The sequence below is a fragment of the Saccopteryx bilineata genome, chromosome 4 (genome assembly GCF_036850765.1).
Source record: "Saccopteryx bilineata isolate mSacBil1 chromosome 4, mSacBil1_pri_phased_curated, whole genome shotgun sequence".
Taxonomy (NCBI): Eukaryota; Metazoa; Chordata; class Mammalia; order Chiroptera; family Emballonuridae; genus Saccopteryx; species Saccopteryx bilineata.
Window position 1 is genome coordinate 178106916 of NC_089493.1, and position 71789 is coordinate 178178704.

At 43.3% G+C, this 71789-nt stretch overlaps 2 protein-coding genes across 7 annotated transcripts; one reads left to right on the forward strand and one right to left on the reverse strand.

Annotated features, from left to right (window-relative positions):
* Positions 1-743: 743 nt before the first annotated feature.
* On the reverse strand, positions 744-25710 carry FAM114A2 (family with sequence similarity 114 member A2). 5 transcript variants are annotated; one of them, XM_066273074.1, is made up of 15 exons: positions 25645-25697; positions 24765-24822; positions 21623-21875; positions 21192-21291; positions 20678-20770; positions 18541-18632; positions 16893-17027; positions 16181-16339; positions 15462-15585; positions 11326-11405; positions 7561-7683; positions 6918-7057; positions 4937-5009; positions 2777-2830; positions 744-2156 (listed from the first exon to the last, which is right to left on the reverse strand). In XM_066273074.1, the coding sequence occupies exons 3-15, from the start codon at positions 21851-21853 to the stop codon at positions 2055-2057; spliced, it is 1506 nt and encodes a 501-aa protein (XP_066129171.1). In that variant the 5' UTR covers positions 21854-21875; positions 24765-24822; positions 25645-25697; the 3' UTR covers positions 744-2054. The 5 variants fall into 5 exon arrangements, with proteins under 5 accessions (XP_066129171.1, XP_066129170.1, XP_066129172.1 ...); XM_066273073.1 differs by lacking the exon at positions 24765-24822 and having other exon boundaries at positions 25645-25710; XM_066273075.1 differs by lacking the exon at positions 24765-24822 and having other exon boundaries at positions 25633-25678.
* A 29-nt stretch (positions 25711-25739) lies between these two features.
* Positions 25740-46174, forward strand: MFAP3 (microfibril associated protein 3). 2 transcript variants are annotated; one of them, XM_066273078.1, is made up of 3 exons: positions 25740-25775; positions 37873-38332; positions 41969-46174. In XM_066273078.1, exons 2-3 carry the CDS (start codon positions 38038-38040, stop codon positions 42760-42762), a joined length of 1089 nt encoding a protein of 362 aa, XP_066129175.1. In that variant the 5' UTR covers positions 25740-25775; positions 37873-38037; the 3' UTR covers positions 42763-46174. The 2 variants fall into 2 exon arrangements, with proteins under 2 accessions (XP_066129175.1, XP_066129176.1); XM_066273079.1 differs by lacking the exon at positions 25740-25775 and adding an exon at positions 36674-36850.
* Positions 46175-71789: the final 25615 nt, after the last annotated feature.

The following is a 71789-nucleotide window of genomic DNA, read 5'->3' on the forward strand; positions in this document are numbered from 1 at the left end:
CCCGGGCGCTGGGGATGGCTCCTTGGCCTCTGCCCCAGGCGCTAGAGTGGCTCTGGTCGCGGCAGAGCGACGCCCCGGAGGGACAGAGCATCGCCCCCTGGTGGGCAGAGCATCGCCCCTGGTGGGCGTGCCGGGTGGATCCCGGTCGGGCGCATGCGGGAGTCTGTCTGACTCTCTCTCCCCGTTTCCAGCTTCAGAAAAAATACAAAAAAAAAAAAAGAAAAGAGGCGATGGGTCACATTTGGCTTTTGTAAGATCTAATCTAACACTGGTCCATTCAGGACTACAATCTGGATAGATATCTAAAAGGAGTTATTGTTCTGTCCCCACGTCTATGGCACTCGAAAGGGAAAACCTTAGATATGCTTCTAGATCGAAGAGTGAAAACTGCACACTTCCATTTTACAATAGTCTAAACAGGTAGAAGACAGTGTGACCACTTCTAAACCTGACTCAAGGAATCCAGGTTCACACACAGAAAATGAGCCTCCAGCAACAAATCAGAACTGGAACACCAATTTCATTAACCACATGCAACTGTTTTTTCTGAAATTTCAAAGTTACTCATTATGGGGAGGACAAAATTTGTCTATAGAAAGAAATTATTTAAAAAATATTTCTGATCACTTTGTTACAGAATATAAGCAGAGCTACATTTCTGTGCTGTTGGTCAGTCAAATCTATTTCTCTTCCTCCTGTTTACAAACTGCCCCAACCACAGATAAAATGACGCAGAAACAGTCTCAGTGTCGAACTGTGTTACAGCTTTGCTATTTCTTTGGTTTGGGAAAGATATTGGGTCTCATGTTTAGACAAATAAAAGGGTCAATTGGAACAATTATTACATTTTATTTAAAGGTTTTAGAAGATGAGTGGCAGAACTCACAAAAGTTACCTGAATCATTTAAAAACCACAGAGTTGAAGAACTTTTTAAAAAGGAATAAATACCAAAATAACTTTTAGGATGATACTTTTGCAGTCTCTTAAACTGTCAAAGAGAGCAAAAAGAAGGCTGAAGACCTAAGGATAAAGTTATATTTACAAACATACTAAAGAATACATTAAAACAAAAAGAATGAGGAAAAATATACTGTGCCTTACAGTTAAATGCTGTTATAAATGAACATCATTTCTATGGACTCTTCAGTCCACCTCGACAATATCCAAACGACAAAAGCCCCATTACTCAAAGTGCTCCCACACTCCTTTGGAACTGCCTCTTACAGAATTTATCCTGCACGTGGGATGTGCAGGGGAGACTCAGAATATCAGCAAACATGAAGCTGTTTCTCTAAATGGCACTTATTGGTCTTGACCCCAGTTGAGTGGAGGTCAACTACTGCTTGAAGCTTGTCATCTTGCGGTGGGAGAGCAATGTGAAGCCAAAGGGCACATTACCACAGTTCATTCGGTGCGGCTACAAGTATATTCTATAAATTTCTCCTCAAAGCCCACTATCTGCTGAGAATTAAAGAGCAGATGAAACTTTCTAACCAATTCCAAGAATTTAATTAATGAAGCATAATTATTACAGAGTTTATACATAACTCAGTTTCTTAAAACCAAAGATTTTATTAATGAAAGGTGAAAATGCATGGCATTAATAGGACAAGCATGTGAATTCTAGAATACTAATCTGAGTAGTTTTTCTCTTGCTTAACAACTGATTATATCCATGGGCTGCAAAATCATATTCATGACAAAATTGTTAGTGTTTTGCACCGTCAAAGGAAAGACTGATATTTTTGCCTGAGTGTCCCACTAACCTTCAGGGCTATTATTTTTTAACCTTCTTTAAAAACTTTCTTTTCAAATAATTGAAATAACTACTTGGAAGTGCAGTGTGAGAACCTGAATACTTCAGCCAAGCAGTGAAGGCAACAAACGTCCCGTAAAACTGCTCCCCTGCCTGAATTTGTATATACTAGAATAACCCTTCCCCCTCACTCCTGCAAAGGGTGCCCAGAGCAGAGGGCATCTCTCGGCCATCACACGCTGCCGGTCAGTCTCCTCTGTTCCTCAGTGTTCTGACAAAGGCCTCTGGCCCAGGCGCTCAGGCCTCGGGTAATGCAGTCTTGCTCTCAATTAGCGAGATCTCCAGCACAGGTAAGAGTAGCTGAAAGGCATCCTGAACATAGGAAGCACTATTTGATGCCTGTTGGTAATGAAAAAAAAGGAAAGAAAGAAAATATCATAATCACTTAAAAGAAAAAAATATAGCATAAGACAAAAACAAAAAAATTAATTTTTATAAATCCAACTGAATCTGTAGCCTGGCAAATAAGGGCAGACTTAATCATTTTGGTCAAGTTACAAGGGAAGAATGACCTAGCTCTTAAGAGGATATCAAAGCACCAAAAATGAAGTTAAAAAGAATTACTACTAGGCCCTGGCTGGTTGGCTCAGTGGTAGAGCATCAGCCTGGCATGCAGGAGTCCCGGGTTCGATTCCCAGCCAGGGCACATAGGAGAGGTGCCCATCTGCTTCTCCACCCCTCCCTCTCTCCTTCCTCTCTGTCTCTCTCTTCCCCTCCCGCAGCCAAGGCTCCATTGGAGCAAAGTTGGCCCGGGCACTGGGGATGGCTCCATGGCCTCTGCCCCAGGTGCTAGAATGGCTCTGATTGCGGCAGAGCAACGCCCCAGATGGGCAGAGAGCATCACCCCCTGGTGGGCATGCCGGGTGGATCCCGGTCGGGCGCATGCAGGAGTCTGACTGCCTCCCCGCTTCCAACTTCAGAAAAAAAACAGGAAAAAAAAAAAAAGAATTACTACTAACCTCTAAAAATACTGCAGTAATTAATGGATTAAGGACGTCTGCCTTTTCTTTGACCTATAATAAAGGATATAGTATTAAATGCATCCAACAGATTAAAAAAATAAACAGTATAATCCCACTTTAAAACACAGGTGCATGTGTGCACATGCATGCACACACACGTACACACCCATACATAAATGTAAGCATAGAAAATGCCTGGATTGGGAGAGAGCAAAAGATCATCTCTGGAGGTGATTTAAATTTCCTTTTTATTTTTCTATACTATCCAAATTAAGAATGTACATCTCTGTATTATTTTATTGATTTTAAAAATTATTTTCATTTTGAAGAGGGGGTAGAAATAGTACATCTGACCAGAAAACTTTAGAAAAACTTTATAACAAAATATGCAGATATAAAAACATGTGTAGATATAAAAATGCAGATATAAATATGCAGATATAAAAATACTCAATGGTTTTTAAGATGGTGGTTTGAAAAAACATGGAAGTTAAATGACATCAATTTACTACTTGCATATGTTAGCACCTTATAGTTGATTTATAGGGTTAAAGTATCTGTATAAATAAAGCACATGGAAAAATTTGGCCTCAGAATATTAACTTCAGGTAACCCAGGAGTTCTTTTCAAGAAAATGTACGAGAAAAAGAGAAGCTACATCCTTAGATTATACCTGTATAAACTATTATACCTTACAGACATAATCTAAATTCAAAATAAGAAAAATTAATTTGGGCCATGCTCTTAACATTTTAAAATCAATTTAAGGGCCCAGAATAACTTTGCTGACACACTGACACTTATACACTTACTAAAAGTAATTTTTATTTTACTTGAGATATAATTGACATACAACATTACAGTAGTTTCAGGTGTACAACATAATTTGATATCTGCATATAGCTCAAAATGATCATTACAATATTACAATAAGTCTAGTTAACATCCACCACCATACAGAGGTAAAAAGTTTTCTTTGTTATGAGAACCTTTCAGATCTACTCTCTTAGCAACTGTCAAGTGTTCAGTATTACCTGTAGTCACCATGCTGTACTTTACACCCTATGACTTATTTCACAACTGGAAATTTGTACCTCTTCACCGTCTTCATCCACTCTGTCCACCTCCAACCCCTACACTTGGCAAACACCAATCTTTTCTCTATATTATGAGCTTAATTTACTACAAAGTAATTTTTATTTGCTCATTTAAAATGCCATTCATTTTATTCTAATTCATGATTACTAATTTCTGAGACATTCTTCCATAGTTCATACAACCTAAGTAAATTTTTATAATTCCTTAAAACCAAACCAAAACAAAAAACAAAAAAAAAACTTTAGCTTAAACTACAACTCTCCTTCTGGCTAGCAACTGCAAAGTACAAAAGTTGCCCGAGTCTAAGGCACTACTCCTTGAAACTAGGGTCAGACTTCGGGGTTCTTATTTCATCATGAACTCCATTTCTAACACAGGTCTCAGAGGACAGCACAAAATGCACAGCAGACTTCATAGAAAGAGAACCAAAAAAGAGCTGCCAAACTCAGACTTAAACAAGCTGATCCTAAAACTCATGTGGAAATGAATACGGCTCAAACACTAAAAAATCTTGAAAAAAAAGGAACCAAGTTGGAAGACTTAAACTTCTTGATTTCAAAACTTACTACAAAGCTACACTAATCAAGACAATATGGGACTGTCATAACAATACACACAGAGATATGGTATATATCCATGAAACAATATTATTTGGTAATAAAGAGGAACTACCAACACAATTGGATGAACCTCAAAAACATCAGCTAAGTGAAAGGAACCAGACACAAAATACTATATATTGCATGATCCTGTTTATATTAAATATCCAGAATAGGCAAATCTATAAACAGAAAGTAGATTAGTGTTGCTTAAGGATAGAAGAGTATGAAGGGAAAGGAATGGGGAGTGACTGCTAATGGTTTGAAGTTTTCTGGGAAATAATAAAAATGGTCTAAAATCTGACTATGGTGATGGTTGTACAACTCTATAAATATATCATAAAACCATTGAATTGTACACTTGAAATGGGTAAATGTTATGGCGTGTAACCTCTATGTTAATAAAGCTATTTTAAAACAGAAAACAGAAAATGGTGTAACAAGATGCATGACATCTTACCCCAACGGTCGTTAGGCAGGTGGTAAACTCTTTAGACAGGAAAGACAACTCTTTACACAACACAACTGTCATCCTAGAAAAGGAGGGAGAAAAGTCAGGAATGTTCCTTTTTTTTGTTTTTCTTTCTCTCTTTTAGTAAGCTATATCAAACAACTGTCAAAAGAAAACAAACCACTTCTGGTATTAAACATGAAAGAAGCAAGCTTTTAAAGGGAGTAAATATACCTAAGTCAGCTACCTTATGTATGTGAGGACTCATCTGAGTAGGCATTCATGTTTTAGGAAGAGAAGGTTCACTCCTTGGAAAAGCATTTTCCTATAATTATCCTCTAGAAAGTAATATACTATCAAGTTAAATCAAAGGAAATAAAATATATTTCAAGTAGACAAGGTAATACTAAAAATATCCTAAATTCCACTTAGAAATATAGTTAAAATAAATATGTATTCATTCATTCATTCAACAAATATTTTTTGGAAGTCTTCTCTGAGCCAGGTTCTAAGTATTGGGGAGATGCCAGTAAACAAGGAAAATCCAAGTTTTCATGGATTCTAACTTACTTGCTAATTAAGGGGGAGACTATATATGTACATATATAGTAGACAGATGTTTGTATATGTTTGCATATACACACATATATATACTATACATGTGTATATATACATTTATATACAGAAAAACACACACATCCATATATGCATGTTCATATATACACACACATAAACATATACACTAGGTGGAGATATGAGCTAAGAAATAAAGCAAGCAAAGGATTAGAAAATACTATTTTAGATTGGGTGGTAAAAGAAAGCAGCATTTAAGTGGAAATCTGAACTCGGTGAGGGAGTGAGCCATAACTGGAAGGGCATTCCAAGCAGTAGAACCAGCCCTCTTCCCACAGAACAGGCGGCTCTGCTTGGGGGTTGAGTCCTCATCCTAAGGATGTGCAGGACAAAGTGGGCCCCACTGGACAGCAGAGAGGGGCCCCAAGCTGCAGGTGAAGAGGAGGTCTGGAGCACATCAAGGGCGTCTCCCCATCCTAGCACACGAGACACTCTCTCACATTCTTTCCCATGAAAATTCTCATTATTTAATTAAAAGATTTATTTAGAATGTAATAGGTCTTTTTTTCCCCCTTATCTGTAACTACCTACATTCTATTATTTTTTAAACTTTTGTTCAAAATCAGCAATATAATGGGAAAGGGGGGGAGGGGCTGAACTTTCAGTCTGCATAACCTGGGCAGATTATTCAACTTCTCTTGGCTCTGCATTTTCTTCCCTTTTAAAACTGGACTAATCATTTACCTTTAGGATTGTTGTAAAATTAGAAATGATACCTGTAAATTCCTTAGCATGGTGTCTGGCATGTAATTAGCACTCAATAACTTAATTCTCCTGAATTGAGATCCTTAGAACTATTTTCTGCTTTTACTTATGCAAAATTCTATTAATCCCCCTCCTCCTGCAGTGATGGCTTGATTTGTTTGCAAGAGTTGGCCTTGGGCTCTGAGGATGGCTCTGTGGCCTGCGTCTCAGGTGCTAAAATAATGGCTCCATTGCAGAGCACTGGAGCAATAGCCCCAGTGAGCAGAGCATCACGTCCTAGTGGGCTTGCTAGGTTGATCCCAGTGGGGACACATGCGGTGGTCTGCCTTTGCCTCCCCTTCTCTCACTAAAAAATAAATAAATAAATAAATAAATAACAAAATTCTATTAAGACCAATAATCTGAGGAGAACTTGTTTTCAGTATAAAGTGGTTAATAAGATGGACAGAATTATAATGTAGACTTATGGCTCAGTGAAAAGAAATGCCACACTTGGCTACATACTAACTAAAATCCAAAAGGAACAAACCTCTAATAGGTGAATGGTACAGTGTGAATAGTTTCCTGTTGAAAGTTCCTAAAACTTTGGAAATAAGCCAAGAAAACTCTTTCAGCAATTTGCACCCTTTAGAAGGATAGTTATTATACTCACTGGGAAAGGGTTCTGCTTCTTTCTATAGCCGTCACTTCCTGCTTCCGGCCATGCAGAACCAGAGCTGCCGTTTTGTGAAACAGTTCAATAGAGCAGGCCGTGAGCTCTGCTAGGCTCCGGATTGCAAATGCATGAATGTCCTGGATGGAAAACAAGACAAAGCACAGGATTCCTTTTTTTTTTTTTTTTTTTTTTTAATCTCAAAGGAAATGACACCACCTTGCTTCTCTCCTACTGAAGGATTCGGAATCTTGAAAGCAACGGAAACTAATAGCTGCCCTTTAGTGAGCCTCTGCTTCCATAGTAGGACTAGAATTTTACAGCTGGACTCACAGCTGCAAGAACAGAGGCTGCCCCGAAGTCAGGTGTGGCCACGTGACAAAGTTTTGGCCAAAAGATTTAGATACAGTGTTTTAGATGTCAGCTTCTGGAAACCTGACACCACAGGCACTCTTTGTCTCTTTTTCTTCATTCATTCTTTCCATCCTACAGTCTGGAACTAAGATGTTGCAATCTTGGAACACAAAGTAGAAATTAGGGATGGCAGTGCAGCAAAACACAAATCACTCTGGTCCTTGACTGTGATACCCCAACATCTCAAATCTTAAAAAACAAAAAACCCAGGCTCATTTACTTTGCTTACCTCTATTGATTTTTCATTGATTTTCTCAGTTTTTTCTCCTTCCAACTGTTTTTCTCCTTCCTCCTCCTCTTCTAATGGCTTCTCCACAGATGTTCTGATCCATTCATAGGCTGTATTTCTTGCCTAAATAAGACAATTACTGTCCATCAACAATTCAATTAGGCTCCCCAAGATTACTATGCACTGACCACGAGCACATTAGCAACATGGAAGCCAGTGCTTCTGTTCTCATCTGAATGTAACATCTAGCTTTTCAGGACTTAACTTGCTAGGAACTCTTTACAATGCATATAACACTGCTGTCCACTCATGCCCATCTGAATTCTCTGATCCTTTAGCTTTTTTTAAACTGAGATATAACTTACATACTGTAAAATGCACCAATCTTCAGATTACAACTCAAGAAATGTTTACATCTGTATATGCCTATGTATCTGTGACTCAGGTCAAGATCAAGAACATCTCCATCACCCTAGCAGGTCCCTATACCCCTTCTAGTCAGTAGGAAGTCCCCCTCGCCCTAACCAAAGGTAACCACTCTTCTGTATCACTATAAATTCATTTTACCTGCTCTTAAAATACAGATGAATGGAATCATAGTGCAACCTAGTTTGTGTCTGGTTTCTTATGCACAACATCCTGCCTGTTAAATTTACCCATGTAGTTGCTGCATGTCTCGGCAGTTCTTTCTTATTTACTGCTCTGTAGTATTTTATTTTATACACATATCACAATTTACTCATTCTGATGATGGACCTCTGGCACGTTTCTAGTTTTCTTCTACTTTTGTAATACTATCTTCTGGTTCTCCCCTCATTTTTATAAGCTTTCCTCCTCAGTTTCCTATATGTAATGACGTCCTCTGGCAGTGCCTTAAAGGCCAGTATTACCCAGTGTTCTGGCCTTGGCTCTCTTTTCTCATCCTTCTCCCTCTCCTCTCCACCCATCTTATTGAAGTTTTTAACTATTCCCTACCTGCTGCTGATTCCGAAATCCTTATTTACAGCACTGACCTCTCCTAAAAACAACATATTTCAACCACCTGCTAGACATATGTATCAGGATAGTCTATAGGCATCTCACACATAGCATGTATAAAATATGAATTGTCTTTCTCTCCCAAAATTTTTAATGCCCTTTTACTCCCCAGAGCTTTAGAGGAACATATATCAATCATCCAAGCCATATGTGAGCCATCCTAGACTCTTCCCTTCCCAATTAGTCACCAAAATGGCCTGATTTTACCCTGTATGTTTCTCCCATCAGCCCCTCCTCTTCCTATTACCACCACTTGAATTCAGATCTGCTGTGTCGCAATGGCACTCTGACTGGTCCCCCTTCTTCTGACCTGGCTCATCGTAAATCCATCTACCATATGCTACCAGTGATCTACCTGAGCCCTGAACTGACCGCTCCTCTTCCCTTCAGCAGATCCCCATCAACCAGATCGTGCTTTCACAAGATTTTAAAAAGTCCCCATGCCCTAAACCCTACCTATTTCTCCAGCTTCATCTCTTACCACTTTCTACTTTCTGCTCTAATAGTGTGTGTCTGTCTTTGTTCATCTGTCCCCTTGTCCAGAATGCCCCTTCCACTATTCTTTTTTTCTCCTAAATCAGAGCAGTTCTTAGTGTTCTTTCCATCTTCCACTAAAACATCATCCCTTCCAGGCAACATTCAAAGGCCATCCAGGAGACTGGGTATCTAAACAACTCTTTTTTGTATGTCCAAGGTCCTCTGAGCACCCCTTCAACTTAGTACTTATCAAAATACACTGGAATTTCCTATGTGACTACCTCCTTAATAAACTAATTGTTACAGGGCGGCTATCGCGTGCCTTAGCTGGATACGTACACCCAGTGCCCAGCGCACTGTAGAGAACACTGTCTGTACACCCAGTGCCCGGCGCACTGTAGAGAACACTGTCTGTACACCCAGTGCCTGGCACACTGTAGAGGACACTGTCTGTACACCCAGTGCCTGGCACACTGTAGAGAACACTGTCTGTACACCCAGTGCCTGGCACACTGTAGAGGACACTGTCTGTACACCCAGTGCCTGGCACACTGTAGAGAACACTGTCTGTACACCCAGTGCCTGGCACACTGTAGAGAACACTGTCTGTACACCCAGTGCCTGGCACACTGTAGAGGACACTGTCTGTACACCCAGTGCCCGGCGCACTGTAGAGAACACTGTCTGTACACCCAGTGCCTGGCACACTGTAGAGGACACTGTCTGTACACCCAGTGCCTGGCACACTGTAGAGGACACTGTCTGTACACCCAGTGCCTGGCACACTGTAGAGGACACTGTCTGTACACCCAGTGCCCGGCACACTGTAGAGAACACTGTCTGTTTTTACCTGGCCAGCTCTCACACATCTTTCTTTTGCTAGCAGCTCTAGACTTTTCTCAGCTCACATGGTACAAATGGGGTTGCTTCCATCCTCTGACTCAAAGGGTTGACAAACAATTCAGATGTAGCTACTAATAAAATTAATGCCCAGTCCATTCAGTGATTAGTTCATGAAAAAGTGGCCTAAGCCAGTTCAGTGAACATCAGCCTCATGAAATCTGATAAAAGTACTGGGAAAGGACGTTTACCCTGAGGCTTCCAGTAGTCATCTTACGACCAGGTAGAAAAGCTCCCCCAAGAATGAAGCCAGAGAAAAAAGCAGCCAAGAGATGGAGAGGGGCGGCTTCTGGTGAAGAGCCACGCCTGAAGCCAGGCTTGCCCCTGAGTTCTAGTTTCTCGAGCTAGTGAACACCCCTTTTTTCCAACGCCAGTCAGACTTGACTTTCAGTCACTTGCAATTTAGAGTTCTGGTTTCTAAGGAAATGATTATTGTCATTAAATGAAGTCATCTACTTGAGTGTAGTACAGACAAAATGTGTTCAGAGCCATACCCAGTCCACAGGAGTCCAGAGAAGACTCTGAGAGTATTCCAGCTGAGAACTGAAATAAGCACTGGTGTGATTACAGATACAGCACTGGGGTGCAGCCCTTAAGGATCAATAGGCAGGGCCATTAGCTCTCCCTGACCAGGAAGCAATTCATACCTGAAGCTAACTGGTCCTGAAATGTTTCTGAAGATGGGAAGAGAAGGGTGAAGAAGCAGCACACAGCCCAAGACCCAGTGAACAGGACCCCATGAGCTGACACTGGCATGTATGCTACGCGGGTACTGCTGTGGAAAGAGCCCTCCCTACCCACTCTGAGCTTGGACTAAGTCCTTCTGTGTTTCAGATGTGTAAAGACAGCTCAAGTATGACCACATAAAACCTAGGCCTAGGCCATGGAACCCTCTCATTTCCACAGGTTACATGGTCAGAGCTGAGTCACTGGGCTCTAGGAAATGGCAACCTCCAGCTTCCTAACAGCAGAGGCCACATCCCTTTATTTCTGAAACATTCAGAGTCCTGCAAACAGTTACATCTTCAAAAGAAGCTAGCACACTGGTATCATGAAGGCTGGTGAGCACTGCCAACTTTAGCTGACCAACTCTGTGACCTACTTAAGCTCTCACACAGTCAAAGCATCCCAAATGAAAACAGGTGAGGAGGGCAGATGTGTGTGTTCCATGGGGGTGCAACTGAGTTCAGCCTGCTCCCTGTGAGAGCATGACGCAGGCAGGAAGTGTGGAACTTAGACTATACCTCCAGTTTTAGTGACATCCTTGCTGGGAATTTTACCTTCTTTATCCACTAAATCCATGTAACTTTAAAAAAAAAAGATAAAAATCACCAAGAAGTAATCACTTACCCTGGCAAGTTTCTCTGGTTTGGAGGAGACATGCAGCTGGGAAAACAGCTCTGTTATCTCTTTGGTAAAGTCTTCATTGCCTAACAAGAACAACAACAACAACAAAACCAAGTCCCAGGTAAGACACTGCAGAAAGACTGCTGAGAGTTGTGGGGGCAGGAGGGGTGTGGCCCAAGGAGGGCGAGGAGGGGATGGTGGGAGCAGTAGCAGTAGCAGTAACAGCAGCATAACAACAACAGTAATAATGAGCTGGTGCGTTAGTGCATACAGAATCCTGTTCACCTGCATCAATGAATTCAAATCTCAAAACAAATGAGGGGTCCAACTTTGGCCTTTTTACTCTCAGTCCAAATCCCGTGCTCTTTGTATTACATCCCAGACATATAAACGGAGAACTAGTGAAGGAAGAGTCCTAAGCAGGTACTACACCTTGCTTCCAAGGAAGTAGAATTTAAGTTGGGACAAAAAAAAGAAAATGAGTACAAGTTAGTCAGGAGAATGGAGAGGATTTCAGGCAGAGAAAACAAGTACAAAGATCCAAAGTGAAAGAAAGCACGATGAGAAGTTTCATGGGTTGGGCGTGTCTTATCCTAAGGGAAAGAAGGGGGTAAAATGATGCTAAGTAGGGTCTAGGCAATATAGGGCCCTACCAACCACAGTGGGAATTCAAACTTTCTACTAAGGGAATGGGGAGCTGCTGAGTAACTGTAAACAGAAACAGAAATGTCCAATTTAAATTTCAGAAAGATCACTTTAGCACCTGAGGGGGCGGGAGGGAGTGGATTGAAAAAGGAACAGGAAGGGAGGCAGGAAGGCTAAGGCAAGAATCAAGGATCCAGGCAAAAAATAATGGTGGATAAAAAAAGGAAAAGGAAAAAGGGATTCCAGAATGTTGGAAAGATGGTAAAGAAGCTGTTGGAATAAGCCTGTTGGGAGATGTTGGGTAACACAGAATATTTATACTTGGGAAACACACATGCAAACAGGAGAATCAAGATAAAAAAATAATCAACACATATAAACAAGTGGCAGAAAATGCTCTTTTCCTCTCTACTCAACTAAATCCTACCTAATAGCCCTCTGAAGCCCAGCCCCAGGCTTCTCTGTACCACAGAATGCAGAGAACTCTTACGAACAGAAATCTTCTAGCACTAACAATCTGTATGACTCTTTCTTAGGCGCCACTTCATGGTTTATCAGAGCAAATTAATACTGCTTAATAGTGGCTTTTTCTCCAAAATAAATTTTTTTTTTGGTTTGCTTTTTACAGAGACAGAGAGAGAGAGTCAGAGAGAGAAACAGACAGGCAGGAATGGAGAGATAAGAAGCATCAATCATAAGTTTTTCATTGTGACACCTTAGTTGTTCATTGATTGCTTTCTCATATGTGCCTTGACCGTGGGCCTTCAGAGACCGAGTAACCCTTTGCTGGAGCCAGTGACCTTGGGTCCAAGCTGGTGAGCTTTGCTCAAACCAGATGAGCCTGCGCTCAAGCTGGCGACCTCGGGGTCTCGAACCTAGGTCCTTCCACATCCCAGTCCGACGCTCTATCCACTGCACCACCGCCTGGTAAGGCTCCAAAATAAAATTTTTTAAAGAATGAGATAAATGTTTATAAAATTAAATTCCATCTTTTTCTCCCTGCACTCTATTGGATTATTGTGTGAACCCACTGGGGTGCATGAATCTCAGTATGGAATCAGACTCATCCCTTGCCCCTACATAATTTTGAGTTTAGCTGAGAGATCAAAATGCCTGCCTAAGAGTCAGGTTTTAGATTTTTAGACAGTAAGAAATGATTAGGAGTTGTTTTATAAGTTATGTCAGTTATATCATCTAGTGAGATCAGCTTTTCCCAAAACTATATTACACCTGGGATCATTAAACCATTTGAATTTTCTGCCTAAATGCCAAGAGAAGGGCAAAGAATAGCAGATGGAGAGAAAGGAGCCAAGATAGAATTTTTTTTCCTAAGGATTTTAGAGAAAAAGCCATCTTATTATAGTTTTATAAACATTCAAATATGGATATATTAAATCTAAGTGCTCAAAAAGCTCTTACTGCTAAGGATTGATCAAAAAATGTTTGGAGATCACTGCCATGTATTCCCCGCAGGCCTGAGTATAAAAAGTAGTTGTTACATGAAAATAAAAGTGTGTAAGGATGGAAAGGAGACAGGGCTAGCATTTTGAAGGGACTCAGGACAGACGCTAACATCTCCCCAAGCAAGAAGCCTCCTTGCAAAGCAAAATGATCAGGTAGTAAGATACAGGGGCAAGAGCTACGGATGCAGATAGAAAATAAAGATGACCGACATCACCAGAATCAGGTTCTGAGGTTTTCTCTCCCCTCTGCCACCCTCACTTTTTTTTTTAACCAACTTCATTGAGATATAATTAAATACCAAGGTCAGTGTTGCATTCTCAACCAAAATCCCGGGGGAGGACTCTCAGCACCCCACCGCTATTTTTACAGAGTCCTGATCTCTGGGAAACACGTAAAAGAGAAAAATACTGTAGAACACAAATCTATCTGTTTAGAACCTCCCTTAGAATCTTCTGACTGGTATTTCAAGAGCAAGATTTCTGATTACTATGCAAAGCCAGATGTTAGCTAAACGAAGCAGATACTATTGATGGCATTATGTTCAAATAAGTTTTTAAATAATTGAGGGCTGTCACACCAGGTCTACATTAGGAACAAAAGAGCAACGAAAGCAAATCAAAATTAATTTATGGGCTTCCTGCTAAGTGAGAGTTTTAAAATTCAGATCTTTATCTATTTACTTATGCCATCCTAATAATGAAAATAGCCACCATCTGCTGAGTGCTTAATATGTGGCACAAATTATATAATACTTCCTTTAGTCTTTACAACAACCTGAGAGGAATTAGCATTCTCTTCTTAATAGTTGAGGAAACAGAAGCGTTAAGTAACTTTCCAAGGTTGCGGGGTTTAGTAAATGGCATATCTTGATTTTGACCCCAGATCTAACTCCAAAATCCATCCCTTTACCCACCATGCCATACTGCCTTCTCATTACCTCAAGACAGCTTTAAAAACTTGCTTTCAAGAACTATTTCATATAAAGATTCTTTACAGAATTAAGATGTCATTTAGCAAAATGTTATATAACCGCCCAGTTTAACTTCTTAGAACACTGTATAGACCACAAATGGGAACAAAAAAGAAAAATTCATCTCAATCCAGATTCTATACATTCAACTTTACTTCCTTCTCTCACAAGACAGACACTAAGATTCTCACTCAAAGTACTCTGCTAGTTATCTGGTTTTCTACCCACAGCAGATTAGAAAAAGAAAAGAAAATTTAGAGCAGTGGTTTTCAACGTTTTATCACATGGAGAGTAGTGAAAATAGGAAGATTATTTCGGGGACCGCGAAGACAGAAATTACCCTGAACATAAGTGAATTCAACTAAGATCACTGAGTCTATAGTCGTCATACAACATCAGGGTGGTTAACTCTTTTACAAACTGTCACAAAATTTCTGGCAGACCGGCACTGGTCCACGGACCAGCAAATGAAAAACACAGCTTTAGGTAAACCGTCTAATTTCCTAATAACGTTACAAAATTGCACAGTTACTACATTTACACTTTCTGAGGAATGTATAAATATATATTAAAAACATGGCACAAAAATTTTTGAAAATGAAAAAAAAATTTTGAAAATGAAAAAGACAAACTATCACCCAAATTTTGGATAACTGCCACCCTACATACCTTAATTCAAAGTGAGGACAGGGGTTACAGGAGCCAGAGAGGCATGGGAGCAGTATCTAGGGACATATGAAAGCTCAGAGATGACCAGCCAGCCAGAAGCAGGAATCTGACAAAGGCAGCTCTCTAACTGAAAAAAGCAGGCAGAGATGTGAGTTGCAAGATCAAACATGAAGAGGCCACAAAGAGCTTAGGGGTAGGGAGTTTGGGGTGAGGGGGAGGCATGCATATAAAGCCAACTGCTTACAGCAATGCCTACTCAAGGTCAAAGCTGCAGAGAATCTGCATGAAAATTCTCAATGAAAAGAGTAAACTCAAGCTCAATAATTGAAGGGCAGCACACTGCATATAAACACTACGTCCTTCCCGCTCAGAGGCTGGGTTTTCATCTTACCATTTTTCTCCTCTTCCTCTTCCTCAGAGAACTCTGCTAAGGAGAATGCTTCTTTTAGTTGCTCCAATTCAAGTTTTAGAGTCTCTAATTCTTCTCCGCTTAGAGAATTAAGGACAGATTTCACCTGAATAAATATAATATAAAATAGTAAGTAATGGGAGTATAAAAGAAAATCATTCTCAAATGAAGAAGAGGCTACTGATGAAATTAAAAATTAGGAGCTCATCATCCAGCATAATCTATTCCTTAAGAACCCAAAACAGGCTGGTCATTACAGAAAGGAGGAATTTTCACTTCCAAAAAGAATATAAGATAGAAATATCTGGAAATTATTAGTGCTTACCAATAACTTAGAAATTAGGGGACAATGAAATAGTCTTAAATTAATTAAAAGCTGACAGATAACTGTATCCAAATTGGCAGCTTAAGCCAAAGAAACTAAAAAAAAAATCAAGGTGAAGAAAAAATAACAAATGTGTTAAGATTTCTTTGCTAATCTCTCCTTTTTTTGTTTAAATTTACAGAAATAACATTTGACTCATTCTGTTTCTAGAAATTAGTTCAAACATTCGTTTTTAGTTTGTTTGGGGCATGCTATTCTCGGTCTCAAGCCTCCATCTGAAACACATTTCCTCTTTTAACTGCACAAGAAGAAAAGGACGACGCAGCATTCCTTTGCTTGGAGATGACACCAGTTGAAATTGCTGGTTTAGCATTACCTTCACTTCGCTTTCTTGGGAAAGCATCTCCAGGGCTTCCAGATGTGAAAGGCCTTGAAATTCATCAAAGAGGAGCCCATAATGAGTTTTCTTGTCCGTTTCCATAGTAACCTCACTGGCAGTCCATTGCTTCTCTTTCTCCTTCGCCTCTCGTAAAACCTGGAGAAGAGACAGAGGCATTCCACTGCAGTAAGTAAAGAGAGCTCAAGGGTGAGTTCCGAGAGTCAAGGGGAGCAAGGCGGAGATGGCTAACAGCACAGAGCACCACCCTCTCGTTCCTGGCATTGATTCACATCTGACAGGCTCGGGAGCTGCAGGGAAAATGATCACACAGAATTTGAATCCAGACAGGGTAAATAACACCCAAGGACCCAGGTGTTTCTCTGAAAGTACTTTGAACATTAATCTAACAAACAACTCTGAAAAGGCTTGGCATCTTACGCTGTACTGACAGGAGGCTCCTACAGAAAGAGGAGGAAAAGAAGAACTGGACAGTTTTCTAAGCATCAGCGTTCTCCTTCCCCTCCTACCCGCACCAAAAAAAAAATATTTTAAAAGCCTTAATTAAAAAAAATCTTTAAAAAGTCTTTAAAAGGAAATGCTAACAATGTCCCAAGTTATCACAAGCAAAAATACAGATAAAAACAGAGATAGCCAAAAAAAACCAAAAAAAAACAGAGACAGGAAACAAACAGGCAAAGACAGTAAGTACCTGAGACAATGTAGAATTCTGGATCATCAGACCCTTGGTTCTTTTAAATCCAGGATCCCCTTCTGCTATTACATCCATTGTCTTTTTCCCAATGAATTCTAAAGCATCCAAACCACCAATGATAACAGTCTTTCCCTAGGAAACACACGCAACCTTATTACAATAATATTGAAAGAAGACATTTGCTCTTTTTGAATATATAAAACAGTGGCTTACAATACCAAGTGCTGGCAAGAATGTAGACCAAGTAAAACAATCATACACTGCTTGTGAGAATATAAGTTTTATAATCACTTTGGAAAACTGTCAATTATCTACTACAGCTCAACCTATAAATATCCTTGACCCAGCAATTCTATACAAGGTTACATACTGAACAGAAATTTGCATAGAAGTTCATCGAAAGACATATAAGAATGCTCAGAGCAGTGTTTTTGTAAAAGCTGAAAATTAGAAACTACCCCAATATTCACCACTGTGGCACAAATAAATGTGACACAGTCACACAATGGTACACAGCAAAGAAAACAGAATATATCACAAAAACTTCACCAACATAATGTAGAGTGAAAGAAGCCAGATATAAGAGTCCACTCTGTAAGTTTAAAAGCAGACCAAGTTCATCTATGATGGTAGAAGTCAGGATGGTGGTTAGCTTGGTGGGCAAGAGCAGGAGGCAGATGACTGGGAGACGGCACAAGGGGGACATTTCCTGTAGCCTCATCTTGTTTCTTTGTTATTATTTTTATTGATTTCAGTGAGAGGAAGGGAAAGAGACAGAAACATTGATCTGTTTCTGTGTGTGCCCTGACAGGGGACCGAACCAGCACCTCTGCGCTTCGGGACAACACTCTGACCAACTGAGCTATCCTGCCAGGGCCATCATGTTGCTGCTTAGTCTGAATGTGTTCACGTTGTGAAAATTCACACTGACCACTTAGGACTTCACTTTTCTACATATGTGTTATACTTCAATAAAAAGTTAAAATTAAAAAGTACTAGCTACCACCTGACCTGTGGTGGTGCAGTAGATAAAACGTCAACCTGGAACACTAAAGTCGATGGTTTGAAACCCCAGGCTTGCTTGGCCAAGGTACATAGGAAAAACAATCAGTGAACAACTAAAGCGAAACAACTAAAAGTTGATGCTTCTTGCCATTTCTCACTCTCTCTCCCTTCCTCTCTCTCTGAAAATCAATAAATTAAACCTTTAAAAAAGTAAAAGTACTGCTATCGATCCTCATATAGAAAAGCTATTAAGCTTCTTACATTACCCTTTTTAAAATGTTTTTAATCATATGTAGCTTTACAAGTATTCATCATAAATATATGTCCCCTTTGCCTAAAAGATGCAATTACGAGAAAAATATTTTAGTAAAGCAGTCTTCTAGGGCCACCCAACTAAGAACTCTTAGTCCACGGATGATGACATACACTGCTGCTCTGTTACATTTCACCTCCTGCTTCCTCCTTCACTCCTTACTTTTCAAGTAGCTCTCACTCTACCCGGAGGATCAAAGTAACTGGTCTTCAGCAACCCGGAATGCCACTGAGTAATTTATCCCATGGTTTTTCAAGGAGGGAGAAAGAGACAAAAGCCCATTACAGCCATGGAAGAGAGCAGGCCACCTTGCTCTTCTACACTCACTGTGCTCTGAACGGCAGAGGTGATGGTTGAGAACACACCAAATGGTCCAGTCATTGGGGAGAAGTTTTCATCCTCTTTGGCATTTGTCTCTCCTGCAGAAGGGAGGGGAAGTGTAAACATGAAGAGATGGTCCATAGATAGTGTTGTTTTATCAGCATCTACGTAAATTTTCAAAAAATTAGACCCTACTTCCCAAACATAAGGTATTAGCCCTTTTTGCTTTATTAAATTATTTGTCTATTTTAAAAGGAAAGACAAGGTAGCTTTGTTCCATTTTTATTTCATTTCAGAAATAAAATCCAGTCTCTTGAACAAACTACTGATATCTGTAACAACACTCTCTCTATCTATACACACACACTATATATATACACACACACACACTATATATATATATATATATATATATATATATTTATATTGTATGATTCTATTTACATGCTCTTCTGGACAAAGTAAATTACAGAGTCAGAAAGTGATCAGTAGTTGTCAAGAGCTGAGACTGGGTAGACACATGAGGGACTTTTGGAGGATAGTAAAAATATTCTTGCATCTTCATCACCTATATAGGTATAGAAAAAAATCTCTATCTGAATAATCACAACAGACTGTAATTATACAGTGTAAACAGGACTGTACGTTTTTCAAAACATAAATATATACCTAACAAAACATAAAACTATATACCTAAAAAAAGTAAACTTGACTGTTCATAAATCATAGCTCAATAAACCTGGCTTTTTAAAATCCAGTCTAATTTAAATTTTACCCTAGAAAATTAAGCTTATTTGTTAGGAATCAGACATGCATTACAAAGATGAACATGTTTCATTGAAAAAAAATCTGTTCTATTTTATTAACTCTGAAATCTCTCACAGGAGATCAACAAATAACTAACTATCATAGGGAGGACTTCCACTTCTAGCTTTGATGAGTTAACTGGTATTAGACTTGCTCTTCAACCACAGCATCTAGAAAACTGGACAAAATAGAAGAAATAACTGTCTTTGGACACTGGACAACAGGTAGCACAGGGCTATAATGCAAGAGAGAAGAGAAACAATAAAGCAAACCCTATGGCTAGCTTAGCTTTCCAGACCATGGCGTGGGGAGGGGAAACCCAAGCACAGCATGGCAGTCTTGCTAAGAGGAAGTGACAAAGACTGGAGTCTAGGAAGGCTGAAACACTGGAATTTGCAGGTCAGCATACTCGACAGGAGGGAGCTACAGAGGTGAGATGTTCCAGGAATCTATACAGGAATGCTTCTGAGTCTTTGGATAAATACTAAGCTGTTGGTGCACTGGGAGAATCCACAATACTGGGGAAAAGCTACCATAGTGCTATAAACTAAACAATGCCCAAAGCTCAGGCTAGGTTACATGACATCTGACTTCTGAGCACAGTTTAACTAGAGAGACCTAGTTAACTACCTGGGAATTAGGTAGAGATCTCAGATGGGTCAGAGGCCTTAGTAGTAGGGATAAACTAGCACTTAAGAGTAATGGCTGCTCTTCAGAAAGTCAATCTGACTCAAAAGAAAAACAATACAATTGAGCAGAGAGAAGCAAGAGTGGGACACAATAAAGCCCTTGAGGAATGAAGAAAGCAAACTTGGGCCCTGAAAAGGCTTTCTATTTTGTGACCCAAGGCCCTCTTGAGCCCTGGTTACAACTCTGTCCTTTAGGCTTAAGTGAGAGTCAATTTCTACTTGATCAGGGCAGGCCTCTAAAATAAAACTCTACCTTCACAAAAACCCAAGCATGAAAAAATACACCCCCAAAATTAACACATTAAAATATATTTTTGTATGATAGTTTCAAATAGCTAACTCTTATTGGGCTCTTATCCACTGTGCCAAACAGTATGATAGGCAATTTTTACATTCCACATTCACGGCCATATTTATTTAAGGTTTATAAGAATCCTTTGAGATATAAAATACCCATTTCACAGGTGAAAGAAGTGAAGTGAAGACACATGTAAAAAGCCTCTGTAAGCCAACGATTCAAATTCCCTTTCTCACCAGTCCCATCATGCCCTGGAATATCAGACACTCAGTACTTTTCTACTGAAAAATGAGCTTAACCAGTCCACTTTGATTCATAATTCTATGTCTTACTATTTCCATATACTGACCTGTTGCATGCTGGGCCTCAGCTGAAATTTCACTGGGACTAGGGATTCCTAGGGAAGTCTCTGCCTTCTCAATGACATTTGAAATGCCTTGTCCTAACAGGGAAAATGATAATCTTTTATATTTAAGTATTACCTGTTATTAGTCACCAAATTACCTGCTATTAGTCACCAAAACTGAAGAAACAAACCAAAGATCAAACCCACAGATCTTTACATTCATTATAGCCATAGGACATGTTATTTTAATATTTACATAATCTTTGAGAATTCATCCTTACCAAAAGAAAAAAAACAAAACATGATACATTATCACCACTGAATAGCTTTGTACTAACAAGTCCTAACATCAACTTTCTAAGGAGGAGATGCTGCGAACTCTAGGAGCTTATGGGTCAGCCCATCGTTACTAATGCATCCTCAAACTATAAACACAAAAGAAATGAACAAAATCACTTTTAACACAGATCTGTAACAAAACAGCCACAAAGATTAATAAAATAACAGACGGCCTTACCTACGGTGGCTACTGTAGCTGAGGCAGAGGAAAGTAAAGACTTGCCCCAGCTGCCCCAGTAGCCCCATCCGGTCTGGGGTTCATCTTTGGAAACAGTCTCCTAATTTCCCCGTAGCCAGAAAAACAAAAGGCAAAGGAAATTAAAAAATTAGGGGAAAATAGGTGTGTATAGACTAGACATCTATTACTAATCAAAAGTACAGGCAAACAAATACATATTTGGCTAAAATGTACTGCTTGACTGACAAATGTATATAACCTACATGTAAGCACCACACAGCAAAGACAACTACTCATAAAGGCATTTGTAAAACAAAACTGAGAAAATTGTTTTATGGTTATGAAAGGAAAGAAATAAGTACAATCTTAAATTGGTATTGATTCCAAATTATTTTTAACCCTAACAATTAAGTTTTTAAAAGATACTTTACTTCGCCTGCAGCCTGTGACTCCTGAACAGGAAGAACTTCTGAAGTCTCACGGTCACTGGAAGGTTTAGACTCTGGTCTTTTCCGAGTAGAAACCATAGGTTCTGGTTTACTCTCTGGCTTGATACTTTGGTCAACAGACTCAGAATTCTCGGCTGGCTCAGGGTTTCCATCTTCCAGGACTGAGGCTGCTTCGGTTATCACTGGAGTCTCAGTATCACCTTTATCCGACATGATTAGATCATCACCTGGTAAACTAAAAGCCCAAGAAAAAAAATTAATTATATGAGGTTTTTTTGCTTTAAATTACTCGTTTAAACTACTCAGTTTGAGATTACCCTAGACTCACATGCAGGTTTATAAAATAATATAGAGAAATCTGAAAATCCATCACTCCGTTTCCCCCAATGGTAACAATCTATATAACTACAGTATACTATCAAAGCCAGGACACTGAACAACCTTCCCAAGATATCACTAGTTTTATATGCCTCATTTGTGCATGTGTAATTAGCTCTATGAAAATCTACCCCATGTATAGCTTTCCGTGACCATCACCACAGTCAGGATACAGAAACAGTCAATCAAAAGGATCCCGAGTTATTCTTTATTAGCCCATCCCATTCTCCTCCTATCTCACAGCAACCACTGATCTGTTCATCTCTGTAATTTTGTCATTTCAAGACATTATAGGAGTGCAATCATGGAGTGTGGAACCTTTCGAGATCAACTTTTTCCACTCAGCATAAGACTAGACCCTCAAGATCTATCCAGTTGCTGTGTATATCAATAGCTTCTCCTTTTTATTGCTGAGTAGTATCCCTTGGTATGCACATACCTTGATTTGTTTCACCATTTACCTGTTTAAGAATATTTGAACTGTTTCTAGTTTGGTGACTATTACAAATAAAACAGCTATAAACATTCACATATAACTTTTTATGGAAATACAAGCTTTCATCTCTCTGGGATAAATGACCAAGAGTACAATCACTGGTACTTATTTAATTTTATAAGAAATTGTCATACTCTTTTCCAAAATAGTATTTCCACCAGCAATGTATGAGTGATCAAGTTTCTGTGCACTCTTACCAGCATTTTGTGGTATTATTTTTTATTTGATTCATTCTGATTGGTGCATAATGATATTTCACCATGGCTTTAAGTTGCATTTCTCTAATTGTTTAATGGCATTCAACATCTTTTCATGTGCTCATATGCCATCTGTATATCCTTTTCAGTGAAATACATATTTGTATTTTTTGCTCTTTTTCTAATTGGATTTTTTCTTTTATTGTTGAGTTTCGAGAGCTCCTTTTATATTCTAGATTCAAGTCTTTTGTCAGATATGTGGTTTGCAAGTTATCCCAGTTTGTAGCTTATCTTTTCATCCTCTTTACTGGGTCTTTCACAAAGCAAAACTTTAATTTCAATGAGGTCCAATTTATCAGTTTTTCCTTTTACTGACTGTCATTTTAAAAAATATTTGTCATTAATCATTTCTACCATAATTTTTCAGAGAAATCATGAAATTTAAGCCATCAGAAAGGATTTACATTAGAGCAGCTATTAAACAGCAGTGTTAACCAATTCAGTTCCTTTCAGAAGTATAACTCTTTGGCAATTCAAACCAAGATACTATTGGTGTTTTTACAAAGAGCAGATGCTGGTTTGCAGGATAACCAAGTATCGCCAGGAATAAGTAAATACATATCTCATACATAAATACATACACATATACATACACAATGAGACCTTAGGTATCTGTAAACACAGATTTTGTACCATTATATATTAAGTGACCCATATATATAATATACTAAGATTAGACCAAATCCATGCCATAAAACCATTTCTAATGTATTAGAAAAGAGATGTGTTAACAATTTAGGTAGTTTGGAAGGAGCACTATAACTGAGGTATACACAAAAGGCTTAGAGAACAGAGAAAGACTGCTAGAAACAGAGAATAATGTTTATGTACAACATATCTAAAATAAACAAAATACTGGCCACAAACTGGGATATTTGCATGACAAATACAGCCTAGAGATATTTTTTACTTGGCCTGCACAGTATTTAAACATTTTTAACTATTAACTGCTAACATTTAAAACTCAAACTTGTATACAAATATAGATTTCTAACTTCCCTTGTAAAATTGAAAGGTCTCACAACATTGGGCCCACATTCAATCTGGTAATAACTAGCTTACGCCAAACAGTTGCTGGGATATTTTAGACAGCCTGGTGCTAATTCCCCACAATCTCCACCAAAATCAATTTGATTGTTTATGTTATCTGATTAGCCCCTACAGGCACCTGAGCTTAAAGGGCACTTAGGATTTCAACAGATGAAGATGCCATTGAGAGAATTCAAGTGTGTGGAAACAATTCGTGGGAAAGAGCAAAGGTCTGAGGTGTGACAGTACAGAAACGGACAGATAGCAGGAGTAACTATAGCAGGGAGAAGAATGGTGGGAAAGAATAGGCTAGAAAGGGAGATGTATAAAACATCATGGATCCCAGGTCATATGGTTATATGACCTACATACATTAGCCATTCCCAAAACACATAGAAAAAAAACATAGATACAACCGCCCACAGACACACAGAATCTGAAATACCCTTCACTCATTCACTTGCGAACATCTGTTGAAGACCTACTCGGTACCAAGCTACGGAGACCCCTTACTCCAAGGCCTAATAGGAAAGACATAATATCCAATTAATGTTTTATGCAGTTGAATATATACTTTCTAAACTATCTTTTTATTCTCCATTGCTCTATCCAAATTGCAACACATAGTAATAATATTATATATATGTATTTTTTAAATATAGCATGCTATACATAACATACACAGGGTGGGGCAAAAGTAGGTGTACATGTGAAACAGAATTTATTACTGTATTATTTATTAGGTATTGTATTCTTTTCCATACGAACAACTGTACACCTACTTTTACCCCACCCTGTAGAGTATACATACTACATAATTTATGTAATTTCCTAAGGCTGGGAGGACATACTCTAACACCCGTTATCTCTATTCTTTCTGTGTAACACAGATTTAAGGAGCACCTAGAATGCGCTAGACATTCGAGCTAGGGGAGAAGTTTCTGTGCTGCTGACTGTTTCTCACCATCATTACTTTCATCATCAGATGGCTGTACCATCCTTGTGCTCTATGGATTCATAGTCTGGAAGGAAAGGGTGAAAAAAAAATAGGAAGAAATATCAAGGTCATGGGTTTGCACTATTTGATGTTTTGTAACCTAAGTATTCTGTATTAAGTGTGTTATTTTCATAATCAGAGGAGAAATACTCCAAGCACTGAAACATTACAGCAAAACTAAATGACTGAATCATAATTTGTTTGCTTTTTTTTTTTTTTTTTTTAGGTAAAAATGTATACAGTCAAAAATATATACAGTCGTCGCATGTCCTTGGAAGTCCCAGCCAACAGGTGCCCCAGTGGAAGGAGGTGTCGCCCAGGACTCCAGCGCCCGCGCTCGCAGAGCGACTCCTCCCGCCTCTGTCCGCGGGGACCGCGAGGACGCCGGGCCACCCACCCGCGTCTCCGCGTCCTCGTCTGCCAACGCGGCTACGACTGCCCGACAGGGCTCCCCGAAAGCCTCAGCGACAAATGCACAGAACCGCCCCTGGGCGCCTGCTGCCGTTCGGGCTTGCGGCGGCGGCGGCGGCTGCTGACATCATTACCATCGTTAACCCCTAGACGGGCAAACCGGCGCCCTCACTTCTTGCCGCCCACAAACGGGAGCTCTAATGCAAACAGACGCTACGTTGACAACACCTCGTCCACGACAACTTTTCCTTACACGTAGCGCTTCAATAACCAAAGCGCAGCCTCAGGGTCCAGCGCGAGATATCCGACCCCCAGCGTCAGAAAGCTTTCTTCCACCTCCCCAGCGAGCCGGACCCCGAGGGGCCGGCTTCGGGACGCCGCACCCCCACCATCCTCCTCCCGGGAAGCCCCACACCCAACCCACCGCCACCCTCACCGCCGCCACAGCTGCCAACCAGCCGCTCCTACTACCCCGGAAGTACTCCTTCAGCGCGGAGGCGGCTCCGCCGACACAAGAGCACTTCCGGATCAAGCCGCTCCAGCCGGAAAGGGCGCGGCGCCGCTCGGGTGAGTGAGGACTCGGCGGGGGTCGCTGCGGGGAGCTGCTGGGGTTGCCAAGGCTTGGGTTCGAGCGGGTGGGTAGGCATACGACCTGAAGGAAGCTAGGGAATCCGCGAGGTTTGTTTTGAAGGCGTGGCCTGAGCTGCGGGAGTTCGGCCATCGTACATTTACTAAAAGACAACTAACTACCTGCCAGGCAGTGCCCTGGGCGCTTGGGACAGACACTGGTTTACCAGCCAACGGTGGCCCTGTTCTCAACTATTTGACACTTTAATGTAGTGACCGACCATGAAACAAAAACAGGGAGAGGGGGTTTTGAGGGACTGAGTGTAAAAGACGAAGGGACTGAGAAGTGCAGATTGGTTAGTCATGGGGATATAAAGTACAGCATAGAAAATACAAGAAGAATAATACTGTAACAACCTTGTATGGTGCCAGGTGGTTACTGGAAATATCCAGAGGATACTTTATAAAGTATCTGATTGCCTAACCACTACCCTGCACAATTGAAACCAATACAAAATAATATTGGATGTAAACTGTAATTGAAAAAAATTTTTTTAATAAAAATAACCAAAAAAAATCACAGTTATCCAAAATGGTAGTGAGTGCTTTAAAGAAAATTAGACAGGATACACCAAAAAAGAAAATTAAACAGGATAATGTGACAGGACGGAGTGTGGGAATAAGCATTGTGAAGATCTGGGGAAGAGCGTTAGAAGCAGAAGCAAAGCAAGTGCAAAGACCTTCTGGTGGGAACAAACTTAACGAGGTCAAGAAAAAGGAGAAAAGGCCACTGACTGAAGCAAAAAGAGGAAGATGTGGCCAGAGACTCAGACAATAGGGTCTATGAGCCAGGACAAGGATTTTGACTTTTATATGGAAAGTAATGGAAAACAATTGAAGGTTTCTATGCAGAGAAATGATATGCTTCAATGTACGACTGTGTGTGTGTGTGTGTGTGTGTGTGTGTGTGTGTGTGTTTCCGAAGTTGGAAACGGGGAAGCAGTCAGACAGACTCCCACATGCGCCTGACCGGGATCCACCCGGCACGCTCACCAGGAGGTGATGCTCTGCCCATCTGGGATGTTGCTCTGTTGCAACCAAAGCCATTCTAGCACCTGAGGCAGAGGCCATGGAGCCATCCTCAGCGCCTGGGCCAACTTTGCTCCAATGGAGCCTCGCTGCGGAAGAGGAAGGGAGAGACAGAGAAGAAGGAGAGGGGGAGGGGTGGAGAAGCAGATGGGCGCTTCTCCTGTGTGCCCTGGCCGGAAATCGAACCCGGGACTCCTGCACGCCAGGCCGACACAATGTATGTACGACTCTTAAGTTTACAACGGACTCCACACCAGAAAGATGCATCTCCCAGCAGTGGGAATGTATGAAACCCAGACTGACAGCCAGAAAGAAAGGCCTTAGAGACACCTTCGTGTACAGTCGTGAAAAAGTTAGTCCTGGGCAGGTGAAGGGACTAGGCCTTTTCAGACTCCAAGTCTTTCCTGTCCATTTAGTGCCTTAAGACTCATGATTTTAATGTCCAGGTATATAATTGTCATTTCCTAAGACATTTACTTTTCATGATGGGTCTCTAAATACAGGGGCATCAGTATCACCTGGGAGCATGTTAAAAACACCTTTTAAAAAAAAAACTGTATAGATGTAAAATAGGTTATTTTCTGATATTTCTGTTTAATGGAAAGTGCAAATATTTGGGATTTAAGTATGGAATCTCAGTAAGCTCCTTAACTGTGTTGTAATCTTGAAAATGCTGCTGATAATAATTATAGCAAAAAGGTCTCAGACTTTATGGTCTTGGACCCCATTTACACTTTTAAAATCTACTAAGAATATCAAAGAGATTTTGTTTGTGTGGGTTAGAGCTAACAATATTTACCATTTATGATAGCAGAACAGAACCTTAAAAACGTTAATTTATTTAAAATGATAAAATCATTACATGTTAACATAAATGGAATTTCTATGAAGAATATTTACCAAAACAAAGAATTATTGAAAAGAATGACGTCTCCCATTTTTACAAGTCTCTTTAGTATCTGGCTTAAGAGAAGACAGCTGGATTCTCACTTCTCCTGCATTCATTCTCTTGTGATTATCACTCGTCATGTAGCCTGTGGATAATTGCACCATATTGCATGAGAATGAAAGTGAAAAAGGCAAATAATGTCCTAGTATTATTACGAGAATTGTTTTGAAAAATCACATTTAAAACATCTCAGAAACTTCCTGCAAAAGCCCCCTATACCGCCCTTTGAGAATCACTGAATTACAATATTGTTAGGACAATCAAAAGAAATATGAACTTGACTTGAAAGTCATTAAAACTATATGCACATCAAAATGCTGATGCCTAGGTCTTATCCTTATAGATGCCAAATCAGTGAGTCTGAGTGGGGCCAAGAAATCTGCATCTTTAACAAGCACCACAGATTAATTTGATGTAAGTGGTCTAAGAATTACAGTTTGAGAAAACTAGTGATAGATCAAATTCACTCTAGAGTTTTCTGCCCACTAAAATCTAAAATTTTATATATATATATATATATATATATATATATATATTTTTTTTTTTTTTTTTTTTTTTTTACAGAGACAGAGAGAGTCAGAGAGAGGGATAGATAGGGACAGACAGACAGGAATGGAGAGAGATGAAAAACATCAATCATCAGTTGTTGTTTTTTGTGGCACCTTAGTTGTTCATTGATTGCTTTCTCATATGTGCCTTGACCGTGGGCCTTCAGCAGACCGAGTAACCCCTTGCTCAAGCCAGTGACCTTGGGTCCAAGCTGGTGAGCTTTGCTCAAACCAGATGAGCCTGCGCTCAAGCTGGCAACCTCGGGGTCTCGAACCTGGATCCTCCACATCCCAGTCCGACACTCTATCCACTGCGCCACCGCCTGGTCAGTGCCCACTAAAATTTTTAAAACTGTGTTCTTGGCCCTGGCTGGTTTGCTCAGTGGTAGAGCATCGGCCTGGTGTGCAGGAGTCCCGGGTTCAATTCCCGGCCAGGGCACACAGGAGGAGCGCCCATTTGCTTCTCCACCCCTCCCCCCTCCTTCCTCTCTGTCTCTCTCTTCCCCTCCCGCAGCCAAGGCTCCACTGGAGCAAAGTTTGCCCGGAGCTGAGATGTCTCTGTAGCCTCTGCCTCAGGCGCTAGAATGGCTCTGACTGTGGCAGAGCGATGCCCCAAGATGGGCAGAGCATCGCCCCCTGGTGGGCATGCCGGGTGGATCCCGGTCGGGCGCATGCGGGAGTCTGTCTGACTGCCTCCCCGTTTCCAGCTTCGGAAAAATACAAAAAAAAAACAAAAAACAAAACTGTGTTCTCATAGCTTCAAATCTCTCCACTAACAGACTAAGAAGTTTGCAGCAAATACCTTTCTGACTGCCAGGTTGATAAATGTCTGAATTCAAATCCAAAATGTTGAATTCAATCCTGTGCCAAGGACAGGTTTTAAACTGTGGCATCTGTAAGCTTACAGTTTTTTTGAACAGATCGATAACTGATAGAAGGAAAGCGAGTACTCTTAGTGAGCTAGCTGCTAGGGGACTGACACCAAATCAAATACATCCAAAATAAAGGTAGAGAAAAGAGTTTAGATGAGAAGTCTTCTTGAATAAGGTAAAATTTGAGTTGCAGAGAGAGTCAAATTTCCATAGGAAGATATATAGTGGTGTGGATGGGCAGAAAGTTGCAAGCAAAAAGAGTAAATGGAACCAGAACTTTAGGAAAAAGTTATTTGGAGAAAACAGACAGTAAAACAAGTGTAGTCAAGGCTAAGCCATGATAGGGAAGCTGGGAAGATTACAGGATTTAAGCAAAGAAAGGAATGAAAGTGATAATCGGCCTCTACATAAGGAAACTAAGACCACTAGAGATCATAGCTAATTAGTGGCAGGTGTAACTAAAGACCAGGCTTGACTTCCAAATTCATGTATTCCTTTAGCAAGCAATGATTGTGCAGGCACTGCTGGGCTCTGTCTAGCTCCTTCAGGTCTGCCGCCTGAATCTTCTTGGAGAACTATGGATGCCAGACTAGAATTTAAAGCTTATCTCATGGGTGATGGAAAAGGGCCAATAGATTTTTGAAATCACCTTGACTCTCTTGGATTTGTGTGTAGGACCAATTCTGAGAGGAGTAGCATTTGGGAAAGCAAGAGGTATAGTTGGAGTTAAGGAGGCCCATTTAGAAATTAAAAGAATAGTGTGGTATTCAGGTAAGGTAAAAGGACTATGACCTAGGTTAGGGACATAAGACTTAATTGTAAAACATCTAGGAGGTGGAATTAAAATAATAGCATATATTTGTAATGTATGCACAGTAGTTCACCTCATAGGGTAGCTCACAATTACCCTATGAGGTGGTTACTATCAATAACCTGAGGCCCTGGCCGGTTGGCTCAGCGGTAGAGCGTCAGCCTGGCGTGCGGGGGACCCGGGTTCGATTTCCGGCCAGGGCACATAGGAGAAGCGCCCATTTGCTTCTCCACCCCCCCCCCTCCTTCCTCTCTGTCTCTCTCTTCCCCTCCCGCAGCCAAGGCTCCATTGGAGCAAGGATGGCCCGGGCGCTGGGGATGGCTCCTTGGCCACTGCCCCAGGTGCTAGAGTGGCTCTGGTCGCGGCAGAGCGATGCCCCGGAGGGGCAGAGCATCGCCCCCTGGTGGGCGTGCCAGGTGGATCCTGGTCGGGCGCATGCGGGAGTCTGTCTGACTGTCTCTCCCCGTTTCCAGCTTCAGAAAAATACAAAAAAAAAAAAAGAATAACCTAATTCAATAGATGTGAAAACTAAGGTCTCTCAAACCCACGCTTCACCCAGGAATAGGATCAGGCACTTTTAACTCCACTGCTCATAACCACCAAGCTGTGATGATCCTGTGACTTTGATCTTACAAAATTGGGAAAATTGTATTGTGTGGCTATCATTCAAGATATGTGTATATCGGACAAGTAGATCTGAGGATGACAGTGGGTGCTGTTTTAGTTATACTGAGTTTGAGATACTGGGGAATTTTCAGACTATAATAGAGGGAAAAAATTGAATAAGGAGATCATAAATCAAACCTGATACATCAGTGTTTTTGTCATGTGCATCCAGTAGCTTCAGCCAATGCTTGTGGCAAAAGGGATAAAAGTCATAAGTAGAACAAATCATCCTGGGTTTAAAACAAAGCTCCAACAAATACAGAAGGTGTTTCTCAGTGTGCCAGAAAATATGTTGAAGTCTGAGCCGAGTGCCCAAATACCAGTTAGAAAGCGGGTAATGGCTCCAAACTACTATTGGGAGCATATGGGGCTATTTTAATTAGAAACTTTTTAGAAAATGGCGCTCAACATGGTGATTTCTTTCAGAATCTTACCCTTTCGTGTTAGAGATCTCTATAATGCTTCACTATGAGCAGAACAGCTTTATGTTTATTCTTTACAAAGGATAGAGGAGCGCTAACAATCTGCTAAAAAAATTGGGTCTTCATTTGCTTTTTCTCCCCTTTGCCAATTCAGAATGCCACTTTAACCATTAGTGTGCCAGAGGTAGGGGGATGTCTCCATTTTTCAAGTGTAACTGTGCAGACAGAGAAGAGTGGATGAGTTGTAAATACAGCCTAGAACACATTTCATTATGGAAAATGAAGCATTAATATCCCAGTATACTTGGAGCAAAAGCCAACACCATCTGGCCATCAGTGTTTTCCTCCCTTTGAGTTTATCCCAGAACTATTTCTGCAAACAGCAGTTTCCTCAGCCAACTTAACATTGAACCACGAGAACGGAAATCAGCAACATTACTTCCTTATTTACTTCTGTTGAGAATTGGAACAGAATGCAAGTATTTTGTAGAAGTTGGCAGGAACAGCAACAAGGCAATCTGTTAGGGATGACAGTTTCAGCACTTTTCTTTCTTTTTTTAGTGATACCACCAATATTCAGCCTGGTTTTATAGGTTAAAATCATCTACATTTCTGATTATGCATGAGCTTTAAAAAGCTTACATTTTACTACACCTAAAGATGAAAAAGACATTGGAATAAACACTTTTCTACTTTTCTTATTCATGCTGAAGCAAGGTAGTAAAAAATTCTACCAAGTAACTTCATTCACAAATATAGCATAGCCCTTTTTAACTGTTTACAAGATGGTGGCACTTTGCTTTTCCTTTTTGAACTCTTTCTTAGCCTTCTTCAAGTGTCAGCGGCTGCATTGAGAATAGCAGGCATGATATTATGGGGAGTCCCAAACTTACAAGTGAATTGTATTTCTAAAATTCACGAAGGTTTTCTCTTGCATTCACAGCACATTTCTCTTCAGTACATTTCACACCGTCCTATATATAGTTAGCTGGTTTTGCCTTCGGGTAGTTTGTAAAGCGAGGGTCTGGGACAGGATCCTAGTTCACCTGAGCATCCCTTGCAGCACCCAGGACTTCATCTTGTGTATGATGAGCCCCTGATTGAGCTAAGCTGTTTTAAAATCATTACTCCAGAATTAGTAGAATGGTTTCAGGCAATGTAGTTTTTGTTGCAAGTAGCAGAAACCAATTCAAAGTGCTTAAGTCAAAGGAAATGTATTATGAGGAGATAAGTCCGGGGTATCCTGCCCCCCAGGGATGATTTGTTCGCTTACTCTCTTATCTGCTTCTGTCACATTGAACACTTACCTTGGCTAGTGTTTTCTCTCCCGATTGCTAGACCCATCTCCAAATGGGTTGTGTCTCTTGGTAGCTCAGACTAGAAAGTCCTTTCTGTTCAGGATGCCCGTGATATAAGCATGAAATACCCAGACTGAGCCTGTCTTTACTGACTGGACAGGTAAGGATATTATGCGACCTGTTGCTCTCTTGGCCTGAATTAATATAATAGCAGGTTACTTCTGCCACCTTTGACATAAGAGCAGTTTAAGGGTGTTCCTGGTATTTTTCTGGACCGTGTCTTTGAGGTTTCTCTAAATTTCTAGTAGAGGCCAGTGGCCATGTCTGCCCAGAACAGGAACCTCAGGTCTTACCCACGTGGGCAGTCTGTGTGCCACAGCAATGTATGAGGAGGAGAGCAGCCGAGAGCCATCATGAGGAGGAGAGGAGCCACAGCAGTGTGAGGAGGAGAGGAGCGGAGAGCCATCATGAGGAGGAAAGGAGCCACAGCAGTGTATGAGGAGGAGAGGAGCCACAGCAGTGTATGAGGAGGAGAGGAGCCACAGCAGTGTATGAGGAGGAGAGGAGCCACAGCAGTGTGTGAGGAGGAGAGGAGCGGAGAGCTGTGATGAGGACTGCCTCGTAGCTGTAACACAGTTTAGTTACTTTTGCTGAACTTCATCTTTTTTCTCCTTTCTAGCCTTTTCTCCATTTCTTTTCTTGTTTGCACATTCAGTCTATATTTCTCTGGTTTTAATTTGGAATAAAGTTGAATAAAGATGCTTGTTTTTTGGGGTGGGGGCGTCTTATTGGAACCAGGAAGTAGCATTCTGTCAGGAACCAAAGCAGCATGTGTGAGTCTTTCTCTGCCCCTCTGCTCCTCTCTGTCACCCTCTCTTTCCCTTCTCCACGCCTGCTGTCCTTTCTCTCTGTTCTCTTTGTATGTGCCTCATACCTGACCGCCTCAGCCCCCTACACTCCTCTCTTCCTCGGATAGCGTGACCTACTACTGATCTATAGTGGTGGTCAGTGTCCTTGCAATTCCAGATTCCAAAACATTCTAATTAGCCAGTGGGTTGGCTTCCTCCGGCGCCTGAGAAGGCAGGGTTCAAAAAAGGGAACTATGAACTAGGTGGATTCCAGCAAAGGTTCTCTACCACAAACTCAGGACACGTAAAAACATGTTAACACATGGTTTGAGTCCAAGCTTAGTTTACAATGCCTGTTTGATCCATATGTTTGCAGAATATTCACTTGCACTGAGAAAAAGAAAAATGTGAGATTTAAAATTAAAGATTTAAATTACATAGTGGAATTCTAGAACTCTTCCTCTCCAGCCCTCCCCCATGATCTTTAAGTGGTTGATGATATTCTGAGTAAAAGTGTTTTATTTGTCTTAAATAATGGTTTTGCTGTAAGGTGTAGATTTTAGCATAATATCTGAATAATAATTCAATAAACAATAGTAATAAAAAGAATAATCACTTATTCAGTGATTACTATTGCCAGACTCTTATTTGGACCACATAATTGTCTTATGAGAACAATATATTCTGTTATTTTTCCTATTTTAAAGATAAGGGGATTGAGACACAGAGATTGAGTCATTTACAAAAGTTTCAAGGCTGGTTAAAATTAGAGCCAGGATTGGAATCTAGGAAATCTGGCTCCAGTGTCTGTACCTTTGAACTTCTCTGCTACCTTGCCTTTATCAGAGTCCTGCAGTTGTGATGTTTCAGGGTAATCTTAATCCAGAATGGAATGTGAGTGATACTCTCACATATTGAAAGTGTTCAGTCTGGAGCACCAATAGACAGTGCTGTTGTAGAGGATATAAGAAAGTATATTAGGTCTTTGGACACCAGATCGTAGACCCACTACCTCAGAATCACTCCGAGAGCTAAATTAAGTTCCAAGGGCTGAACCTAGGGGTTCTTATTCAGTAAGTCTGGGATGGGACCCAGTAATCTATATTTTTAACAAGCTCTCTACATGATTGTGATATTCACCCTGATTTGGAAACTCTAGAGTTGATAATCTTTCATTCCCACCACCATCTTCTAAAACAAGATTGTAAATGAAGACTTTGGGGATCAGTTTAAGAAACTCCTTTAGGCATTATGCCTTTAAGTTCTATCAAGATTGTTAGCGTTGTCTCTTTTTGTGTCAAAGAATCTAAGTGCTAGTAAATGCATGTTGGTTTGAATAATTATGATCCCTGTTGCATAACATTCTTCAGTTTACAAATATTCATTGCATGCTTTTATCAAATTTAAACTAATCTTGCCTGACTAGGCGGTGGCGCAGTGGATAGAGCGTTGGACTGGGATGCAGAGGACCCAGGTTCAAGACCCTGAGGTCGCCAACTTGAGCATGGGCTCATCTGGTTTGAGCAAAAGCTCACCAGCTTGGACCCAAAGTCGCTGGCTCGAACAAGGGGTTACTCGGTCTGCTGAAGGCCCGCGGTCAAGGCACATATGAGAAAGCAATCAATGAACAACTAAGGTGTCACAATGAAAAACTGATGATTGATGCTTTTCCTCTCTCTTCGTTCCTGTCTGTCCCCGTCTATCCCTCTCTCTGACTCTCTCTCTGTACCTGTAAAAAAAAAAGAAAAAAGAAAAACTGATGATTGATGCTTCTCATCTTTCTCCATTCCTATCTGTCCCTCTCTCTGACTCTCTGTCCCTGTAAAAAAAAAAAATTAATCTCCATCAGTACTGAGCATGTGCTAGTTATGAAGAATAGCAATAAAAAATGTAGTCCCTGTGCTTACGGGGCTCATAGGTGAGATAGACTGCCTAGCAGTACAGAGCAACATACTAGAGCCAAGTGAGCAGAGTAACACTGAGCACTACAGAGGTCGGGAAGAGCCATCCTGTATCCAGGTATATGCTGGATTCGTGTGGGAGGAAGAGCCCAGCTTGAGAGGAGGCTCAGGGAGCTGCAGGAAGAAGCGATTCCACACAACAGGAACACTGCCAGGACACCACCTGCGCTGCAGCCCTCATGGGGACGTGGGGAGACTGTTCATTCTTCAGAAGCTCCTGCATCTCAGAGCAGGAAGACAGAGTCCATTTCTTCTATATCCAGTGACTTCTACCCTAGCCTTGATGGGGGGGTGGGGGCATCACACCTTACAGCTATCCTCTCAGATCTTTGATCTCTTCATCTTGGACAAGTTGTCTTCACTCATGAGCCTCCCACTCCCAATTCCCGAAGTCCACCTCCAGTTTCGCTGCTGGCCCAGACTGCTCCCCTCCAGAATCAGGAATCCGGCCCAGCGCTCTCTGACCACCACCTCTCCTTACCACAACTTGTAGCTCTTATTCAGGAACACCTAACCAGTGATCTGTCTGCTTTTTTCCCTGTCCCCTGTCCCTTTACCTAGAACACTTCTCTTCCATTCTTGAATTCTGTTTGTCCCTCAGGTCCTGTTGCACCTCGCACTTTCTCAGGGAGGCTTTCTGCGATGAGGAAGTTTTCCCTGTTGGGTGCTCCTGTGGCATCCTGTACTTTCCCTTGGGTAACACTTAGTATATGTTGTATGTGTTTAGTTAGCATGTATGTCCTCTAGCAGACCAAGCTCCATGGAGACAGAGGCAGTGTCTGTAGTACAGTAGGTTGTATATAGTAGGTGCTCAGTAGATACTATTGAATGGATGAAAAATGTATACCTTTTGTCTAAAATAGTGGTCCTTAACTCAGGTGGGCAAGAGTGAGGAGGAGGTTAAATGGCAGGATAAGAAACGTAGGAGTATTAGAATAAGTAGAATTATGGGGGTAGTATTTGTTTTGTTTGTTTTTGTATGTTTTTCCCTGCAAAGAGAACAAGCCTCTAGCTCAGAGCTTCAGCAGATGGCAGTGTCTCTGAAAGTTAATAACATTACCTTGGTTTTATCATGTTTATGCATACAGTTACTTTTATCCACAGATATGATACAGACTTTCCTTCTAAAATAAATGTATGAAAGTAAAATAATGAGTTGACTTGAAGAAAAAGCATAAATAATAAAACTTGCTGCATGGATATAGCAAAAAGATATTATGCGAGTAGAAGAAATGTATGAAGTTTGGAAAATGCTAACTTTGGATGAAGCCACAGGAACTCCTCATCCAAGTCCGGGGACACCGGGGCCAAGTGCTCTGTTTCTTCAGTGTCATTGTAGTGGGGCTTTAGGAGGAAGTGAAGATAAGCACATGTGTTCAATCTGTTATGTGTAACACAATCTGAAGTTTTTTGTTTTATTCTAAACAGTCTGTCCTTAAATTGTAAGAAGATACAGAAAAGTATTTTCATCATCCATCCTTTCAAGGGCTAATGAAAATTAAATGACATTTACAGCTTATTATAATTAAGACTGAAGAGTTTAATGGCAAAATACAATGATCCATTACTTTTTATGTTATACGATCAAGAAGCCTTCATGAAAGTATAAAGGCGAGTAAATTTTGTTTCCAAAACTAATTATTTGGGCCCTTACAAAAAATAAAGCTAGGTGTTTCATCCCATATCTTACAGGAATAAGAGTTGATATTTCTCTTTGAGATTCAGTGATTTAAAAGAGGAATCAGATTACCAGGATAGTGGTCATAATCACAAACTCTGAGACTAGGATATCATTTTTCTTTTTATTCATGGTATTTTACTCTTAAATTTGTTTGGTAATCTTTCCATGTAGCTTATATTTGCATTGCTGCCAATTTGTCATTACAGACTCTGAGCTAGAAATTTGGTATTCTTACAAACTGTTAAATATACTATATTTTGTCTCTTGATTCTGAAGAAATAATTAAAGGTAAATTATTTTGTCTAATATTCTTGCCTAAGAGTGTTACAGCCTCAGAAGTCAGTATATATATATTTGTGAATATGTAGTAGTGCAATTTTCTTTCTAATATTAAAACAACAGAACTACCTCAACCATCTCTGCATTATTTATGTCTAATATATCTGTGTCCTTCAACTACCCAAATTTTGAGCTCCATGGTTATGATTATGATATACCAGTTGATTTACATTATTGATGTAACAACAGATGGTACTGGTGCAGGTTGAAATAAAAGATCATTGATCTTAGTATTTTGGCCTTCATTGGCTCCCTGTGGCATCGAATTTGTCGGAGTGAAATAGAATCATAGAATTTCAGAACTAGAAGAGTCCTTAAAAATTGTCTTATCCAGTTCCTTATTTGACAGATGTAAAAACAAGCCCAGCTACCTGCCAAGGTCATACAGCTAGTTCGTAGCAAAGCCAGGACCAGAATCTAGATCTGCCATTTCCCACTTCAGTGCTCTTTCTGCCATCTCTGTAAAAGACTTTCAGAAGGTGTTCTCTTTATTGTACTCCCTGATGTTGGCACCAGTTATTCTAATCAGTTTTCCATTTATTCATTTCTAAAATATAGAGTTTCACCTCTTTGAGTCTTTGTTGGTTAAACTTTATACCTGGCTTTCTTTTAGGTTGGTCTTCACATGTTTTAATCTTGAAGACTTCAAAATCCATTTGGATCTACCACTTTTTTGGAAAACTCCAATGCCAAGCAATAAATTATCCACGGAACTCTTGTTATAATATAGAAGCTTTTGAGTTCTCTAGATCTAAATAAGATTGTTTCACGTTTTCTCATGAAGCCACATTATTGTTTATTCACTTTAGTGGTGAGTGTTACTGTGCCAGCTGCTCTTGCTTTGGAGGATGTAGGCTTCAACCAAATGGACCCCCTGGGAGCAAATCATAGTTCTTTCAATGTATCATTCCCCCCAAGCTTTGAACTCTCAGCAGGCTCCCAATCCAGTGATGATGTCATCATAGCCAAAGAGGGAGCTAGCGTTACAATCGAGTGTCTTCTCACAATCGACCACTATGAAGATGTCCATTGGTACAACTCAAAAGGACAGCGACTGGATGACAGAGCCAGAGGTAACTATACTAGAGTGTAATTAACCACGGTTACTCATTTCCTGTTACTTCTTTCTTCTCGGGTTTACGGCATACTCAACAAGAAATCCTAAAGCTGCGGTACCAGTGTGAGTACTTAACACTTTTGAAAGGCCTAGGATATGATATCTATCATAAAAAAGTAAATTAATTAAAATTACTTAACCAGAAGAAGAAAAAAATAAGGAATAGTTATAAATGTAAAAGGTGTTCACATGATGACAGCTGTTTTCTTTCCTCTCGGTGTGTTGGTTTCCATTGTCATGGAAGGTGGACCGCAGGCTGTGCGTGCTGCTCATCCGCAGGGGGACAAGTCACTAGACTGATGTGACTAGTGCAGTACGCTGGCCCGGTGTGAACATGGCAAGAAGGATTTTGGCTAGACTTTATTAAATTTGTTATAAGTAAAAAAATTTGCCCAGAGATGAGTTACTGAAAATGTCAGTGGAAATCCAGGGGTATTGTTTGTTTGTGTTTGTTTGTTTTAATGATTCTAGATCTGTGCATTACACTTTAAGTCCCTCTGAAAATTAGAAGAGCACTGAGGAGATGCTCTGTAAGCATTTCTAGCTCATTTTTTTCCCTCTAGTCTATGCACTTCATTTACTTGAAAACAGGAGAGTTCTTGTGTTGGTGTTTTTTTGGTATCTCCATCTTAAAAAATCACATTTAACATCATACTAATGTGATCAAGGTCTGCTTTTTGTCAGGTTTTGATTTGATTGTGCAGTTTATGGACTTGTGATCACATCTTAATCAGAATACTGTTTCCTGAACTAGTGATGTTCTGTTAGATTCTTCTGAAGACTACGCAGTTTAAATGTTTTTTAATTTTTTTTTAATTTTTATTTTTATTTTATTTTATTTTATTTATTCATTTTTAGAGAGGAGACAGAGAGACAGAGAGAGAGAAGGGGGGAGGAGCTGGAAGCATCAACTCCCATATGTGCCTTGACCAGGCAAGCCCAGGGTTTCGAACCGGCGACCTCAGCATTTCCAGGTCGACGCTTTATCCACTGCGCCACCACAGGTCAGGCCCAAGACTAGGCAGTTTAAAGCACCTCACAAAGAAGTCACCGTGAAAAGTTATTGAGACAAAGGTTAAATCTGGTATCCTCGCAGGTACACTTTCAGAGAAGGCGCCTCTCTCACTACAAAGGTCTCATCTCGGAATAGAAAGGATATTTGGTTATACACATTGGAGTGGAAAACAGAAAAGGGGACGGATGCTATTTCCTTCTAAAGTTTATGCTGAACATTTTAACCTTCTACAACTGAGTAACTGGCTACCAAGAGACTGGAGTGTTTGAATTGTTAGAAGGAACAGTGTACTTTTAACTAGCTTCTTAAGAATAGAGACGTACATCAGAATCTCTAGAAAGGTACCCAGAATGTATATTTTGAACATGATTTGGGGTTCTACATGTGGACTCACTGAATTAGAATCTTACTCCCTTGGGCTGTAGGATCCTGACCAAATGCATCTGAGCTTTGAATTTTTCAATTAATGTGATTATCACAGACTGACTACATAAACAAAGCTTAGGCTATGTTGAGACCAGTCAATTGGAATGGCATTTTTATTTTTCTGTTTGACTTTACTTTGAAAACCACTAAACTTAACATCTATCATTGATACTTTCAACAACAGCTTCAGAAAATTGTATTAAGTTTTATGAATCTCAAGTGAGAGGAGTTTAAAGAGCATGCCAGTCTAGTATAAGGTTCATAAATCTTGAGCTATTATCAGCAAGGGAGCTAGAGCGGTAGATTGTGGTCATAGCACAGCGGTTGATGAATGGAGTCTGCAGGGTTCATCACACCGTGGATTCATAGGGTATCCCTTTCATAGCTCCAAGTTCAGAGGACAGAAACTTGAGGGATAATGGCTGTATTTATAGCTACATATTTTCCTCCTCCTTTTATATTGGTGAAGTGGTGGCTCTTAAATATAACCATAGAATTTAGATAAATCTGACGATGAAATACATGGGCACAATCCAAAGTACTTACTAACTGATTTGCCCCTAAAATAATCCAGAATCATAGGACCTCGGGGATTAAAGAGATCTTGAAGATTAGGATTCTGGTGGTGCTTAAGAAGCAACCACCCAGCCTCCTCTGGAATGCTACCTATGATTATTAGGACTCACACGGCCTAGATTAACTCATTGATCCTTTCTTCGAATGACTGTCATAGTTGGAGCATAGAGCATGCTGGGAATTTACTGCAAATGTGAGAATCATGCAGGCAGAGCCAAGTTATTAAAGGATATTGAATCAAGTATAATTGGCTTTTCATATGGTTTTATAATTTTGTATACATGTTTCCTAAATGAAGATACCTTTATATATGGAAGAGAAGTGGTATGTTTTAGGTTAAAAACAGTAGCCTGGGTATCTTAAAGGCAACTTTATTTTCTCTTACCAAGCTGCTCACTTACCCTGACCTGTGAGACATATCTTCCAGCTTGTGCTTCGTTACTCTGGCCAGAAAATCAAGGTATCATCAACAAACCTTTCTAACAAAACTGATTAACGTGTGCCAGGCATGCCAGATTAGCCAATTATTAATTGAACAAATTCATTAAATTGGTAGGTTTAAAAAAAATTTTTTTCTTTGTAAGTGCAAAGATAAGCAGAGTTAAATAAAAAGAAGAAAATAAAAAGTACTCATAACCTATCACTCAGAAGTAAACATTGTTTTATATTTCTGAGGTATATTCTTCTAGTGTATAAAAATGTATAGGTAGAAATTGTGATATAGACACACATACAGGTATACCTCATTTGCACTTTGCTTTATTGTGCTTCACATATGTTGCATTTCTTTTTTACAAATTAAAAGCAAGCCCTCTACTAGCAAAATGAGTGCTTTATTACAATACTTGCTATTTGAAGTAGCCTGGAACTGAACCCGCAATATCATCCAGGTACAGCCGTATACACACAAACATTTGTTTAAGATTAGTCATTTAGCCTGACCAGGCAGTGGTGCAGTGGATGGAGCATCGGACTGGGATGTGGAGGACCCAGGTTCAAGGCCCTGAAGTCGCCAGCTTGAGCAGGGGCTCATCTGGTTTGAGCAAAGCTCACCAGCTTGGACCCAAGGTCGCTGGCTCGAGCAAGGGGTTACTCAGTCTGCTGAAGACCCATGGTCAGGGCACATATGAGAGAGCAGTCAATGAACAACTAGGGTGTCACAACGAGGAGCTGATGATTGATGCTTCTCATCTCTCCGTTTCTGTCTGTCCCTATCTATCCCTCTCTCTGACTCTCCAAGCAACCCTGTAAAAAAAAAAAAAAAAAAAAAAATTAGTCATTTAGCCTTATATAGATGTACCTGTCTCCCTGAAAAGCTTGTTATGTTTAGCAGTGAAAAGGTAGCTATGGCATTCATTACTGTCCAGAAGGAAGATCTTTTTAAGTTCTAGGCTATTTAAATTCTGACCCTGACATAACTATCTGCCCTTTCTTACATGATCGGAACAAATAGCAGAAACTAATAGATGAGTTAAAGTATGTTCATGAAGAAAAGGGATATTGACAAGCCAATTAGCATATTTCATGGTAATATTCTTTATGCTGTAATTTTTTTTATTTCTGTTGGGTTATCAGGTGGAAAATGGTTGGTTTCTGATAACTTCCTGAATATCACCAACGTAGCCTTTGATGATCGTGGGCTCTATACATGTTTTGTCACTTCTCCAACTCGTGCCTCCTACTCTGTCACCCTGCGTGTTATCTTCACCTCGGGAGACATGAGTATCTACTACATGATTGTTTGCCTCATTGCTTTTACGATCACTCTCATCTTGAACGTCACACGGCTCTGCATGATGAGCAGCCATCTTCGTAAGACCGAAAAGGCCATCAATGAATTCTTCAGAACCGAAGGGGCCGAGAAACTTCAGAAGGCCTTTGAGATTGCAAAACGCATCCCCATCATCACATCGGCCAAGACTCTGGAGCTCGCCAAAGTCACACAGTTTAAGACCATGGAGTTTGCCCGTTACATAGAAGAACTGGCACGAAGCGTCCCTCTTCCCCCCCTTATCCTAAACTGCAGGGCCTTTGTTGAGGAGATGTTTGAGGCTGTGCGAATGGATGACCCTGATGACCTAGGGGAAAGAATTAAAGAGAGACCTGCCTTGAACGCTCAAGGTGGCATCTACGTCATTAACCCAGAGATGGGGCGGAGTAATTCACCAGGAGGAGATTCGGATGACGGTTCTCTGAATGAACAAGGCCAGGAGATAGCAGTTCAGGTTTCTGTTCACCTTCAGTCAGAGACCAAAAGTATTGGCACAGACTCTCAGGACAGCAGTCATTTCAGCCCCCCTGACGATATGGGATCTGCTGAGTTGAACTCCAGCTACAAAGGTGGGGCCTATGAGAACTGCCAGCTGTGAGCGCTCCCAGTACCTGCAAAAACTGCCCACAGAACAAAAACCTGTTTCATGTAGGAAATAACATTTTACCAAAACAATGACTGAGGTTTTCCCCTTGTTCCCATTAAGCACATCAGAACATGTGTTGTTGCCAAAATCTTCGTAAAAATGCAGCATTTTTCCTATCCAATATTTCTCGGTCATCTTCCTCAAGCTTGAGTAGATGATACACATTAAGATTTAAAGGAGCCTGAGAGATAAACATAACGGGGAAAGGACCGCACTGAGAAGTCCATGGCTTCTTTTGCTGTTCACGGTTCTCCATCGGTTAGGCTGACATGTCTTACAGCCTCGGTTTTCCTACCGACAAGATGAGAGATTTGCATCATATAATACTTAAAGGTGTTTCTAGCCTTATAACTTCTTACCCATCCCTTCTAATTCACTGAAGTCTTTAGCATATCTCTAAATAAGCTCTTCCCTGGACTTTCACTCCCTTTTCATGAAAAAAACCAAGCTGCTCTAGATCTCGACACCAATGCCATAGTGCGTAAAGGTGTGGGTGTTTTCCAGACATTTTGCCGTGGGGAGTGTGCAATTGCATGTGCTAGGTTGAATCTTTTCAGGGTAGCCATGTCTACATTGTTATACAGATACCAGCGAGCTAGCTGCTCGTTAGGAAACTACTTTCCATGAGTAAACGGGTCCTTTGGGGGGGGGGGGGGGTCATGTCTTCTAACTTCCTGAGGTGTCATTTAGTTCATTGTTCTGGCAGTGATTCCTCAACTGATATCCAAAAGTGAACACTTTGTTTCTGAGGCATAGCATCTTCAGTGCTTTAGAATAAGAAACAATCTCAAATCATCTGTCTCTGGTAAATCATGGATTTTGACATTTCTGTTAAGAGAATTCCTCAGGCTTTCCCTTTTTAAAATCCCGGACTCGACAAGAGGGTTCTGTGTTTGGGATCCCGTTCCTGGGGGAAGCCCAGAGCTGGGCTCCTCTTCAGACCTCTGTCAGCCTTGTCCTCTGGGGTCTTCAACATGGTGCTAAAGGGTGCGTGCATGCCTCCTTATCTCATTGGTTTTGTTTATATTTTATTGTTGTTGAGGTTTTTATTTTTGTGTACTTCAGATAGAGAATTGAGCAAGGGCTGCTTCTGTGGCCTTTCTAGGAAGCACTAACCTGAAATAAGATTAGCTAATGCTGTGAGGTGTATGTGACTATATTAAATATAGTAAATAGATAGAGATGGATATATAGATATATTTACACGTACATTTAAATGATCAAGACATAAAGAAGGAGGAAGATTATGGATGATGCCACCTGATTCAACTGTGTGTAATAAACACTTAAGACACGTTTCTTGCCTGGCTGAGATCTGATAAAATGGAATTGTAAATACTCTTCAGAATAATTGTTTTAGTACAGGAATGTCGACGTCATAGCATTTGAAGAACTTGGCAGTGGAGCGCCATTTGGTACTTCGCATTTCTTCATTGGCTGCTGATTATTGACACATTCCTTGAACTAGCGGGTCCTGAGGAAAATGCTCGGAGGAGGTTCTATCAGGGTTTTAATTTAAGGGTGTAGATAGAGAAAGGTAGGACATTCAAGTGTGACCAGATAGAACGCATGCCTCCCTTTGTCCGGGCTTATCAGAAATAATTCATCTGCTCTGGAGAACGTGAATGAATCAGTGTGCAGTTTTAGCAGACGGCATTATGGATAAATATGATAATGCTGCCTTTTCTGTCTCAGGCTGTTTCCATGGAAACCTTCAGAGCCAAACAAAAGCCACCATCATCTAGCCAAAGCCTGCCTTGGCTCGTAGACCTGTATTTCTTGAAGGAAGACCACTTTCATACGTGCGGCTATGAGAGCAAGGGCTCTTGAACACACCCTAGATTATGGAACACTTATTTCTTCACAGAATGTCTCTCCCGCAATATTAAAACTGTTTTAAATCCCTTGTTTGAGATCTGTCCCCTGAACATTCCTCAGCTCTTCAGCTAGGACACCCAGTCCTGTCCCAGTATCGCACATCTGGGGTCGTTTTTTAGAATGTAGCTTGTCACATTAAAGAGCAGGAGTCTACCCCACATGTTCTCATAATGGACATGAGCGTTTGGACCCTAAGGCAGACATAGTTAATGATCAAAGTCATAGGAAACAGGGCTTCATAAAAATGTAGGAAATATTAGGGAAAATACTGTAAGTTTAGACAATACTATATAATAATTAAGTACAGGCTATTCCAGTGTAGCCTAGATAAATTATTTTAGAAACATAATGGTGACTTAATTTGATGGCCAAAGTAACTGGATTACTTTGACTATTCCAGGTTATGGTGTCATCGATAAGGAATTAAAATAGGTCAGATTTAATCACAGTTGGTATTTCTAAAGCTAGTTTTCAAGAGACAGGAAAATGCACTTACTAATATTTTCTATCTAATCAAATACTCTTCATATATAATTAATAGTCTCACATCTTTTTGTAAAGTCTAATCTTTTGAACTTAAACTATAGTCTAAAGCCTTTTGATAATAACTGATGTAATTATCCTTTTGTCTAATTGGATTTTATAGTTAGTGAAAATGTCTTTACTCAATAAGATGTATTTGAAATATCTCATTTATAAATTGTGTCTTGTATTTAATGAACCTTATTGTCTTTATGAAATGGTGGCTTTGTGAAATAAACTTACCAAAATGAGACATGAGCATTTTCATAGATTTTTTTTTTTTTGAACCAGCTGAAACCCAATAGACAGGCATCTTTTGAGGCTAGGGTACTATGCCTGTCCTCAAAGCTGCACCTGTTATGATAGGTTAATTCTTGAGTCAGGCCCAGGGAGCATTTGTGTTTCCCACCAACTACCATGATGTGAACATCTTGGGAGTTGCTGATCTGGAATGGTTGTAAGAAGGCCCCTGGATTCTTTGTGTCACTTAATGTGTATTTTAAAGTCAAAGCACACTGCTTTCCCTTCAGTCCTCCAGCCTCAGTGAAGCCCTTGGTAGAGTCCTCTCTATGCCCAGCATGTGGTCTCACCCTGTTCAGACTTTGTCTCCTGGGTCTCCGAGTGGCATGGGAGTACGGCATGCTTGTTCTCCAGAGCCTGGAAGTCATGGGTGCTAGCCTGGTCCCCACACACCAGCAGTTATAACCCAAATGTATCAGATTGCCCCGAGTCACCAGCAAGGGAACACAAGCTTTTCTCGTCTGGGGCAGTAAGGTAGAAAATGCTCAGCCTTACACATAAACTTGTAAGTTTGCAGCACATTTCTTAAAAGTAAATGAGTATTCTTTCATATGGTTCAGATGATGTTTAAATGGTCGCTATTTTAATGAATACATATATTATCATTTTGTCCTTTTTTAAAAAGTCATCTTTGAATGTAAAATATTAAATGTTTAATGTATTATATTTTGTCTGCAGTCTTCTGTAAAGTGTATATTCATTTTTCTGTGTGATGGAATTGGATATTAATGGTTTTAATTAAAGCAGGAGCACATCTGATTCAAGTTGGAATCACCATGGCTACCCATTGTAATTTTACAAATATTTACTAAGCATTTATGTTTCTGGTGCTGTGATTCACACTTAACCTGAGTGTCCTGCTCACAGTCACCCTGAGGATGCAGTGACCATCCTCTCTGGGCCCAAACGCAGCAGTTTCCCACTTCTGAGGTAAGGCGTTCCTGGCAAAGGCAAGCGCTTCAACAGAGGCCGACGGAGATGAGGATTTCGCATGCTTTGGAAAACCTGTGACTAGTATATAAAGTTTGTGGTGAGATTTGGTAGGTGGGAGGAGTAGCTGTTAGAAGCAAGTAACTAACTGCAAGGCCAGTGGAAGTGAAGGGTGATGATGATAAAGCACAGGAGCTAAGCAGACAGGCAAAGGGAACAAGCAGAGGTGCGAGTCATTACTTAAATGCTGTAGACTCCTTAGAATGAAAACCTAGCCCTATGGCAAAAGATCACTGGACTTGGAGTTCTGATTTCCCCGCGGGCCCTGTAACCATCGGACTTGGCCTCTCTGGGCTAAGTAAGATGGGGTTGATAATACCTACCTCATGAAATCAACAGGAGGATTAAATATAGCAACAAAGTGAGGTGCCAGCTGTAACCTGCTGTGCAGGGTAGGGCTAGCAATCAGTGTCAGCTTGGTTAGCACCTGTGTTCAGCTGATGACTGGATGCATTTGTACTCAACTTAGAATTCCTCCAGATTTCTGTTACAAGTGCATTGGGCTGCAAGCCATAGAAACCAAACCCAGTTGTGGTGGCTTACCAAAACAGGAGGTTCATTATTCTCAAATAGGAAGTCCAGAGGAAAGCAGAACAAGGCCAGGGCAAGGGATCACATCTGGCATTAAGGATTCTGGCTCGTTCTAGATTCCTCTCCACCTTAGTTATGTGGCTTTCATCTGCATGGCCACAAGACGTCTTAGACTGGGTTCATCCAGGAGTCCTTGAGAGAAGGATCCATGTGCAAGAAGCTTATCTGGAAGGTGATCCCAGGCAGGAAGGAGAATGGGGAGGTGAGACAGAAAAGAAGAAAGCCGGTACAGGATGCATTAATGAGTGGGTCGCTGCTGTGAGCAACTGATGTTCCTTCCTCCTGAGGACCTCAGGAAGCTGTCTGCACCCAGTGTATGTAGCTCATGCCTCAAAGTTGTCCCACCTGAAGGCCAGGGAGCTGGGATATTTATGTACCACTTCCCATTTGTCAATGAGGACTGCCCCCAGGGTCGCTAACTGCAGTGCTTCCTCCCTGCCACACAGGGCTGAGCATGATCCTGTGGCCTGCAAGACCCCGCAGGTGCGGTGCAGAGTTACAGGAGCTTTCAGTAGGGAGACTGTGGTGAATAGAAGAATGGTGAGTGGCCCTGGCTGGTTGGCTCAGCGGTAGAGCGTCGGCCTGGCGTGCGGGGGACCCAGGTTCGATTCCCGGCCAAGGCACACAGGAGAAACGCCCATTTGCTTCTCCACCCCCACCCCCTCCTTCCTCTCTGTCTCTCTCTTCCCCTCCCACAGCCAAGGCTCCATTGGAGCAAAGATGGCCCGGGTGCTAGGGATGGCTCCTTGGCCTCTGCCCCAGGCGCTAGAGTGGCTCTGGTCAGGCAGAGCGGTGCCCTGGAGGGGCAGAGCGTCGCCCCTGGTGGGCGTGCCGGGTGGATCCCGGTCGGGCGCATGCGGGAGTCTGTCTGACTGTCTCTCCCCGTTTCCAGCTTCAGAAAAATACAAAAAAAAAAAAAAAAAAAGAATGGTGAGTGCCCATGGATTATGGACAGCATTGACAGCACCCACTACACGGGGCAGCTTCACCTCCGGCATCATGGCTATGTTCCAGACAGGGAGCAGGGTAGAAGGTCAAAGGACAAAAGACACATAGCAACTGAGTGTGTGATTTTTTTTATTAAGAAAGTGATAACTTTCCTGAAGCCTCACCCGACGACTGTGACTCAGCTGCCAGAACAGGGTTGCATGACTACCTGCTGCAAGAAAGCCTGGGGAGACGAGTGGGTGTGTTTCTAACTGGGCACATGGCCGCAAAGGCCCCTATAACTAAGAAAGGAAGGAAGAATAGAAGTTGTACGCAACCAGTAATAATGCGACAAGGTCATCTTCACATGAGTTACAGGAGGCAAATGTGGTTAGTAGTGGATAAAATTGCAAACCATTTTCCTTGAAGATATTTACATGCATGAACAAAGCAAGAATCAGAAGCAATAAATCTTAGGCTAACTCTTCAGGCTGTCACAATTGTCTCCAACACGTGGTTCAAATAGCAGACGGACAAGTTATGGGATTCTGCAGAGGCATAATTGGCTTATCTTAGCCTTTTTATTCATTAACATATTTACTGACCACCTGCCAAGAACACACAATGACAAAGCTCCTAGAGGAGGACACAGTTGGTCTGTTGGAGAAAGAGAAGAAATAGGCCTGTGCGGCTGGTGAGGGGAGACAGAAGCAGGCAGCAGCCAGAAGTATGGTTAAAAGATTTCAAAAGCTGGCCCTGGCCGGTTGGCTCAGCAGTAGAGTGTCGGCCCGGGTTCGATTGCCAGTCAGGGCACACAGGAGAAGTGACCATCTGCTTCTCTACCCTTCCTCCCCACTTCCTCTCTCACAGACATGGCTCCAATGAGCAAGTTTACCCCAGGCGCTGAGGATGGCTCCATGGCCTTGTCTCAGGTGCTAAAATAGCTCGATTGCTGAGCAATGGGGCAGTGGCCCCAGATGAGCAGAACATCAGCCCCAACTGGGAGCTGCTGGGTGAATTCTGGTTGAGGCACATGTGGGAGTCTGTCTCTCCACCTACCAGCCTCTCACTTGATTAAAATAAAAAAAAGATTTCAAAAGCTCTTTTGGCTGCCCCAGAAAAAGCATTTCTTAGAAGAAATACTAGAAATACCTAACTTGGAAGAGCAGATTTACATATTTAGGAGAGAAAGTTTGATCATTCAAATAATACTATTTGTTTTCTTCTGCAGTCATCTACAGCAAAAAAAAAAAAAAAAAAAAGGATTGTGCTCATCTCCTTTAAGGAATTAAACTCCTTCAGAGCCCTTTAAATTCCAATTGTCTTCTTGAGTCCCTGTGTTTTCTCTGGAACCTGCTGATCAGGAGATAGATATGTAAACATACATATGCCGCTCCATCTGCCTGGAAGATTGGGGGGTGCTGCCAGCCTGCTTCTCTTTCTGACAGTTGGGAACACTGCCTCCTGCTTGGCTGTGTGAAAGGGAGGACTCAAGTGTCCTAAGTGATGATAAATTAGCCTTCAAGGGGCCTCCTTCCCCTAGAAGAGCCACTCTGGGAAATTGTTCCTAAGTAGAAGGGGAGTTCATCAGGAGGAACTCCATCCCTGAGACCGCTTTGCTATATGAATCTCACTACCCTTTCAGAACCGTCAGGCAGATGGTTGGACCATGCCAGAGGCTACTTCGCGTAAGCCCTTGAACCTTGAACACCTAAGGCCTGCCCGTTCAATTTGCCAACACATGATTTTTGCACACAAACTAGGGATACTACCATAAGCAAAATCAGAGGTGGCCCCTGCTCTCTGGGAACTTACAGCCTGTGGGAATACACATCCTATTCAAACAGTCACATAGGAGCTAAATAGTTAAAAGTGGAGGAGTATGCTAGAAAATGATTCAATGAGAGCCTAGAACAAAGGAACATGATCTAATCGGAGGCCAGAGAAGCGTCCCCTGAAGAAGTGGTACTTGAAGCAGTAGGCGTTGCTGCAGTCTCTTATGTTTCTATCCTTGAGCCAGAAACTATGGATATTAGTCATGGGACCTGCTTAGAAGGAATGTGTAGACCAGTTTAAAAAGCTATTCCTACAGTAAACCGTCTGAAAGAGATAGTGTGTCTCCAATGCTAAATGGCTCAGCACTAGCTGATAAACACAGAGGACTTCAAGATAAAAAGTGAGTGGTAGCAGAAGGTGGGCAGTACTTTGTGGATGAGGCGAGATTTCAGCTAGACTCAGAAGGATGCATACACCATGAATGGGGAAGGAAAGGTGGTCATCTGACCCTAGAAATCAGAAATCTTCAATGGTGTCCTGTTAGCTAAGCAGGGAAAAAATATCCAATTTCTTGACCTGTCTTCCCAAGCTTACCCTTTGAAGATGCCCTCTATACCCTTGAAAATACATTCCTATATTCTATATTTTACGTGATTGTTACTCTTTCCTTACCAGTTCGGGAGCAACTTGAAAGATGACATTATCTATTAGTCACCTGTTTGTGTAGCCCCTTAGCCTAGGGTAATACCTTTCATATAGAAGAGACCATGAATGTTTTATTTAATGGGATGGGAGCGGTGAAATTGTGCTGTGGTACATGACTGTGACCATTGGTCCCTGTGGAACTCAGTTTGGTTGCCCCTTCTCCACCAACACTCTTTTTCTGTAGTGACATTAGCCACTTCCAAAGTTTTAAATTCGATCTTCACACAGGTGACTCCCAGTTGGATATTCCCAGCTCTAAATGCTCTCTTTCCAACTTGTAGATACAACACCTCCCTGCTTAGCATTTCTACTTGGCCAGGCATCTCTAATAAGCATCTCGAAATGAATATGTTCAAAACAAGTTTTGATTCCCTGCCCTGATAACAAAATGATACATCGGTGCCTACCCCACCATCTTTTCTTAATAAATGGCACCACCATCTCCTCACTTGTACAAGCCAAAAACCTGAGTCATCCTTGATTCATTTGCCTCACTCTCCATCTTCAAAAGGTCAGCAAGTCCTAGTGTCTCATTTCAAAAAAAAACACACCACCACATTAATCTCTTCTCTGTACTTCCATTGGCACAGTCCTAGACCAAGGACTCTCACCTGTACTATTTAATGCCACCCCCTCGAGCTTCTTGCTTCTACTCTTGTCCCCAGGTCATCCATTCTCCACACTGCAATGAGAATGAACTTTTGAAAGCATAAATTATATTATGTCATCTTCTACTTATGTTCTGCAGTGCTTCCAATCACTGGAAGACAATTCTAGAAGAAAATCTATACTCCTTATTATGGCCTACAAGACCCTGTATGAGCTGGCTCCTTCCGGTGTATCTGAGCTCACCACCCACCTCTCTTCACCTCGCTCATGACATCCAGCCACCCTGACCTTGCTGTTCCTCAAACACACCAAGCTTGCCCCTACCTCAAAACCTTTGGCTTTATTCTTCCCCCAAATGTCCCCTTTGCTGGCTTCTTCTTGACATCCAGATCTCTGTGCTCGCCTGTCACCATTTCAGAGAGGCCTCCCTAACCACACAACAGCAGGTGCTCCTGTGTCGGGGTTAGAGTTAGGGTGAAATTACTCTAATAATATATTTCTATCATAGTGTTTGTCACTATTTGGCTCAGGCCATTTGGGCTGCTATAACAGAATGCCATAGACTGGGTAGATTAAACAATAGAAATTTATTTCTCATGGTTTTGGAGGCTGAGAAGTCCAAATCAAGGTGCCCACAGATTTGATGTCTGCTGAGAACTCGATTCCATGTTCGCAGATGGCTACCTTCTCACTGTCTCCTCATATGGTACAAAGGGGTGAGGAAGCTCTCTCTTTTATAAGGGCACTAATCTTATTCATGAGAGACCCACCCTCATGACCTAATCACCTCCCGAGGGCCCACTGCTAATACCATCACACTGAAGATTATGTGTCAACATGTGAATTTGGGGGAACACAAACATTTGTGGTCTATAGCACTATTTGATATTATTTTTTTATTTATTTGTTTACTGGTTTATTATCTGTTTCCCCACCTAGAGCATCAGCTATGTGAAAACAGGGAATTTATCTGTCTTATGTCCTGTTACACTCCCAGCAGCAAAAACAGAGTTTGGTACCAAGTTGGCAGTCCCTCAACATTTGTTGCATCATTGATGTAGATGGATAGGTGAATGCTGATTAATTGTATGAACTTAAATCATTTAGCATCTTTGCCTCAATGTACCTCCTTCCCTGATGTAGATGGCAGGTAATTCACCACTTGTCCCTTGTGGAACACAAAGAAGGTAGTTATAAATGAGAAGGCCGAAGGCTTCACCACTTATTATGAGAAAAATATCGGAGTGTACGGGCAAGGAGCCATTTGAAAGTGGCAATGACAGGCTAATGGAGAGAAAAAGTCATTTGTTTTATTACCCGTGAACCTCCTGGGGACTGACGAAGATGGGGAGAAAATGAAATGTACCCATTTGTAATATAAAAATTCATCAATCCAGCATCCATTAATTCAAAGGAGAGTAACACTTTGTTTATCTGGCATCAATAGGTGTTTTGCTAAGTGTTTTGGGTTTTTTTTTTTATACACTTAATGTTCCCATTGTAAGAAGATTTTTTTCCATTTGACCATTGTAATGGAAATAGTTCTCAAATGCGTCCCAGTACCACTCTCTCTGGCAGCACTCCGCACAGAGCCTTTTGTCAATAACTTTTGTACTTCATTATGTGCTCATATTATTATATTTCGGTAGAAAGCAGTGATAAACTCTGAAACCACAGATGTGTAGAACTGTTAGGTTTTCTGAGATCTCTTACTGGGTATTGCATAGGTTTTTCTCTCTTCTCTCATTTATTTAATCAACAAGTAGGGTACCTGGCACCTGCAGGTTGGCTACGGAGGACGATACCCATTGTGATACACAGGAAAAATATGGCCCTGGCCCTGTCGGAGCCCACAACGTGTTGGGGGAGACGGCGGCAGTCAAGTAAGTACTTATGTGGCAAGAAACTCAGAGGCCCACCCTGGGGCTCGGGAGAGGCCTCCCAGAAGAAACGGCCTTTACGCTCACTCCTGCAAAGGAGGTGCTCAGGGCAAGAATGTTCCAGGGAGGTGGAAGAGCATGTGCCGTGGTTGTGAGAGCCAGGATGCATTTGAGCAGACCAGAAAGAGCAACATGGCTCCTGACAATGCTTAACGGGGTCATTGGGGCCAGGCTGCCGGCCCCTCCACCCAGAGGCCCAGAGGAATTGGGGTCTTTGTTCTGCAGACAAATGTTTGTAGCAAGAAGAGCAGCATTACACTTCAAGCTGTGTTAGTAGTAAATTAAGTAACCGCTAAACCTAGTGCTTTCAAAGATAGTTGTGGTCTACATAACATTAAAATAAGTGGTACCACAGGAGTCCCCCATCCACAAATTATGGCGTTGACAGGTGGCGCTCAGGGGCACAGGGATGCTGCAAACATCGAGACGTGGGTATTCAGGTTTGAGAAATGCAGGTTTCAGAAAGGAATCTTATTGTCCGAGGCCTGTTCATGTAAGAGCACCATTGAATTCAGTCTGAAGCACCTGCTATGTGCCCACGGCCTAGAGAGCAGTGTGTTCAGGTGGAAACAGATGCCTGGGGTCCAAGCTGCACTGTCCGAGGCCTGTTCATGTAAGAGCACCGTTGAGTTCAGTCTGAAGCACCTGCTATGTGCCCACGGCCTAGAGAGCAGTGCGTCCAGGTGGAAACATGCCTGGGGTCCAACCTGCACTGTCCGAGGCCTGTTCATGTAAGAGCACCGTTGAGTTCAGTCTGAAGCACCTGCTATGTGCCCACGGCCTAGAGAGCAGTGTGTTCAGGTGGAAACATGCCTGGGGTCCAACCTGCACTGTCCGAGGCCTGTTCATGTAAGAGCACCATTGAATTCAGTCTGAAGCACCTGCTATGTGCCCACGGCCTAGAGAGCAGTGTGTTCAGGTGGAAACATGCCTGGGGTCCAACCTGCCTCAGCCTCTACCTGTACCCGAGCCTCGAGCAAGCCTCTTCCCCACGGACCTCGTTTCCTCTGCTGCAGAATAAAATGATTCCTAAGAACCTTCCCCTGCCTGGAATGTGGAGATTCACAGGCAGGAAGCTCAAAGGGCTAGGGGGAGGCTCCACCACCTACTCACCAAGTACCTTTGGACGGGTTACCTAACTTCTCTGAACATCAGTTTACCTCTTTATGAAGACCCTACTCATCAGGTGATTGTGAGTGCCAAAACGCCTGGCACAGAGAAAGAAGTCAATAAATAGAAATATTAAAATCAATCTGTAACTTTATAGCTTAATAGCTGATGGATCACGTGTTAGCCCATTAAGCAGGAGTAAGAATTTGAAAAGGAATGTTTCCTTCAGGGGGAAAAAATATATATAAAAAGAGGCCCCTTATGAATTAAGAACTCATACTACATAGTATGTTTTTCTGTATCCTTTTGAGAATTGGTAACATTTTAGTAAGCATCTTGTATCATCCATCTGTCCAACATTTGTGCTCTGGAATGACTTTCCTCTAACAGCTTAGCCCAACTCTGCTTTAAATGTGTTCAGTTCTGCTGTCCCTAGTCTCTCTGAGTATGTTATTAGCCAGAACTTGCATGAACCAGTATAAATTCTGCTAAAAGCCTATGTTTTTAGAGGGCAGAAGTAAGATTGCATGGTTTCTTTACGGTCTCTGCAGATCCCAGGGCGTTAATAACACGTCACATACCCTCTATTTTTCTTATTATTTTTAAATAACAAGGTTTTAAATAATAAGCTTAATACTTGCACATTGTTTTAAAATATGAACAGTATAAAAGGTTTTTAGGTTGAAAAAAGAATCTTTTCTTTGCTTCCCACTCCTGGCTCCCTACTTAAACTCTGCATATATTAGCGGTATTTTGTATGTTCTTCCAGAAGTGTTCTCCCTCCCTGGCTTCCATTCTTTCTATATATATGTTCTCCATAATTGCCTTTATCTTACACAAGTAAGATTATCCATCCTTCTTTCCCACCTTTCTTTCTCTATATATTTTATATCGTAGTGTTTATGTAAATGAGACTGTATTATTCAGATCCTAGATCTTGGACATTTTTCCATAGGAATACCTTTCGATCCACCTCATTCTTCTGAGTGGCTATCTGGCATTTTATTTATGGGATGTACCCTTTAACCACCCCTGTTGATGGGCATTTTGGATATTTCCAAGCTCTTGCTCTTATACATATTTCTGTAGCAAGAATCTCTGGACATATGCTTTTGTATACTTGAGGGATTTTTATCTCTAAGATAAGTTCTTGCACATATATATATATATGTAAGAAGCCAGTTACTGCTAATGTCAGACCTCCAAAAGGCTCCTTCCAAGCCTAGTGGCAGCCTTATTGGATAACGTACATGCAATCAGTACCTTGAAAGGTATCATTAATCTTTACTGTGAAGATAGGTGATAATGTAGGAAAGTGCTTAATGAATATCTGATATACCATAGTTACCTGATGAGTGGTGGCTAGTAGTTATATTGCCTTTATCTTTGCAAATAGCAGTCAAGACTTTATCTCCAAGGCCTGAGACTAAAACTAGAGCCGAAGGGTTGGTGTAATATTAGTAAAATTTAGGTGGTATGACATTTAAGATACTCAGCCATTTATTTAAGAGGGATGTCCAGTGAGACAGGAAAGTCCTTTTCAGGTGGTAAAGGACAATCGACAAAGAATTATGTTTCAATATGGAAATGTTCTCAGGCTAGATCTCCAAGAAGTGTTCACATTTTCAACAACAAAAATCAGTCTGTGACTGGTAGGTGTTAGTCTGAGCTTCTGTAGAAAATGAATTGCCAGTGTAAACAAAGTGGTGGGTTTTCATCTTAGCGGCCATAAGAATGTGATTTGAAGGGAGGAACCCTGAGCTGCATCAGGCATTTGGGTTCCATTTGTTCATTCATTCAACAAATGTATTGAGCAACTTCTAGGTACCAGGCAGGGTTCCAGGTTATAGAGGATACAATGAGAACCAAACAGAAGTGGCGCCTGCAATCAAATAGTCATGTGACCATGGACAAGCTCCTTGCCCTTCTTGGACTTTACCTTCCACGCCTTAAAAGTAAGCTGCTGAACTACATTATCTCTAAAGATCCTCCCAGGTGTAGTATTCTGTATCTCTCCAAATGTGTTCTTAATGGTGATCACAAGGTAGTGCAGCACTAATTGACATGTGTGTCACACGGGGTACCACAGAACCCTTCACAGGCGTATGCTAAGTCCTGACCAATGGGTACTGTGTTAACTGTCTTAGGCTGCCATAGCAAATTACCACAAACATGGTGGTTTAGGACGAGGAATTTTTTCTCTCACAATTCTGGAAGCTCTAAGTCTGAAATCAAGGTGTCCAGAGGGCCACCTCTCTGATGGCTTTACAGAAGGATCCTTCCTTGCCTCTTCTAGGCTTCGGAGTTGCCAGAAAATCCTTGGTGTTCCTGGGCTTGTAGCTGCATCACTCCAGTCTCTGACTTCGTGGTCACTTGGCATTCTCTCTGAGGAACTGTCTGTGACTCTGTTTTTTCTTCTTTTATTTATTTACTTATTATTATTTTTTTTTTAATATTTTTTTTTCTCTCTTTTAAGCTGGAAACGGGGAGAGACAGTCAGACAGACTCCCGCATGCGCCCGACCAGGATCCACCCGGCACGCCCACCAGGGGCGAAGCTCTGCCCACCAGGGGGCGATGCTCTGCCCCTCCGGGGCGCCGCCCTGCCGTGACCAGAGCCACTCCAGCGCCTGGGGCAGAGGCCAAGGAGCCATCCCCAGCGCCCAGGCCATCTCTGCTCCAATGGAGCCTTGGCTGCGGGAGGGGAAGGGAAGAGACAGAGAGGGAGGAGGGGGGGTGGAGAAGCAAATGGGCGCTTCTCCTGTATGCCCTGGCCAGGAATCGAACCTGGGTCCCCCGCACGCCAGGCTGATGCTCTACCGCTGAGCCAACCGGCCAGGGCCTGTTTTCTCTTCTTATAAGAACAATAGTCGTTGGAGCAGGGTCCACGCTAATCTAGTATGACTCCTCTGTGACTTTGCTGTTACACCTGCAAACTCCCATTTGAAAATAAGGTCACATTCTGAGGTGCCAGGTGGACATGAAGCTTGGCAAGGGGTATACCAGTCAACCCCCTCTGGATGTTATTTCCTTCTGCTTCTGCCATGGATAGGGACGGTTACAGCACTGTGGACACTGAGAGGTTGTTCACCCTGGTGCAGAGAGAGGTACTTTGTGAGGAAGAATAGGGAGTCGTTTCATCCCCTCTAGCTGAGCACCAAAAGGTCAAGCATTTAAAAGGAGGAAGCTTGATGGCCAGGCTTTGCAGAGCTGGGGTCAAGGACTCTAGCTCCAAAGGCCATTCCAGGGTGGAAGCTCTGTCTCCCGTCTTATTGGCTGTGTGTCTGTGGGAACATTAGTTCATTTCTGAGAGCTCAGGTTTCTTTGTCTGTAAACTGAGAACAATAATGGTACCTTCTAATAGGATTGTAGCAAGGAGATGTGAGGAAAAGACTTCAGGTGTGACATTAGGTTCAGTGCCAGAAGCATCAACATGTGCTTAATAAATGCCTCTTGTTATTAAAATATCTACTTATTTTTCTCTGTGCTGGAAGATCTTTCCCAACAAAGATAGAAATGTGTTATTTCTGTCATGTTTAAAAAATAAACAAAAAAACCTTTCTTGACCCTATTCTCCTCAACTCTTTCCCTTCACAGCAAAATTTTGCAAAAGAATTGTGCGTCCTCTGTGTCTCCAGTTTCTCTTCTCCCATTCTACAAATAGGCCTTCGCCCCTCCCCCACTCCCTTCACTCCATCTTAGCCCCTCCCCCACTCCCTTCACTCCATCTTAGCCCCTCCCCCACTCCCTTCACTCCGTGGTTCTCAGTCATTGTGGTCCGACGTCCCGATGCTGCCAAACACAGCAGTCAGGTCTCAGTCCTCATTTTCCATGGCCAGTCAGCAGCTTGTGACAGTTGACCATTTTCTCTTTTCTGAACTATCTTTTCCCTTGGGTTCCTGGGACATCACTGGCTCTCGGTTCTCTTCCTACTTCCTTCCTACATCGGAGCGCCCCTAGGGCTTCCTCCACCGTCTCTTCTTCATCTGTACTCCCTCACAAAGTGGTCCCATTCAGCTCTATGGCGTTAAGCACCATCCTGTCACTGGTGCCTCACACACGTAGATATCCAGCCTGGACACATCCCTAAACCGAGCCAGCATCCGCATTTGGATCCCAGACTGACATCTCACACCTGACATGTTCAAAGTCTAACTCCTGACCCCCCGCCCGCCTCGTCCTCCCCCCATCTCCCCCACCGAGCAAATGAAGGCCGTGGACTTCCACTCACTCAGGGCAAAAACCCGAGAGTCGACCTGACTTTTCAGGTTCTCTGACACACTGAGTCAAAGCCATCAGAAAATCTTCATCGTTCTGTCTTCAGAGTCTATCCAGAATCTGACCACTTCTCGTCACCTCACTGTGGCCCTCTGGCCTGGCCGCCATCATCCCTCCCATATTCCAGCAGCGCCCTCCCAACTGAGCTCCTGAGGAGTTCTGGAAACTCCAACACCCAGCCGTATCTCAGGCCGATTAAATTAGAGCCTCTGGGGGTAGGACCAGCGCAGCGCACAAGTGTGTTTTAGTTTTTGTTTTTGTCGGATCACGTCACTCCTCTGCCCCAAAACTTACAAAGCCTTTCATCTCAGAATAAAACACCAAGTCCCCACAGCTCCTGTGAGGCCCCCGCCAGTGGTCCTCAGACTGCAGCCCCCACAGCAACCTGTGAGGCCCCCGCCAGTGGTCCTCAGACTGCAGCCCCCACAGCAACCTGTGAGGCCCCGCCAGTGGTCCTCAGACTGCAGCCCCCACAGCAACCTGTGCCCCCGCCAGTGGTCCTCCGACTGCAGCCCCCATAGCAACCTGTGCCCCCGCCAGTGGTCCTCAAACTGCAGCCCCCACAGCAACCTGTGAGGCCCCATCAGTGGTCCTCAGACTGCAGCCCCCACAGCAACCTGTGAGGCCCCGCCAGTGGTCCTCAGACTGCAGCCCCCACAGCAACCTGTGAGGCTCCGCCAGTGGTCCTCAGACTGCAGCCCCCACAGCAACCTGTGCCCCCGCCAGTGGTCCTCAGACTGCAGCCCCCACAGCAACCTGTGATGCCCCGCCAGTGGTCCTCAGACTGCAGCCCCCACAGCAACCTGTGAGGCCCCATCAGTGGTCCTCAGACTGCAGCCCCCACAGCAACCTGTGAGGCCCCGCCAGTGGTCCTCAGACTGCAGCCCCCACAGCAACCTGTGCCCCCGCCAGTGGTCCTCAGACTGCAGCCCCCACAGCAACCTGTGCCCCCGCCAGTGGTCCTCAGACTGCAGCCCCCACAGCAACCTGTGAGGCCCCATCAGTGGTCCTCAGACTGCAGCCCCCACAGCAACCTGTGAGGCCCCATCAGTGGTCCTCAGACTGCAGCCCCCACAGCAACCTGCGAGGCCCCCACCAGTGGTCCTCAGACTGCAGCCCCCACAGCAACCTGTGCCCCCGCCAGTGGTCCTCAGACTGCAGCCCCCACAGCAAACTGTGCCCCCGCCAGTGGTCCTCAGACTGCAGCCCCCACAGCAACCTGTGATGCCCCATCAGTGGTCCTCAGACTGCAGCCCCCACAGCAACCTGTGAGGCCCCATCAGTGGTCCTCAGACTGCAGCCCCCACAGCAACCTGTGAGGCCCCATCAGTGGTCCTCAGACTGCAGCCCCCACAGCAACCTGTGCCCCCGCCAGTGGTCCTCAGACTGCAGCCCCCACAGCAACCTGTGAGGCCCCGTCAGTGGTCCTCAGACTGCAGCCCCCACAGCAACCTGTGAGGCCCCGCCAGTGGTCCTCAGACTGCAGCCCCCACAGCAACCTGTGAGGCCCCGTCAGTGGTCCTCAGACTGCAGCCCCCACAGCAACCTGTGAGGCCCCGTCAGTGGTCCTCAGACTGCAGCCCCCACAGCAACCTGTGCCCCCGCCAGTGGTCCTCAGACTGCAGCCCCCACAGCAACCTGCGAGGCCCCCGCCAGTGGTCCTCAGACTGCAGCCCCCACAGCAACCTGCGAGGCCCCCGCCAGTGGTCCTCAGACTGCAGCCCCCACAGCAACCTGCGAGGCCCCCGCCAGTGGTCCTCAGACTGCAGCCCCCACAGCAACCTGTGCCCCCGCCAGTGGTCCTCAGACTGCAGCCCCCACAGCAAACTGTGCCCCCGCCAGTGGTCCTCAGACTGCAGCCCCCACAGCAACCTGTGAGGCCCCATCAGTGGTCCTCAGACTGTAGCCCCCACAGCAACCTGCGAGGCCCCCGCCAGTGGTCCTCAGACTGCAGCCCCCACAGCAACCTGTGATGCCCCGCCAGTGGTCCTCAGACTGCAGCCCCCACAGCAACCTGTGATGCCCCATCAGTGGTCCTCAGACTGCAGCCCCCACAGCAACCTGCGAGGCCCCGTCAGTGGTCCTCAGACTGCAGCCCCCACAGCAACCTGTGAGGCCCGGTCAGTGGTCCTCAGACTGCAGCCCCCACAGCAACCTGTGAGGCCCCGTCAGTGGTCCTCAGACTGCTGCCCCCACAGCAACCTGTGAGGCCCCGTCAGTGGTCCTCAGACTGCAGCCCCCACAGCAACCTGCGAGGCCCCCACCAGTGGTCCTCAGACTGCAGCCCCCACAGCAACCTGTGCCCCCGCCAGTGGTCCTCAGACTGCAGCCCCCACAGCAACCTGCGAGGCCCCCGTCAGTGGTCCTCAGACTGCTGCCCCCACAGCAACCTGTGAGGCCCCGTCAGTGGTCCTCAGACTGCAGCCCCCACAGCAACCTGTGCCCCCGCCAGTGGTCCTCAGACTGCAGCCCCCACAGCAACCTGTGAGGCCCCGTCAGTGGTCCTCAGACTGCAGCCCCCACAGCAACCTGTGAGGCCCCCGCCAGTGGTCCTCAGACTGCAGCCCCCACAGCAACCTGTGAGGCCCCGTCAGTGGTCCTCAGACTGCAGCAGCACCGGGCCTCCCTGGAGGGCTGGTTAAAAACACTGACTGCCGGAACCCACTCCAGAGTCTCTGACTCAGTAGGTCTGGGCCACGGCCCAACAGTTTGCCTTTCTAACAAGTTCCTAGGTGACTTGGTGCTGCCAGTGTGGAGGACACACGTCTGTCATGGCCGTGCCTTCTGTGACCCGGCCCACAGTATCTCAGTATCTCCTGCTGCCCTTCCCTGACTCGGTCTGTTTGGCTAAACTGGCTTCCGTGTTCCTAAAACAAGCCAAGGCCCTCTTAAATGTCACCTTATCAGTGAGGTTTTTCTGACCACCTTATAGAAAGGTGTCACCCTTCTCCCCATTCCTATCCCTTTTCCTGCTTTATTTTTTCATAATTCTTCTGAACATCAACATGATGTACACATATATATGTATGTATATTTTCTGCCCCCCCGCACACACATACTGAAGTATTTACACTTATGAGTGAAAGGACTTTTTTGTTCACTGATACTTTCACAGTGTCTAGATTAGAATCATGGCTGGTGCACAATAGGTCTCAATAAATATAAATGGAAAGAATCAAGAAAACGTAGAAACCTAGAGACAAGGGTGCTTGTAGTTCTTCTGATGACCACGGGAGGCCACTGTTGCGATACAGAATGGACAGGAAGGGCCTCGCCTGCTCTTCCTCCGACAGCCAACCCATTTCATACAAAGTCCTGGGTGGGAATCAGCAGCAGCAGGCTGGTGGCCACACAGGCCCGGCTGGGCTGTGGAAACATTATTATTGCCTCCTAAAGCTTTGTGCCCAGCACCAAGCTAAACTGCTCCTGGAGCTGCTCCTGGAAATTAGCTGCACTTCTTATCCTATAACCTTTTGGAAGGGAACGCATCAGTGTGAAAGCATTTCAGCAAGTCCCCAACAGGGTTTAGCAGACACCAGCTGGGGAAAGGCTGAGGGGAAGGAGTGAGCTTGGCCTGGTCCAGGTACACATAGACCAGAGTCGGAATTAGATTGAGCAGGGCAGTCACTCTGAGTTCATGTCCAGAAAACAAATTTCCAAGAATTCCAGAGGGGATAGGTGAGGAGCATAGCGTTCCAGAATCTGGGGTGGTGCAGGGCCCACTCTTTACTGTCTTCTCAGTAATATGGCCCTCACTCTCTCCACGTGTACATACATACCTGTGTACTCACACCTACAGGCTCCAGGAGAACCGTGTTCATTCTCTGTGACAGCAGATACAGCCTCTGGGCTTGGGAGTTCAAAAACAAAAGGCTTTGGTTTTACCTTCAGCTGTGTGACTCATCTTACCAAGAAAGTGGTCGGCACAGGTGTTCCCTGCCTCACAGAATAGTTGTGCTGATCAAAAGATGAGGTCTTGGCCCTGCCTGGTTGGCACAATGGTAGAGCATTAGCCCAGCATGTGGATGTCTTTGGTTCAATTCCCAGTCAGAGCACATGGAAGAAGCTTCTCCATCCCTCCCCCTTTCTTTCCTACTCTCTTTCTCTTTCTCTCTCCCTTTTTGTCTCCTGTAGCCATGGTTTGATTGTTTTGAGTGCATCAGCCCCAGGCGCTGAGGATGGCTCCATGGGGCCTCTACCTCAGGTGCTAAAATGAACTCAGTTGCGAGCATCAGCCCTAGATGGGAGTTGCTGGGTGGATCCCGGTTGGGGTGCATGTAGGAGTCTGTCTCTCTATCTTTCCTCCTCTCAAAAAAAATAAAAGAAAAAAAATGAAGTTTTGTGAACTATCCAAATGTCACATTGATTTTTCTGACGATGGATGTTGGGAGTGACTTCTTAGCTTTCACAAATGGCACTTGAAATTAGCAAGGATTTATCAGAAGATTGCACCCAGGTATGGAATTTAGGGATGCCACTGGTTCATTTGCATGTGCTTTGCATACAAGTTAAGAATAATATTAATTATAATAATGGTTAAAAGTATGAAGCCCTTACTAGGGGCCTGTAAATTCATTCCATACTTAATTTTATTTAATCCTCACAACAAATCTATAAATAAGGGCTATTCTAACACTTACTATCTAGATAAGGAAATTAAAACTCAGTGAAGTTGAATAACTTGCCCCAAGTGATAGGCCAATCAATGAGATGTGTACCCAGACAGTCTCCTCCTGCACCGGAGCCTGCTGAGTGAGGGACAGTGAAATCTGGCTCCTTGGTAAGACGGTAGCAGGAAGTGGCGGACCAGCCTTGGGCCTTAGGCTCTCACAGACCCGGCGTGCATCCCAGCTTTGCTACTTCTGAGCTGTACGAACTTGAGTGGGTGGTTGGTCTCATCCAAGCTGTTCTTTCTTCCTCTGTAAGGTGAAGATAATATTTTCCTGAAGGGTTGTTGTAAGGACTAAATGAGATGAAATATAAAGCACCCAACCAGTTCTCATCAGTAGAGAAGATGTCTACTAAATGTTAGTCCACCCTGACTTCTCATTAAAGATGAAAAAAAACCCCAAGAAACAAAGCACTAAGAAGCTAAATGTCTTAGCGTCAGTTACCCAGCGTTCCTTTGACTCTGTGTGCAATTCTCGGGCCATCTCCAGATAAGATTTTGTCTCGACGGCAGTGAGCAGCCAAGGATCTTGGCTTTTCTTTTCTCCCTTCTCTTTTAGTCGATTCCTGACCCCTGCCAGGTGGGACCCTGGGAAATAGGACATACCAGAAACCTTTGTCCTGCCACCCTCTCCTCTAACTGGTCCTTCTTTCATGCCCTTCTCTATATATCAAAAAGGAAAAATGAGACAAGGAGAAATTAAAAGTTCCCTTGGCCATCAAGAGACTTAAGGAGCCTGACCAGGTGGTGGCGCAGTGGATAGAGTGTCGGACTGGGATGCAGAAGGACCCAGGTTTGAGACCCCGAGGTCGCCAGCTTGAGCGTGGGCTCATCTGGTTTGAGCAAAAGCTCACCAGCTTGAACCCAAGGTCACTGGCTTGAGCAAGGGGTTACTCAGTCTGCTGAAGGCCCATGGTCAAGGCACATATGAGAAAGCAATCAATGAACAACTAAGGTGTCACAATGAAAAACTGATGATTGATGCTTCTCATCTCTCTCCATTCCTGTCTGTCTGTCCCTATCTATCCCTCTCTGACTCTCTCTCTGTCCCTGTAAAAAAAAAAAAAAAAAAAAGAGAGAGAGAGAGACTTAAGGAGAGGAGAACGGGTGATGTGCAGGAGAGAGATCAGTGGCTTGGGTCACACCTGCTCTCCAGCTAAGAGCCTCTCAGCTCTAAGCCACCCACTTGGGCACAGCAAGATCCACTTAGTGTGACACAGTCTAGAATGTTACTTGGTCATGGAGCTGAACAGGACCTCAAAGGTTATTTCATCTGCAGCCAAGCTTCATGCTTGGTAGACGAGGAGTCGCGGGGTGATTCACCGGCCCGGCCTCACATTGGCAGAGTCACCCCAGCACTCCAGGGCCCCGGCCCCCCGGCCCCACTGCCTTGTACTGCTTTGACTCCCGTGACCTCACCGTTCTCTGAGGATTGTTGTTGCCCTGGCGTTTGGCACGGCCAGGCCTGCTGCAGGGGCGGACTCGCCCTCCTGGTGCCACCTTCTCCCCCTGCACTCTTGCTCTGCTGAGGTGCCACTCGGGCCCCAAAGCTTGGTTTGCTGCCTCCTGGCTGCCCAGGACCCCACACTAAGGTAACAACCTTGGGGGGAAACCTGTGACCTTGAGCTTTCCCTCTGCCCATTTCTCTATCACAACCGAACCTTTGCTACATCCCAGTCAAGTGCTAAACTCAAAAGGATGGCTGAGATGTAACAAGCTCAAGCTCCAACAGGTTTATGACTGATAATGAGCTCAGATGGTTCTACGGTTGTTTACTGTTAACAGTGGTCTCCTATGAAGCCTTTCCCCGAAGGGATACAGCCCTTATGGCAGAATTCTGATGCAGAAAATTCTCCCCATCATGCCCCCAAGTGTCCAGTGGAGGCAGCCACCAGGATTGTCCCCAGGTGATACCAGCCTGGATTAGTGGTTCGTGTGGTTTCAAGAATAGCCTGGTAATAGCCTGGTCTCTTTTCTGGATCTAAGATATCCCTTGGTCTTATCACACCAAATCTGACATCATTTATCTCCATTTCCTTGGAGCACTCTTCTAATCCAAAAAGGTGGTGAAACTCATCTTTTCCCCCAGTGCCTGTAATCAGAGGGTAAAGGAGGGTGGAGGGCGGGTGGGGTGTGGTGCCATCTCCTCTTGGACTACTTCTTGTCACAACTCCAGAGGCCACTGAATTCACCCCTTCCTGAAAATCTCAAGCACCGAATCCTAACTGCCTCATTTCCACAGGATTTCACCTCTTTCCAAAATTGCTTCCTAAGATCAATATGTGTTGATTATAATAATAAAAACGGTGGTGCTGCCAGCCACAGTAGATTTTTTCTCCACGTCCTGATTCACAGTGGTCCTGACAGACGGGGAGAACCCAGTGGTCAAGAGCTGGGGTGACCCTGTGTCTGCCAGCTGCCCCAGCATAATTATTAAAAATGCCTTCACTCTCAAGTGTCCTCGTTTGGAAGATAAACTCTATAGTCATCCTGTTCCAAGCATGGCCTTTGGAGTGACTTTGACCTGGATTCACACCTCAGCCTTGCTACTTGGTAGTGGAGAGGCCTTGGATCAGTTACTTAAGGTCTATAAGCTTCAGTGTTCAAATCTGCAGAAAGAGGATATCCCATTAGCCCCCAGATGATAGGATCATATAGAAGAACTGGTGCCCACGATCAGAGTGCAAGGTGAGTTAGCATTCTCCTCGCTGGTGGACTCACTCAGGGGGGACGGAGAGTCCTGGGAAGAATGTTCTACACTGGGAAACCTGGACTTGTAATCAGACCAACCCTCAAATCCCAGCCTCGCCACTCACTAACCCTGTGACCCTGGCAATTGAATGCTTTTCCTGAGCCTCTCCTTGCTCATCTGCACAGTGGGTATGAAAACCTCACCATTTTCGTGAGGAGAAAATGAGACAAAGGTGTTGGCAAACACTGTACTCTCCGTGGGAAATTGATAAATGCTGCTTCCTCTTCGTGCACTTGGGTGCAGAGAGCTGAGAGGACCTGCCGGGGTACACAATAGGGGTCAGCAGGGAAACCGGAGCAGGCCTGCCCTCCCCCACCCCTGCACTCTCGACTGACTCTGTCTCGGAGGACTGACTACAGGCCCCTCCGAGGCCCCTCCCCTCCAGCTCACAATTAGGCCTTAAGCCATCACCGTCACCTCCAACTCTGCCTGCTCCCTCTCCAGCTCTCCCCTCCTTTATCATGGAGATTAGAAACAGGAAAAGGGAGCAGCACAAGGACATGCAGCTGGCCCTGGGGTTTCTGGACTGGAACCAAATTCCGTGTTTGTGGAACAGATGTCAATGTGCTGGCTGTGTGACACTGGGCAATTACTCCACGCTGCTGAGCTGCAGTCCCCTCGGGTGCGAGAGGAAAATGATACTCCTTGCAGGGTGAGTGGCAGACGGAAATCATTCTGTCTCCCTAGTGCATGCTTTTAGCCTCGGCTCTACCTCAAGTCCAGGACCTGTTCACTCCCGTGGCCATCTGGGGGACAGTTAGGATGACAGCAGGTAGTAAGAATAGAATCTGCAGTGCAGGTGTGTGAGATGGACTTTAGAAGTTTGCGATTTGGGCTAAGAAATATAAAATATGATGTATGCTATCTCACATAAGCACATATTTTATTCAAAATGGTCTACAAAGCATTTGGCTTTGTGGATTATGTTTTTGTTTTTAATACCTGTAAGCCTTTAGCACGGACTACAGCTGGCCAGCCAAATGGCCTGCCACCTGCTTCTGGGAAGACAGTTTGACTGGGTTTGTTTCTGCCCGTTTGTTTGTGCACTGCCTGTGGCTACTTTCTCATACTGTGCCAGAGCTGAATAGTTGCAACAGAGACCATATAAACCATACAGGTTAAAAATATTTACTACCTGATCCTTTACAAGTAAAGTTTGCAATTCTGCTGTCGAGTGTAAGATCGTCTAAGTTTTCATAATGATAATTACAATAACATCTGATGCTATTGTGTGCTTGCTGTATGCCACGTACTGTCCTAAGGGCTTTATATGTACTATCTAATTTAATACTTGCAACAATTCCATGGTACACACACTATTATTCCCATTTCATAAGGGAGGAAACCAAGGCAAAAAGAGGTTAAGTCACTTGCTCAAAGTCTTGTAGCTGGTGAGTGGCACAGTTGGGATTCTAATCCAGACAGTGTAAAGTATTAGACTTCCTTAGAAACTTTTATGTCCATTTTCCCTTCCTGACCAACTTAGCCACTCATGATAGAAGAGGCCATTTTAGGGGGTCCACAGTACATTAAAAAACATCATCTCATAGCCTGACCGGTGGTGGCGCAGTGGATAAAGTGTCGATCCAGAATGCTAGGATTACCATACCAGCTCAAAGCCCCAAGGTCACTGGCTCTGGGCACAGGCTCGTCAGCACAGGGACACTGGTTTGAGTAGAGGATCGTCTATACAATCCCAAAGCTTGCCAGCTTGAACCCAAGGTCACTGGCATGAAAAGCCTGAGGTCTCTGGATTGAGCAAGAGGACATTGGCTTGGCCCCAGTTAAGGCACATACACATAGGGGAAGCTCAATGTACAACTAAAGTGAAGGCAACTATGAGTTGATGCTTCTCACCCTCTCCCTTCTTCCTGTCTCTCTCATACTCTCTCTCTCTCAAAAACAAACAAACAAAAAACAACAACAACAACATCCTCTTCTAGGATAAGAAGACTATTCTATATTCTATTTTAGGTTCTCTTTAACATTATAAATCTTTTTTTTTTTTTCATTTTTCTGAAGCTGGAAACAGGGAGAGACAGTCAGACAGACTCCCGCATGCGCCCGACCGGGATCCACCCGGCACGCCCACCATGGGGTGACGCTCTGCCCACCAGGGGGCGATGCTCTGCCCATCCTGGGCGTAGCCATGTTGCGACCAGAGCCACTCTAGCACCTGAGGCAGAGGCCACAGAGCCATCCCCAGCGCCCGGGCCATTTTTGCTCCAATGGAGCCTTAGCTGCGGGAGGGGAAGAGAGAGACAGAGAGGAAGGTGCGGCGGAGGGGTGGAGAAGCAAATGGGCGCTTCTCCTGTGTGCCCTGGCCGGGAATCGAACCCGGGTCTATGAATCTCCTTTTTAACAGTCATCTCTTCCCATACAGCAGTGCCTTGCTAAAATTTAACTGTGTTGCTTTGTTTCATAGTATTTATTTTTATAGCTGCTTTCTATGTGTGGCAAACGATCCTTGCTTTCCTTTCACAGCAGTTTCCTTTCACAACAAATTGATTTAGGAATAGAATAGAGTCAATTCAAGTATTAAAGAAACCATGCTAACGAAGGTACAGATGGTGTATAAATATGACAGACATCGAGGTGGTGGTGCAGGAATGAATGACAGAGACCCGCCCACCGGCCAGGACAGGGGTGGCCTGGCCCTGGTCTGAGCTCAGTAGGTGGCTGCGGACACATCAGGCATCCCCTGAGCCTCAGGTTCATTATTTATGCAATGAGGGAGTTGAATTCAAGTATCTCCAACATCCCATGGCAATGCTTATTATAAATAAACTATTTCATAGTTGATTTTCTTGGGTTGGAATTCACCGTGCTTTACCGTGAGCCAAGATTAAATCAGATTTATTAGAATTCCATCCTTTCAAATCCTGTAAACACAAAGGACTAGGCAGCCTGTGTCTTTCTGTCCGAGAGTGAGCCTGTGAATCCCCGTCTAAATGACTGCAGAGAAAGGTGGGCAGACAAATGCCTATGGTGCAGGATTCAATTTGTGCTTCTGGCCTAGAAATTAAACGGGTCTAGGTTGGTCCAAGGCATTTATCAGGAGGAAGAGAAGGAAGGCCCCTGGCATTTCCTCATTCAGAGTTATCCCACCCGGCCCCAGCAGGCCTGGCCGGGTGGGGCTCTCTTCCTCGGGAGGGCCACGTCTGTTCACCCAGAGACAGCTGTGGTCGTAAGCTCATGGTGGCTGGAAGGAAAAGAGAAGGACTCTTATTAGAAAACCCAAGATGCAGCACCTCAGTGGGGTTCCAAGCCTATATGAATAATAACCTGACCACTAGTGGCAAGAGTGGGAAGACCCATTCTTCTTCTGTTTGAGGAGGCTCAGAGGGTGTAAGCATGGCCAGGATGGGCCAGGTACGGCAACTATTTACAGCATACTGATATATTTTGTTTTTAAACTTCCACATCAAGTCTGAGAGGGTCAGCAGCAGCAGCATTAGTTTTTTTCAACTTTATGGTACAGATGAAGAAATTAGGACTCAAAAAGTGTTGCAGCTCCCTCTAACTTCAATATAGTCCTAACAGGTGCAGGTATAATCGTCCCCTGTTTTATACGTAAGGAACTTGAGATGTAAGGAGGTTAATTTGTTCAGCTAGTCAAAGCCAGAGTCAGGATTTGAACCCAGGTCTGCCTCTCTCTGAGTCCTATCTCTGTGCTTGCTCTCAGGCAGGTCTCAGGAAAACTTTGCTTTGCCTTATTGTCCTCTCGCACTTAGCAGGAGAAATGGGGAGGGGGAGAGGGAGGGAGAGAGAACGAAGAACAAGAGAAGCTTGATTCCAATGGAGATGATAATAAGAGAAGGCAAAGAGAACTCCCCCCTCCTGTCATATCTTTGTAAGGGCACCAATACCACTCAACAGCATTGTCATTTTTCATTCCTCACTGTATGTCGAGAATTTTATGTGCTCAATGCAATGCACATTTTTTCCCCCCAGACATCCATGTAGATTTCAAACCATCTGTCAAGCCTTCCTAATGACAGCTGTGGCCAGAAGCCACCAGGGTCACTCCCACTAACACTAGCAAGGAACAGGTTAACAGCCATGTTGTCTGCCTTGGTTAAAATGTTTTCCCACAGGCCCTTACTTAAGCTATGTACACGGTTATCAGAAGGGATAGAACCTCTGTCTCCAAGGGGTCTCCATGTGTAATGGCACCGTTGGTACTCCACCCAGAGCCCCTGAGATCCCCTCTCCATCTCTGATGCCCTGGGCAGCCTCTGTGTGCTTGGCTTCGAATGGCTCACCCCGTGACTTTCTTCAGAGGCCTGCCCTTGGGCTGCCAGACCCACCCTGACCTCGCTTTCAGAGAGCCGGAAGTGCTTGGGGGCCAGTGGTCATCCAAGCAGGAATATGAAAACCCGAGGTCCTTGCTTCAAGTCAAGGCCCACTCTCCATTGTCATGGAAGCTCCAGAGCTCTCCCTGGATGAGGCTGGGTAGAGTCTGAAGTGACATGTTGGCCTGACCTCTTCTCCATCATGTTCTGCTACCCCAACTCCGTCATCAGTTTCTTCCTGGAGCATTCCCTTCATAAATCACAGGCAAATACAGTATCATCTCAGGTCCCCCTCTGGGGAACGCGCCCCAAGAACAGCAGCTCTCATCCATCATCTGCCTTCTTTCCTCCACGTCCACGGGCCTCATTCCCTTGAGTAAATATCTCCTCCCTGTCTTCTGAATCGGTCTCTTTGATGGGAGGTTATCTTACAGAACTAAGTATGGTGAATGGGAATGTCACTGTTCAAAGGAATCCACTTTATCAGTAGGTTCCTAGGTGACAATATATTCAACCTGCTAGTGTACATGCCCATTGTATGTGTAAAAGTTTTTAAATAAGAAGGTTTCAATTCACATAACGGTGACCTAATCCCATTCCTTTAATAGAAAGAAAAAAGTAAGAAATTTAAAGTTGAATTTCTTCCATCTACTTACTAACATTTGGTAAGTGAGCTAACTTATTTTATTTTAAAAAGCAGAAGGCTTTTTCCATTTTTTTATATACAGCTATATATTTTTAATTTTCCCATTGATTTGCGAGAGAGAGAAGCATCAACTCATTCCACTTACCTGTTCCATTTAGTTGTGCACTCATTGGTTGCTTCTTATATGTGCCCTGACCTGGGATCAAACCCACAACCTCAGCATGCAGGGATGATGCTGTATCCACTGAGCAACCCGGCCAGGCCCTCCATGCAGATATTCTTAAATAATTGTGATAGGCATTGGTTGTGCCCATAACCTGGTTTTCTTCTCCTTCCAGGTAATGGAACAATTATTCCTTTCCCCCTCAATATTAGGCATGGTCATGTGACTTGATTTGGTCAATGAAATGCGAGCAGTATATTTAAGAGCCGATGCACCATTCTCCACGCCCTCTTCCCTTGCTAAGGTGAACCCTGAAGCTTCGCATTGAGGTGGTGTCTACTCCATCAGTGTGGGTACCCAAAGACTATGGTAGCTGAGCCCCCTGCCAACACAAAATGGGCATGTGGCATATGCGAGAAATAAACTGTTGTATTAAAGCAATTAGGATTCAGTGGCTATCAGTTTATCGGGCGGCTGTAACGAAGTGCACAAACTGGTGGCTTACCATCAGGAATTTATTGTCTCACAGCTCTGGAAGTTGAAGGTCTAAGAGCAAGCTGTCAGCATGGCTTGGTCCCTCCTGCAAGCTGTGAGGGACAACCTGTCCATGCCTCTCTGCTGGATTCTGGAGGTTTACTACTAAACTTGGGCATTCCTTGGCCCAGAGAAGCACCACCCTGATCTGCATCTTTATCTTCACCTGCATCCTTCTGGTGGGCATGTCTGTGTCCATATTCCCCCCTGGTAGTAAGGCCACCAGTCACATCTGATTAGGGCCCACCCTAACAATCTTATTTAATTATATATGTAATGATCCTACTTCCAAATA

Bases quoted from the DNA above. Each gene is read 5' to 3' on its own strand.
- FAM114A2 (XM_066273073.1), bottom strand. From the start codon at position 21,853: ATGTCGGATAAAGGTGATACTGAGACTCCAGTGATAACCGAAGCAGCC. The intron at 17,028-18,540 runs GTGAGTGTAGAA...TGTGTTTCCTAG, and splicing joins CCTCTGCCGTTCAGAGCACA to GGAAAGACTGTTATCATTGG. The intron at 16,340-16,892 runs GTACTTACTGTC...TCTCTTCTCCAG, and splicing joins AGAATTCTACATTGTCTCAG to GTTTTACGAGAGGCGAAGGA.
- MFAP3 (XM_066273078.1), top strand. From the start codon at position 38,038: ATGAAGCCACATTATTGTTTATTCACTTTAGTGGTGAGTGTTACTGTG. The intron at 38,333-41,968 runs GTAACTATACTA...TTGGGTTATCAG, and splicing joins ACTGGATGACAGAGCCAGAG to GTGGAAAATGGTTGGTTTCT.